At 43.6% G+C, this 72,089-nt stretch overlaps 4 protein-coding genes across 4 annotated transcripts in view; 3 read left to right on the forward strand and 1 right to left on the reverse strand.

Annotated features, from left to right (window-relative positions):
* Positions 1-27,616: 27,616 nt before the first annotated feature.
* On the forward strand, positions 27,617-29,014 carry LOC311134207 (G-protein coupled receptor 61-like; the record flags this gene model as incomplete). The annotated part of the gene is made up of 1 exon (XM_084167817.1): positions 27,617-29,014. The coding sequence occupies one exon, from the start codon at positions 27,617-27,619 to the stop codon at positions 29,012-29,014; it is 1,398 nt and encodes a 465-aa protein (XP_084023943.1).
* An 8,065-nt stretch (positions 29,015-37,079) lies between these two features.
* On the forward strand, positions 37,080-43,486 carry LOC311133842 (guanine nucleotide-binding protein G(i) subunit alpha-3-like). Its single transcript, XM_084167438.1, has 8 exons — positions 37,080-37,890; positions 38,313-38,355; positions 38,543-38,684; positions 39,042-39,199; positions 41,183-41,311; positions 41,546-41,675; positions 41,817-41,970; positions 42,332-43,486. Exons 1-8 carry the CDS (start codon positions 37,773-37,775, stop codon positions 42,520-42,522), a joined length of 1,065 nt encoding a protein of 354 aa, XP_084023564.1. The 5' UTR covers positions 37,080-37,772; the 3' UTR covers positions 42,523-43,486.
* Positions 43,487-45,459: 1,973 nt separating this feature from the next.
* On the reverse strand, positions 45,460-59,718 carry LOC311133997 (guanine nucleotide-binding protein G(t) subunit alpha-2-like; the record flags this gene model as incomplete). The annotated part of the gene is made up of 9 exons (XM_084167616.1): positions 45,460-46,319; positions 46,594-46,801; positions 47,009-47,162; positions 49,129-49,258; positions 49,431-49,559; positions 49,950-50,107; positions 50,305-50,446; positions 50,789-50,873; positions 59,601-59,718. 8 exons carry the CDS (start codon positions 59,716-59,718, stop codon positions 46,611-46,613), a joined length of 1,107 nt encoding a protein of 368 aa, XP_084023742.1. The 3' UTR covers positions 45,460-46,319; positions 46,594-46,610.
* Positions 59,719-70,893: 11,175 nt separating this feature from the next.
* Positions 70,894-72,089, forward strand: part of LOC311133192 (AMP deaminase 2-like) — a 58,612-nt gene continuing 57,416 nt past the window's right edge. Inside the window, exon 1 of the mRNA XM_084166647.1 lies at positions 70,894-71,395. Within this exon, the coding sequence (XP_084022773.1) occupies positions 71,386-71,395 (10 nt within the window). The 5' untranslated portion in view covers positions 70,894-71,385. The remainder of the gene's footprint in view (positions 71,396-72,089) is intronic.

The raw sequence follows: 72,089 nt of genomic DNA on the forward strand, positions 1-72,089 counted from the left end.
CCTAGTAAAAATTCCCTGTTTTAGGTCAGTTAGGATCACCACTTTATTTTAAGAATGTGAAATGTCAGGATAATAGTAGAGAGAATGATTTATTTCAGCTTTTATTTATTTCATCACATTCCCAGTGGGTCAGAAGTTTACATACACTCAATTAGTATTTGGTAGCATTGCCTTTAAATTGTTTAACTTGGGTCAAACGTTTCGGGTAGCCTTCCACAAGCTTCCCACAATAAGTTGGGGGAATTTTGGCCCATTCCTCCTGACAGAGCTGGTGTAACTGAGTCAGGTTTGTAGGCCTCCTTGCTCGCACACACTTTTTCAGTTCTGTCCATTTGGAAGAGCCAAGCGTTAACTTCCTGACTGATGTCTTGAGATGTTTCTTCAATATATCCACATAATTTTCCTTCCTCATGATGCCATCTATTTTGTTTAGTGCACCAGACCCTCCTGCAGCAAAGCACCCCCACAGCATGATGCTGCCACCCCCGCGCTTCACGGTTGGTATGGTGTTCTTCGGCTTGCAAGCCTTCCCATTTTTCCTCCAAACATAACGATGGTCATTATGGCCAAACAGTTCCATTTTTGTTTCATCAGACCAGAGGACATTTCTCCAAAAAGTACAATCTTTGTCCCGATGTGCAGTTGCAAACCGTAGTCTGGCTTTTATATGGCGGTATTGGAGCAGTGGCTTCTTCCTTGCTGAGCGGCCTTTCAGGTTACGTCGATATAGGACTCGTTTTACTGTGGATATAGATACTTTTGTACCTGTTTCCTTCAGCATCTTCACAAAGTCCTTTGCTGTTGTTCTGGGATTGATTTGCACTTTTCGCACCAAAGTACGTTCATCTCTAGGAGACAGAACGCGTCTCCTTCCTGAGCGGTATGACGGCTGCGTGGTCCCATGGTGTTTATACTTGCGTACTATTGATTGTACAGATGAACGTGATACCTTCAGGCGTTTGGAAATTGCTCCCAAGGATGAACCAGGCTTGTGGAGGTCTACAAATATTTTTCTGTGGTCTTGGCTGATTTCTTTTGATTTTCCCATGATGTCAAGCAAAGAGGCACTGAGTTTGAAGGCAGGCCTTGAAATACATCCACAGGTACACCTCCAATTGACTGAAATGATGTCAATTAGTCTATCAGAAGGTTCTAAAGCCATGACATCATTTTCTGGAATTTCCCAAGCTGTTTAAAGGCACAGTCAACTTAGTGTATGTAAACTTCTGACCCACTGGAATTGTGATACAGTGAATTATAAGTGAAATAATCTGTCTGTAAACAATTGTTGGAAAGATTACTTGTGTCATGCACAAAGTAGATGTCCTAACCAACTTGCCAAAACTATAGTTTGTTAACAAGGAATTTGTGGAGTGGTTGAAAAACGAGTTTTAATGACTCCAACCTAAGTGTATGTAAACTTCCGACTTCAACTGTATATATATATATATATATATATTACTTTAGTGTGTTATATAATTGTATTATATTATATGCAATTTGATCATATTTTTATATCCAGGTAACTACTGCATTGCGAGCTTGATTGAATTGAGCCCTAAGAGGCGTCATCAGTTTATTATCTAGTTTAGGGGTCCTCAAACTTTTTCGGGCCATGGACCCCTTTTGTGATAGCAAATTGATCAGGGACGCCCTCATAATCAGAACACAACTCGAGTGAGATAAAAAAATCTCTTGGCATCGGAGAGAACATTTTGCAGTTTCAAGCAAATTTCCTGCAATTCTACACATTTTGTCATGGGGCAGAGATATTTTTTGTTGTTGCAGCTTTAAAGCTAATATCCTGCAATTCTACACATTTTGCCATGAGGCAGAGAGAGAACTTTGTGGGGTGAATACAATAAGTATTGAGCTGAAAAATTTGTAACTGGTGGAGTACTGTGGATACCAATATCCCTGTGAGCCTCCCAGGCCCATTTTGCCCAGGGTTAAGAACATAAATTGTAGATTAATAATATTACATTGTATTGTATTACAGTGCCTTGCAAAAGTATTCATCCCCCTTGGCATTTTTTCCTATTTTGTTGCATTACAACCTGTAATTTAAATTGATTTTTATTTGGATTTCGTGTAATGGACATACATAAAATAGTCAAAATTGGTGATGAGAAATGAAAAAAATAACTTGTTTCAATAAAATAAATTATGGAAAATTGGTGCGTGCATATGTATTCATCCCCTTTGCTATGAAGCCCCTAAATAAGATCTGGTGCAACCAATTACCTTCAGAAGTCACATAATTAGTTAAATAAAGTCCACCTGTGTGTTCTGTTACCAGGGTAACTTTATGTTCCAAACCACAGCCTTGGTCACAGATTCCTTTAACTGGCCGACTGATGTTTAATCTGATGCCCAATCTCATTAATTCAACATACTGTAGCTTCACAGGCGCCTCACAGGTCCTCAACTGGCAGCTTCATTAAATAGTACCCGCAAAACTCCAGTCTCAACGTCAACAGTGAAGAGGCGGCTCCGGGATGCTGACCTTCTAGGCAGAGTTGCAAAGAAATATACATATCTCAGACTGCCCATCTTAATCTTTTCTTTTCATTGGCCAGTCTGAGATATGGCTTTTTCTTTGCAACTCTGCCTAGAAGGTCAGCATCCCGGAGTCGCCTCTTCACTGTTGACGTTGAGAAGGCCAGTTTTATTGCTTCTTTAATCAGCACAACAGTTTTCAGCTGTGCTAACATAATTGCAAAAGGGTTTTCTAATGATCAATTAGCCTTTTAAAATGATAAACTTGGATTAGCAAACAACGTGCTATTGGAACACAGGACTAATGTTTGCTGATAATGGCCTCTGTACGCCTATGTAGATATTCCATAAAAAATCAGCCGTTTCCATCTACAATAGCCATTTACAACATTAACATTGTCAACACTGTGTTTCTGATCAATTTGATGTTATTTTAAAGGACAAAAAAAATGCTTTTCTTTCAAAAACAAGGACATTTCTAAGTGACCCCAAACTTTTGAACGGTAGTGTATGGAAGAAGGTACTCTGGTCAGATGAGACTAAAATTGAGCTTTTTGGCCATCAAGGAAAACGCTATGTCTGGCACAAACCCAACACCTCTCATCACCCTGAGAACACCATCCCCACAGTGAAGCATGGTGGTGGCAGCATCATGCTGTGGGTATGTTTTTCATCGGCAGGGACTGGGAAACTGGTCAGAATTGAAGGAATGATAGATGGCGCTAAATAAAGGGACATTCTGGAGGGAAACCTGTTTCAGTCTTCCAGAGATTTGAGACTGGGACGGAGGTTCACCTTCCAGCAGGACAATGACCCTAAGCATACTGCTAAAGCAACACTCGAGTGGTTTAAGGGGAAACATTTAAATGTCTTGGAATGGCCTAGTCAAAGCCCAGACCTCAATCGAATTGAGAATCTGTGGTATGACTTAAAGATTGCTGTACACCAGCGGAACCCATCCAACTTGAAGGAGCTGGAGCAGTTTTGCCTTGAAGAATGGGCAAAAATCCCAGTGGCTAGATGTGCCAAGCTTATAGAGACATACCCCAAGAGACATGCAGCTGTAATTGCTGCAAAAAGGTGGCTCTACAAAGTATTGACTTTGGTTTTCTGTTTTTTTGTCTTATTTCTTGTTTGTTTCACAAGCAAAAATATTTTGCATCTTCAAAGTGGTAGGCATGTTGTGTAAATCAAATGATACAAACCCCCCAAAAATCAATTTAAATTCCAGGTTGTAAGGCAACAAAATAGGAAAAATGCCAAGGGGGGTGAATACTTTCGCAAGCTACTGTACACCCTCTAAACTTATTTCACAGATCACTTGGCCCAAATTTGTTTAATCTGTTGTTAACATTCATTACAAAATGCAATGTAAAAAATAAAGACATGAGATCTGGCCATGGAACGCCTGCAGTACCTTGCGGACCCCACTTTGAGAACCGCTGATCTAGTTTGTCTGCTGATGGAGACTGGAAACATTGGCATCATGGGTTGAAGGCACGCTCTAGATACTCCCAGGGTTCCACAGTGCTGCATAGTCAGATTACAGTCAGGTCACTGCCTGACTCAGTGGTTTACTAATGAGCCTCCCTTTACCCCTGCCATGCTTTCTTTCATATAGAATGGACCCATGCAAGTCAACATGGGAATTTCATTCCGTTTAGGGCAACCAGACACCCAAACTGCTAGACAGACATATAGAGTGGCCAAGCATGGGATGACTTAACTGGGATGCCCACTTAGTCCTCGCCAATGACTGCCTTTGATAGAGGTGAGATCAGGTAACATTGAAGGAATTAATCTACCACTGATTTGTTTACCCAGTAGAATACAAAGCAGAGCTTGCTGTTTGCAATTTTTTCTTATGACATAGTCAAACACTCTGTTGTACAGCAGCCTATTCCTTGGACAGAGCAGATGTATGAGAAGTGTACTAGAGGCCCTGGGCTTTGTCTGACCTCATCTGTGTTAAAATAAGAGACCTAATTATAAACACAGTGGGAAGAACAGCTCATAAAACATAGGTAGGTGTTGAACGGCAAGGGAACGGTTTGACTATACAGCCACACAATCTTCATGCTCTGACCTCACCCATTTGAATGCTGTTTTACATTTGTTCCTCCTCACTCTGTGGGCCAAGTGGTATCAGTATCATATTCTGTCATCAGACACTGTATGGAACCTTCTCTGAAAGTTGATATGTGAGACTGCATTATGAGCCAGACTCTGATTTCCTTCCTGCTTCTCCTCTTCCTCCTCCTCGAGAGAGGAGATCCATTCTAACTATATTAATTTGTCACTTGGAATAAATGTGACGCTTACAGTGCAAGTATTCAGACGCCTTCCCTTTTTCCACATTTTGTTACCTTACAGCCTTATTCTAAAATTGATTAAATTAATTGTTTTCCTCATCAATCTACACACAATACCCCATAATGACAAAGTGAAAACAGGTTTTTAGACATTTTAGCATATTTATATATAAGAAAAACTAACAGAAATACCTTATTTACATAAGTATTCAGATCCTTCGCTATGTCATACCCAAGAAGACTCGACGCTGTAATCGTTGCCAAAGGTGCTTCAACAAAGTACTGATTAAAGGGTCTGAATACTTATGTAAATGTGATATTTCCGGTTTGTATTTTGAAGAAATGTGCACCATTTCTAAAAGCATATTTTGCTTTGTCATTATGGGGTATTGTGTGTAGATGTATGAGTTTAAACAAAAAAAATCCATTTTAGAATAAGGCCTGAATACTGGGTCTGAATACTTTTTGAATGCACTGTATTTCCTTTAGCCTCTTGTTACAGTGCTCTTGAGTCTTGTGTCCAGAGATTCTTTATTGTCCTGTTTGGTCAGACTGAAGAAAGAGCATCTGTTATTTTCGATTTTAAGCTACTTACAAACTGATAAACCATACCATGAAGTAACTATAGATGTATCAACGTACATGGGAATACAAATTTTTTATAAGAAAAAGATCTGAGGAGAGCTCAAAGCAGCATCTTTCTCTCTCTCTCTCTTTCTCTCTCTGCACATTTATAAGTCACGCATCTCCCCTTGTTCTCTGAAGAAAGGTTCCCTGTCACTCTGGGGTGCTTATACTTTGCAGCCTTTCAGGGCTGGGCTGGCTGAGTGGTTTCCCTAAACCCATACAAATCAAATAATCAAATGTTATTTGTCACATGCGCAGAATACAACCGGTGTAGACCTTACCGTGAAATGCTTATTTACAAGCCCTTAACCAACAATGCAGTTTTAAGAAAAAATAGAGTTAAGAATTTTTTTTTTTACTAAATAAACTAAAGTAAAAGATAAAAGAGCAACAATAAAATAACAATAAGGAGGCTATGTACAGGGGGTACCGGTACCGAGTCAATGTGCGGGGGTACAGGTTAGTTGAGGTAATTGAGGTAATATGTACATGTAGATAGGGTTAAAGTGACTATGCATAGATAACAGATAATAAACAGCGAGTAGCACTAGTGTAAAAAAGGGGTTCAATGCAAATAGTCCGGGTAGCCATTTGATTAGCTGTTCAGCAGTCTTATGGTTTGGGGGTGGAAGCAGTTCAGAAGCCATTTTTGACCTAGACTTGGCGCTCCGGTACCGCTTGCCGTGCGGTAGCAGAGAGAACAGTCTATGACTAGGGTGGCTGGAGTCTTTGGCAATTTTTAGGGCCTTCCTCTGACACCGCCTGGTATAGAGGTCCTGGATGGCAGGAAGCTTGGCCCCAGTGATGTACTGGGCCGTATGCATTACCCTCTGTAGCGCCTTGCGGTCAGAAGCCGAGCAGTTGCCATACCAGGCGGTGATGCAACCAGTCAGGATGCTCTTGATGGCGCAGCTGTAGAACTTTGAGGATCTGAGGACCCATGCCAAATCTTTTCAGTCTCCTGAGGGGGAATAGGTGTTGTTGTGCCCTCTTCGCGACTGTCTTGGTGTGTTTGGACCATGATAGTTTGTTTGTGATATGGACACCAAGGAACTTGAAGCTCTCAACATGCTCCACTACAGCCCCTTCGATGAGAATGGGGGCGTGCTCAGTCCTCTTTTTCCTGTAGTCCACGATCATCTCCTTTGTCTTGATCACGTTGAGGGAGAGGTTGTTGTCCTGGCACCACACTTCCAGGGCTCTGATCTCCTCCCTATAGGCTGTTTCATCGTTGTCGGTGATCAGGCCTACCACCATTGTGTCGTCGGCAAACTTAATGATGGTGTTGGAGTCATGCTTGGCCACGCAGTCATGGGTGAACAGGGCGTACAGGAGGGGACTAAGCACGCACCCTGAGGGGCCCTCGTATTGAGGATCAGCGTGGCAGAGTGAATCACTGAGTTGGTGAGAGTGCTCTTCTACGCCAAGATGAATCGTCCCTCTTAAATGGCATCACAATATGCTAACAGAACAAGCCAAAAACAGAATGCACTGAAAATCTTTGTAATACGAAGGGAATACAACAACAAACAAACAAACAAATCACACTGCACCCTGTATCACAATTGTTGTCAATCAATCCACTTTTTTAATTGTTTAGTGGTTTGTTATCACTCATAAAACATATCTTACCAACACTCCAGGAAGCTGTCTTTAAAGTGTTAATGCATTCATTAATGCGGTCCACTGATGTCACTGGCCCCTCTGCGTATGTGTTGTTCACAGCATCCCTCTAATTTTATTGGAAAATACAAAATATATCATTTATGGCAGATGAGACAGAAATGAAATGACTCCTTGAGTGCTTTTTGATCATTTGTAAGGTTGTGTTCAGTGCAATGATTGGTCTTCCTGGCTGATAACATTACCAGCTATTTGCTATATGTGTGTGTGTGTGTTTGCATTCTTAGGTGAGTTTGTGTGTTGAGTATAAAATAAACTGCTGTATGGGTCATATGAGTGTCATACATGTGTAACTATCTGCAATATCTGGCCTTTGGATCTTCTATAAGACTGTAATAACATTCTCCTGTAGTAGCTGAACAGCTTCTGTAGAGTTATAAGACACTGCCACCACCTGGTCATTCACATAAAGACTTGAAGTGTACATTATACTCTACTTCTAGACTATTTTAATGAATAAGGATTCTATAAGTCAATTATTGTTGTGTTTTAGGGGGCTCTATTGAGATAAAAAAAATTATGGGCCTAATAATAAAGACTTAATTTAAACGGTAAAAAGGAATGACGCATTAATGTGGCATGAACACAACCAGTCATGATATTGTCATCTGATTGTCAAACAAATCACTTCAAAAAGTAGGTTACCTGTGCATGTTCGCCCACTCGTTACAGCCTTATTCTAAAATTGATTAAATTGTTTTTTTCCCCTCAACAATCTACACACAATACCCCACGATGATAGAGGAAAAACATGTTTTTAGACATTTTTGCAAATGTACAAAAAAAATTATACGGAAATATCACATTTACATAAGTATTCAGACCCTTTACTCAGTACTTTGTTGAAGCACCTTTGGCAGCGATTACAGCAGCGTCGAGTCTTCTTGGGTATGACGCTACAAGCTTGGCACACCTGTATTTGATCAATGGAAACAGGATGCACCTGAGCTCAATTTCGAGTCTCATGGCAAAGTGTCTGAATACTTATGTAAATAAGGTATTTCTGGTTTTTTTATTTTTAATACATTTGCAAAAATGTTTAAAAACCTGTTTTCACTTTGTCATTATGGGGTATTGTGTGTAGATTGATGAGGGGAAAATTTAATTTAATCCATTTCAGAATAAGGCTGTAAAGTAACAAAATGTGGAAAAAGTCAAGGGGTCTGAATACTTTCGATTGCACTATATGCTTGCGCCATTTGATTAATGGAAATGTTACAAAACACCAAATAGTGTGCCTAATGACATTCAGCGATTGCCATTGATTGGGCCTACAATTGATGCATCTTGCTGACAAATTTACCTTTTTTGTCGCCTGAAAAGTTGGGACACCTAAAATGGGGCTGAAACTGTCTCTGGAAAAACGGGATGGTCACCCTAACACACACGGTCAATTTACTAGACTAGGCTACAATGTGTATTACCATGAACTTCAAGTAGGCCTACCGGTAGCCAGTGATGTAGTGGTAAAAAAATAGGTGGGTAAACTCCAGTGGCGGTCAGTGCCGTTTATGATGAGGGAGGACGATTTTTCTTTTAATGAGCATGGCCTTCTTTCTATTACAGCTTGTTGGATGACTGTACCCATCATGAGGTTGCTACAACCTAGCCTATGAATGAAAGTTTACAACGTGGGTGAACACAGGTCGAGAGAAAAATGTGAGATGACTGACAGTGACACATGGACAGACAGTGGCACATTCAATACCGCCTTGCACACTCTTACCTGCATCTATCTTATCTAGGGTGTAATCATTAGTCCAACAGTTGCAAACGAGAGTTTCTATTGGACAAATTCAGGTATTTTTATCCCGTTTCGTTTGCTTCCGTTAAAGAAACGTTTTTCAACAGAATCGGCGGAATGAATACACCCCTGATCACGTATAAACACAGTTGACTTTCATATGTAGCAGCCACGTTGTATTCATTCTAGCCTCTATGCACTCTCCTCCTCTCACCTTTTCCCTTCGTTTGTGGACTTCAATGAACAACACACCAGCTGTATGTGACCAGGCGAAAAAACCTTTCCAAACCATGTCATAACCACTACACACAGCCTACATCGTTGTCCCCATATTAGCTAAAGTAACGTCCTAGTCAACATAGCTAATAGAACTAATGCGTTAGTAAACCCGCTTCAATCATGCAGTAACGTTACAGTGTATAGTCAGTAAGCAGTTAGACCGGCGGGCCCCTGTGGCAATAAATTAATGAAACCAAATGCTTACCTTGACTTGGAAGAGTTCCAGTTTTGTGTTGGATAGTCATAGCCAGCTAGCTAACATAGCATCCCTCTGTTTGAGCCGGATGTTTGAGTAACTAAACTAGCCAGCTGCATTTGCTAGATAAGTAAGTGAAATTGAAAGTGAAAAGAAAATGACGAAATCTCTGTCTTACTTCTCCTTCATTTTTGAAGAAATTAATTTGTTGAAAACTGTTCAACTGTTGTCTTTCTCTCTCTTTGAGTCAACTACTCACCATGTTTTATGCACTGCAGTGCTAGCTAGCTGTAGTTTATGCTTTCAGTACTAGATTAATTTTCTGATCTTTTGATTGGGTGGACAACATGTCAATTCATGCTGCAAGAGCTCTGATAGGTTGGAGGACGTCCTCCGGAAGTTGTCATAATTACTGTGTAAGTCTATGGAAGGGGGTGAGAACCAAGAGCCTCCTAGGTTTTGTATTGAAGTCAATGTACCAAGAGGAGGACGGAAGCTAGCTGTCCGGCTACCCTACAGAATGCTGTTGAGGCTACTGTAGACCTTCATTGCAAAACAGTGTGTTTTAATCAATTATTTGGTGACCTGTGAATATATTTAGCATAGTTTTAGCTAAAAAGGATAACTTTTTCAATGTTTTACTATTTTTCTTTTTATGAAATTCACTGAGGAGGATGGTCCTCCCCTTCCTCCTCTGAGGAGCCTCCACTGGTAAACTCTGATTTACCGTTTGCATTTTTCTTAAAAAGGTGGGTAAACGGCGTTTACCTTCCACTAGGCTTACACCACTGCCAGTATACCCTCTCAGTCGAGGCAATTTTACATACATGAACACACACAGAACAGGTAGCCTACATTCAATATAATAGACCTATGAGTTGAATCAAAACATGTTTTGCACCATAGTTCATAAGTTGTCCATAATTTATGCGTTAATGCTTGGATTCTTCACAGATCGTGCGACAAAACACTAGCTACCTTTCTTTCCATACATGAATGACTGCTATTTGTCATTATTAAGCATCTAATAATTGAATTAGAACATTTAATTTAAACCCTGTATAAATCATGGATCTTAGATCTCTGAAAATGCACTGTAAGTGTATCTATGCCTACATAACTGTGTAGGCATAGTACTGAGTATACGAAGAGGCAGGACGCAGACGCAGGAATTAACAAGGTCAAGGTTTACTTAAACAATGACAAAGAGAAATAACAAAGACAGAGTACACGACACGAAGCTAAACAATCACACATAACATATTACAGAACAGTCCAGGGCTAAATAGGGGTGGTGATGAGATGAGGTGCAGGTGCGCTGGAGGTGATTAGGGTGTGTTGGGTTTCCATTCCGGTGTTGCGCTCAGACCGGTGGCTCAGTAGACCGGCGAATCAGAGCACCGGAGGGCAGCAACGGGAGGAGACGTGACAGTACCCCCCCTGGACGCGCAACTCCAGCCGCTGGACGTCGGTAGCCAGGAGGACGACCCCGAGGACGAGGAGCGGGCCGGTCAGGGCGGCGATGGTGGAAGTCCCGAATTAGGTTGAGGTCCAGAACGTCCCCAGCCGGAACCCAGCTCCTCTCCTCAGGACCATACCCCTCCCAGTCCACCAGGTAATGGAGCCGTCCCTCACGGAACCTGGAGTCCAGCAGATCCCTCACCGCATACGCCGGACTCCCGTCAATGTCCAGGGGCGGAGGAGGCGTACCCCGGGGGACGGCATCCGCCAGAGGACCAGGAACCACCGGCCTGAGGAGAGACACATGAAAACTGGGTGAGACACAGTAGTGAGGGGGAAGGAGCAGCCGGTATGATACCTCATTTATCTGTCGGAGGACCTTAAACGGCCCCACAAACCGGGTGCTCAGTTTCTTGCAGGGCAGGTGGAGAGAGAGATTTTTTGTGGACAGCCAGACACAATCCCCATGCTGGAATACAGGGGCCTCACTGCGGTGGCGGTCGGCTTGGTCCTTCTGCCAATGAATGGCCCTCTGGAGATGGACATGGGCGGCGTCCCAAACCTGTCCGGCGCATCGGTCTGGCTGGGTGTCCAAGGGGCCAGGGCCGGCTGGTACCCCAGGACGCACTGGAAGGGAGTGAGCCCCGTGGAGGAGTGAACGAGGGAGTTCTGGGCATATTCTGCCCAGGGAAGAAACCTCGCCCACTCACCCAGCCGGTCCTGACAGTGGCAACGAAGAAACCTCCCCAGCTCCTGGTTCATGCGCTCCACCTGCCCATTCAACTGAGGCCTATACCCGGAAGTGAGGCTGGCCGTGGCCCCGATCTTCTCCAGGAAAGTCTTCCACACTCGGGAGGTGAATTGGGGGCCACGGTCCGAGACGATGTCCTCCGGAAGTCCATAATGCCGGAAGACCTGTTGGAACAGGACCTCATTGACCTGGAGAGCAGAAGGAAGACCAGTTAGTGGCAAGAAACGGCATGATTTGGAGAACCGATCTACGACCACCATGACTGTGGTGAAGCCGTCAGAACGTGGAAGGTCAGTGACAAAGTCTATGGACAGGTGTGACCAAGGTCGCTGAGGCACTGGGAGAGGAACTAGTTTGCCTGCCGGGGCGTTCCAAGGTGTCTTCGTTTGGGCACATACAGAACAGGAGTTGACATAGCGGGAGACATCAGAAGCCATGGTGGGCCACCAGTATTTCTGGGCTAGAGAATGCAGGGTGCGTGTAATACCAGAGTGCCCTGCCGTAAGGGTAGTGTGCGCCCAGATCAGCAGGTGGTCACGGACACTGGTGGGTACACGCGCCCCGGAGGGGCGTTGGCAAGCGCTGAGTCCTCCTGAGCCGCCAGGCGGATGTCTTTGTCCACATCCCAAATGACAGGTGCAACGATGAGAGACGAGGGCAGGATAGGATGCATCGTGGAGAGTGCGTCAGCCTTCACATTCTGGGATCCTGGTCGGTAGGACAGAATGAATTGGAAGCGAGTGAGAAATTGGGCCCACCTGGCTTGACGAGAGTTCATCCGTTTCGCTGCCCGTATGTGCTCCAAATTCCGGTGGTCAGTAAGAATCTGGAATGGATGGACTGCGCCCTCCAGCCAGTGTCTCCATTCCTCCAGAGCGAGGACCACCGCCAACAGCTCCCTGTCTCCAACTCCATAATTCCTCTCTGCGGGTGTAAGCTTTTTAGAGAAAAAGGCACAGGGATACATTTTCTCTGGCTTACCGTGCCGCTGGGAGAGGACCGCACCCATGCCCTCCTCCGATGCGTCCACCTCCAGGATGAAATGACGAGATGGATCTGGGTGTTTTAGAATGGGCGCTGTGGTGAACCTCTCCTGAAGGACCTAATGAAACGCCAGTAGAAATTAGCGAAGCCCAGGAAGCTCTGTAGGCCCTTGATGGTGGTGGGAACTGGCCATGACCTGACGGCGTCCGTCTTCACTCCTTCCATGAACACCCCCTGAGTACTGATCCAGTATGCCAGGAAGGAGATGGCCTGTTAGTGGAATTCGCATTTCTCCCCCTTCACCAACAGGCTGTGTTCCCGGAGGCGGAGTAGGACAGCTCGGACGTCCCTGACGTGCTCCTCGAACGTAGCTGAGTAGATCAGGATATCGTCGATGTACACCACCACCTGTCTACTCAGCATGTCCCGGAGCATGTCATTGATGAAGGACTGGAACACAGAAGGTGCGTTGGCGAGGCCGTAGGGCATGATGCAGTATTCATAGTGACCTGAGGTAGTGCTGAATGCCGTCTTCCACTCGTCTCCTTCCCGGATTCGGATCAGGTTGTAGGCACTCCTCAGGTCCAACTTGGTAAAGTACCGGGCCCCTCGTAGCTGCTCGATGGAACCAGAGGGAGGGGGTACCGGTACTTGGTGGTGACTGCGTTCAGCCCCCTGTAGTCAATGCATGGTCTCAGTCCTCCATCCTTTTTGGCCACGAAGAAGAAGCTGGCGGAGGCAGGAGAGGTAGTGCGTCTGATTAACCCCTGTTTCAGGGTCTCCGCCACATACTTCTCCATGGCCTCAGTCTCCGCCATGGAAAGGGGGTAAATGCGACTCTTCGGGTGGTGTTGTCCCTCCAGCAGGTCAATGGCGCAGTCCCAGGGCCTGTGAGGAGGGAGACACGTAGCCTTTACCGAAGAGAAGACATCGGCGAGATCTGCGTACTCACGTGGAATGTTGGGCTGGAGGGCGGACTCCGGACTCTCCACTGACGTGGAATACAAACCACCGGTAGACAGGTCTTCCGGCATGAGGTAGACCAGGCTGTGATCCTCTTGGTGCTCCAATTGATGGTGGGGTTGTGTAGTCTGAGCCAGGGCAATCCCAAGACGATCTGGTGAAGGGGTGACGTGACGATGTGGAATGACAGCTCCTCGTGGTGCTCCGGTAGTGTGGGAATGGTGATGGTGATGGGGAGAGTGACGTGCGTAATGGTGCCTGATCCAAGGAGTTTATTGTCCAGCGAGGTGACGTGTAGCGGAGATGGCAGTGGCACGGTGGGCAACCCCCATTCAGAGAGCAGCTCCCTATCTATAAGGTTCCCCGCTGATCTGGAATCTATCATAGCAGTAGAAATGGAAGAGAAGGAATAACCAGACACCGTTATGGGAACTAAAAACAATGGTTTTGTGATAGGAGCTGACGAAACACTCACGGAGCGGCGACGGGAGTCATACTGCCTAGATAGGGAGCTGCCAGGAGATCTGTGGTCCGTGGTGGTGTAGGGGGTGCTGCCCACCTCCATGGGTGAGGACTCGGAAGCAGGGCGGCTTCCATAGCTCAGATGGGGTGAGCGTCAAGGCTCCGGGAGGTGTTGGGAACGCCGTCTCTCTCTCAACATGCCGTCAAGACGGATGGACGTGGTGATGAGGGTATCAAGGTCCATCTCGTTGTCCCGACATGCGAGTTCCGTCTTGATGTCCTCCCGTAAGCCTCTCCTGAAGGCCGTGCGCAGAGCACGCTCATTCCAGCCGGAAGACGCCGCCACCGTGCGAAAGCTCAGAGCGTACTCGGACGCGGGCCCCTTTCTCTGTTGCAGATGGAGGAGACGCTCACCCCTGTCCTTTCCCGCCGTGGGATGATCAAACACCGCCCTGAACCGAGTGAGGAAGTTGGGGTAGTGCCACTGCCTCCTCTCCTTCCCAGACTGCCGTGGCCCAATCCAGCGCCTTTCCTTTAAGTAGACCTAATCACCAACGCTATCCTGGCTTGGTCAGATGGATATGCCCCAGGCTGACACACCAGATAAAGTGAAACCTGTAGCAGGAAGCCGCTACATTTAGTAGTTTTACCGTCATAGCGCTCCGGTAGGGCGAGGATTCCCGCAGAAGTGGGTGATAACCCAGGAACAGGTGGATTGGGGGCACTCACCGCTCCCTGAGGTGGAACCGGAGCGCTGGGAAGATTATGCAGAGTTTGGAGCACTTCCTGCATGGCGGCGTTCAAATGGGCAAGCTGCTGCTGGTCGAGGCACTGGGAAACTCCTGCTGCATCCATTTTCGTTTGGTGTGTGATTCTGTGACGAGTACTGAGTATACGAAGAGTCAGGATGCAGACGCAGGAATTAACAAGGTCAAGGTTTACTTAAACAATGACAAAGAGAAATAACAAAGATAGAGTACACGACACGAAGCTAAACAATCACACACAACATATTACAGAACAGTCCAGGGCTAAATAGGGGTGGTGATGAGATGATGAGTTGCAGGTGCGCTGGAGGTGATTAGGGTGCGTTGGGTTTCCATTCCGGTGTTGCCGAGGTGGTTCATATGTTACAAATCCAAAATAATGTAGACCTATGTCATTGCATAATCTAATTATTCTAACTGAACATTATATAAATCCTCTTCTACTACTGTCTTTAATGTATAGCCTACTTGTTGGATGGATTGGATGCACATTGGTGATGATATTATCGACCATCATCAGCTGATCCAGGAAAGAAAACAAATATTGATAGAAAATAATAAAGCTAAATAAATGGTCTACTTCTGGTCACGGATGGCTCAGAAAACACCAGTACCCCTGCATACCTGCAAAACAAAGCAATGAGCGCTCTAAACAGCTGACAATGATAAATCAATGGATAAAACTAATGCGTTGAATGAAGGCATAAGGACGCATGACAAACAAATGTTGAAAATGAGGAGGTAGCCTACAAAGGAAAATCTATGCAAATCTATGCTTAAAGGAGCTCAGCTGAACCCGAAATTCAACACTACTGAGTGGACAGCACGTTCCACATATAATAAATGGTTTAAACCATGACAGAGAGATGGGGGTGTTCGTTTCAAGCTTTTATTTTCATATTTACCATTGTAAATCATATTTACCACTACATTTTAAACAAATAGGAGAATGGTTAAATTAACATTATTTAGAGACCCCCCAAAGTTTGACTTTTGTTGCATTTAGGGGAGCTAACGTCTCATTCAGGGGAGCTGAGCCCCCCCTGGCTCCTCCGTAATTCGCATCTTGCACTTTATTGTGTACCGTGGCAATTCATAAATTAATTGTGTATCAACCCAAAGGTTACGGTAGCAGGTTAGCAGCATCTATGTAGGTAGCCAAATACCTTTTAAGATTGAACTCCTATAGCTTCTTCTAGTGGAAGTACTGAGTTCACACACAGCCGACTGATCCGCCTACCTTGATTTAGTCACATCTTTATTATTTGATATATTTGACAAAATAAAACTAAAATATCTAAAGATTAGATCGACAACGTCATTGTTTAAAGATTCAAGAAACTGTGTAGTTAAAGTTGATGCCTGTGAACAAACATCATAAACAGTTGAAGTCGGAAGTTTACATACACTTAGGTTGGAGTCATTAAAACTTGTTTTTCAACCACTCCACAAATGTCTTGTTAACAAACTATAGTTTTGGCAAGTCGGTTAGGACATCTACTTTGTGCATGACACAAGTAATTTTTCCAACAATTGTTTACAGACAGATTATTTCAATAATAATTCACTGTATCACAATTCCAGTGGGTCAGAAGTTGACATACACTAAGTTGACTGTGCCTTTCAACAACTTGGAAAATTCCAGAAAATGATGCCATGGGTTTAGAAGCTTCTGATAGGCTAATTGACATCATTTGAGTCAATTGGAGGTGTACCTGTGTATGTATTTCAAGGCCTACCTTCACACTCAGTGCCTCTTTGCTTGACAACATGGGAAAATCAAAAGAAATCAGCCAAGACCTCAGCAAAATAATTGTAGACCTCCACATGTCTGGTTCATCCTTGGGAGCAATTTCCAAATGCCTGAAGGTACCACGTTCATCTGTACAAACAATAGTACGCAAGTATAAACACCATGGGACCACGCAGCCGTCATACCGCTCAGGAAGGAGACGCGTTCTGTCTTCTAGAGATTAACGTACTTTGGTGCGAAAAGTGCAAATAAATCCCAGAACAACAGCAAAGGACCTTGTGAAGATGCTGGAGGAAACGGGAACCAAAGTATCTATATCCACAGTAAAACAAGTCCTATATTGACATAACCTGAAAGGCCGCTCAGCAAGGAAGAAGCCACTGCTCCAAAACCGCCATAAAAAAAGCCAGATTACGGTTTGCAACTGCACATGGGGACAAAGATCGTACTTTTTGGAAAAATGTCCTCTGGTCTGATGAAACAAAAATATAACTGTTTGGCCATAATGACCATCGTTATGTTTGGAGGAAAAAGGGGAATGCTTGCAAGCCGAAGAACACCATCCCAACCGTGAAGCACGGGGGTGGCAGCATCATGCTGTGGGGGTGCTTTGCTGCAGGAGGGACTGGTGCACTTCACAAAATAGATGGCATCATGATGAAGGAAAATTATGTGGATATATTGAAGCAACATCTCAAGGCATCAGTCAGGAAGTTAAAGCTTGGTCGCAAATGGGTCTTCCAAATGGACAATGATCCCAAGCATACTTCCAAAGTTGTGGCAAAATGGCTTAAGGACAATAAAGTCAAGGTATTGGAATGGCCATCACAAAGCCCTGACCTCAATCCTATAGAACATTTGTGGGCAGAACTGAAAAAGCGAGTGAGGCCTACAAACCTGACTCAGTTACACCAGCTCTGTCAGGAGGAATGGGCCAAAATTCACCCAACTTATTGTGGGAAGCTTGTGGAAGGCTACCCGGAACGTTTGACCCAAGTTAAACAATTTAAAGGCAATGCTACCAAATACTAATTGAGTGTATGTAGACTTCTGACCCACTGGGAATGTGATGAAAGAAATACAAGCTGAAATAAATAATTCTCTCTACTATTATTTTGACATTTCACATTCTTAAAATAAAGTGGTGATCCTAACTGTCCTAAGACAGGGACTTTTTACTAGGATTAAATGTCAGGAATTGTGAAAAACTGAGTTTAAATGTATTTGGCTAAGGTGTATGTAAACTTCCGACTTCAACTGTATAAACAGTAAAGGTTTAAGAGGAGACCTCTGAGCTTCAATTTGGTGACTTCAGCCATAATGGTAGTCCCAATCAAGGGGTTCAGATGCATAGTATCCACCCACGCTGAAATTCAGCTCTGCCTTTAACTCTTCCATCATTAGGTATTAGTGCTTGTTTCAGTTGGTTGATGGTTTGGAAATGGAGGGTTGTGTATGTGTGGTGACAGAGGCTTGGTCAACAGTCAGGTAAGACTCTCCTGGACTCCCTGGCAACCCACATCATTTACATTTACATCATTTAGCAGACGCTCTTATCCAGAGCGACTTACAAATTGGTGCATTCAACTTATGATAGCCAGTGGGACAACAACCTTTTTTAAATTTATTTTTTATGGTGGTGGGGGAAGAAGGATTACTTTATACTATTCCAGGTATTCCTTAAAGAGGTAGGGTTTCAAGTGACTCCGCTGTCCTGGCGTCGTGGGGGAGCTTGTTCCACCATTGGGGTGCCAGAGCAGCGAATAGCTTTGACTGGGCTGAGCGGGAACTGTGCTTCCGTAGAGGTAGGGGAGCTAGCAGGCCAGAGGTGGATGAACGTAGTGCCTTCGTTTGGGTATAGGGTCTGATCAGATGGGGGTGGTGGAACAGATCAAGTGATGTGTGTACATGTTGGTGTGCATGGGTGTGCAGGAAAGACTATCTGTGCATGTGTCTCTATGAGAATGGTGTTTCTGTATGTCTCACCTGTACATGTTCATGTATATAATAATAGTATGTTTTTATTGTCACATACACTGGATATATATTTGCTTGTGTGAAAAATAAGCTGTTTCACATTTATGCATGGATGAATAGCCCTGTGTGTCACCTGCATGCATGTCTGAATGTGTTTTTCTGTTTTGCAGGTAGGGGAGAGTGGAGTAAGTGGAGCCAAAGGGTTACATTATCACATTTCAGGAGAAGACCCAGATGCAGACAGTGTCGAAGTAACAAAAGTTTATTACAAAAATACGGGGCAGGCAAACGACAGGTCAAGGGCAGGCAGAGGTCAGTAATCCAGATCAGAGTCCAAAAGTACATAACGACAGGCAGTCTCAGGGTCAGGGCTTGCAGAGGTCAATAATCCAGGGGGCGCTACCTGGCGTCCTACCTGGGCGCATACCTTGTTGACCGGGGTGCCGGCGTTGAAACTCAGCAATGAGGCCTGGGTCCATAGCGGGGATGTCCCTAGTGGGGACCCAGCACCTCTCCTCCGGGCCATAACCCTCCCAGTCAACCAGGTACTGGAATCCCCTGCCTCGAGATCAAACCTTCAGGAGACAGCTCACCGTGTACGCCGGTTGGCCGTCAATGAGACGTGGGAGAGGGGTGGGCCTGGAAACTGGAGACAAAGGGCTGTGAGACATGGGTTTGATCCTAGACACATGAAAAGTGGGATGTATACGGAGGGTACGGGGCAACAGAAGACGAACAGCAGAGGTGCTGATGATCTTGGAGATGGGGAAAGGGCCGATAAACCGGGGGGAAAGTTTGCGGGATTCCACCCGGAGGGGCAGATCTCTGGTGGAGAGCCATACCTTCTGCCCGAGACGATACCGGGGAGCCGGGGTCCAGTGGCGGTCCACTTGTCGTCGATACCTTGAGGTGGTCTTGAGAAGAGCCGACCGGGCTCTCCTCCAGGTACGACGACAGCGGCGGACAAACATCTGGGCCGAGGGTATGCCGACCTCTTCCTCTTGCTCCGGGAAGAGTGGGGGCTGATAACCCAGGGAACACTCAAAGGGCGAAAGACCCATGGCAGAGCAGGGAAGGGTGTTGTGCGCGTATTCAAACCACACTAGTTGCTGGCTCCAGGTGGTGGGGTTGGTGGAGACCAGGCAGCGCAGAATTGTCTCCAGGTCTTCATTAGCTCGCTCCGACTGGCCGTTGGACTGACGGTGGAAACCGGAGGACAGGCTGGCCGACGACCCAATGAGTGTGCAGAACGCCTTCCAGAACCGGGACGAGAACTGAGGACCCTGGTCGGAGACCATGTCCACTGGGAGTCCATGGATCCGGAAGACGTGCTGCACCATGAGCTGTGCCGTCTCCTTGGCGGAGGGTAGCTTGGGGAGAGGAATGAAGTGGGCGGCTTTGGAAAACCAGTCCACAATGGTCAGGATGGCGGTGTTGCCATCAGACGGGGGAAGACCCGTGACAAAGTCCAGGGATATGTGAGACCAGGTACGGTGAGGAAGAGGCAGAGGTTGGAGGAGACCAGCCAGACCTTGCAGAGGAGTCTTGTTCTGCGCACAGACCGTGCAGGCGGCGACAAACACGGAGACATCAGGAACCATGGTAGGCCACAAAAAGTGTTGTCGTACAAAGGCCAGGGTCCGACGGGAGCCTGGGTGGCAGGCAAGCCTGGAGGAGTGGGCCCACTCCAGGACCGAGGAGTGGACAGCGTTAGGAACAAACATCCGTAATTCCTCTCCATGGTGTTGAGGCGATGGGAGAAGAAGGCGCAGGGATTTAACTTGAGGTCCAGGGCCAAACACTGGGACAGGACCGCCCTCACTCCGACATCCGAAGCGTCGGCCTCCACCATGAACTGGCGGGACGGGTCAGAATGAACCAAGATGGGAGCAGTGGTGAAACGGTGTTTGAGGTCCCGGAACGCCCGGTCAGCAGTTGGGGACCATGTGAACGGAACCTTGGGAGAGGTGAGTGCAGACAGGGGGTAAGCCAGGGTGCTATAACCCCGGATAAATCGTGATAAAAGTTGGAGAATCCCAGGAAACGTTGCAGCTGCACTCTGGACGTAGGCTGGGGCCAATCCACCACCGCTCTCACCTTCCCGGGATCCATCTGTACACTCCCTGCAGTGATGATGTAGCCCAGGAAGGGGATGGTGGAGCGATGGAATTCGTATTTCTCCGCTTTCACAAAAGCTGGTTCTCCAGGAGGCGTTGGAGGACCTGTCAGACATGGAGCACGTGTTCTTGGGTGGAGCGGGAGAAGACGAGGATGTCGTCGAGGTAGACGAAGACGAACCGGTTCAACATGTCACAGAGAATATCATTAACCAGGGCCTGGAACACAGCTGGAGCATTGGTAAGGCCAAATGGCATGACCAGATACTCGTAGTGACCGCTGGCCGTGTTGAAGGCTGTCTTTCACTTGTCCCCCTCCCATATCCGCCCCAGGTGGTAGGTGTTCCGTAGGTCCAGCTTGGAGAACACGTTGGCCCCCTGGAGCAGCTCGAAGGCTGAGGAGATGAGTGGTAGCAGGTAGCGGTTCTTCACCGGGATGTCGTTGAGGCCCGGTAGTCGATGCACGGGCGCAGGGTTTTGTCCTTCTTCTCAACAAAGAAGAACTCTGCAAGAAGGTTGATTCCGCAGTCGTAGGGTCGGTGCGGCGGAAGCGAAGTGGACCGGGCCTTACTGAACACCTCCCAGAGGTTCTGGTACTCCGTGGAAATGGCAGAGAGGTCCGAGGCAACTTCCGAGCCCCCAGGAAATGTCCCGGGGCAAGCTGCGCTGACTTCAGGCAATGAGCGTGGCAGAATGGGCTCCAGCCCATGATGGCACCAGTAGACCAGTCAATAAAGGGGTTGTGTCGCTGGAGCCAAGAGAAACCCAATACCACAGGAACCCGAGGAGACTTAATTAGCAGGAATTGGATCGTCTCGCTGTGGTTCCCTGATACTCGTAGGTTGATGGGGGTGGTATTGTGGGTGACCCGGCCTATAGAGCGCCCGTCCAGCGCTCTAACATCAATGGGAATGGAGAGGGGCTGAGTGGGGATGCCCAGCTCAGACGCCAGGGTAGCATCCATAAAGCTCTCATCGGCCCCAGAGTCGATGAGTACACGGAGAGATTTCGACTGGTTCCCCCACAGCAAGATAGCATGAAGGGGGGTGCGAGTAAGGGGAGAGGAAAAGTTATCCGTATGGCCCACCAGAGTACTCGCTCCTACCGGTGAGCCTGGTCCTTTAGTGGACAGGTGGACACAAAATGACCAGTAGTCCCACAATACAGACAACTCTTCGTGTGAAGCCTGTATTGCCGTTCGGCTAGAAACAGCCTAGCTCTGCCTAGTTGCATCGGCTTGGGAAGAGGTGAATCGGCAGACCGTGGAGACTCTCGGGTGAACTCGGGTAGCCTCGGGTTCTCTCGGCAACGGAGCCGTCGGGGACTTCCGGGATGCCTCGGAGGCGAGGTGGAATCCTTCCTCTCCTTCCTTCGTTCCCGTAGTCGCCCATCGATCCGAATGGTCAAGGCGATGAACGAGTTGAGATCCGTTGGCAGTTCCCGGGCTGCAAGCTCGTCCTTTACTTCCTCTGATACTCCGTGCAGGAACGTGTAGAACAGCGCTTCCGAGTTCCAGCCACACTCAGCTGCCAACGTGCGGAAATCCACTGCATAGTCTGCCACACTACGGGATTCTTGCTGGAGTAACTTCCGGGCAGCCTCACTCCCGGACAATGGAGTATCGAAAACCTTCTTTACCTCCTGCATGAACTCCTCCAGACTGAAGCATACGGCTGACTGTTGTTTCGACACTGCCGTACCCCAGGCGAGAGCCCTCCCGGATGTCAGCGTGATGAGGTACGCTTTCTTAGAACGGTCCGAGGGGAAGGAGGAGGGCTGCAGCTCGATGATGAGCGAACACTGAGCGAGAAATGCCCGACAGGTTCCCGACTCTCCAGCGAAGCGTTCCAGGCGAGGTAAGCGGGGTTCTCTTACCCCACTTACCCCACTTACCCCACTCTACCCTAATTGTGTTTTGGTATAAGTAATTGCAAGATTGTATTTATGAGTGCAGTTGATATTTGTATGTGCATATTTATGGCTGGTTATTATTGTCTGTGGGGGCTGTGGGGTTAACGCGCTGCCCATTGCTATTTCTGAGTGGGAATTTGGAGCCTATTTTCAAGGTTGCTGTGGAAACCATTGTATTTGCAGTGGCAGTGATTGGTGCTCCCAGGCTAGCAATAATCAGCTATTTCTGTCATGAGTCAACACCTGACACACGCACAAACAAACACACACACACGAATGCACAAAGGTACACACATGCATGTAAACGTGCACACACATGCACAAAGGCACACTCATGTGCATGTACACACCGCACACACGCATGCACTCAAGCAGGCACGCACGCACGCACACACACACACACACACACACACACACACACACACACACACACACACACACACACACACACACACACACACATATGCACACGTTCTCTTCCTCACACACCTTTCTAGCACAGCCTTATTTGGAAAATCTCTCCATCTTCTCCTCAAACAATATTAGAAATGGCACAGCATATGGGTCTTTTCAAGTAGGCCCATACATAATCTTTACACAAGCATAACCATAAGTAATATCAATGTATTTAATTATGATCTGACCTCAGCTACCAATGGACTGGCCATGATTGTAGCAGCCAAATTCAATTAGCAAATTCAAATTAAGGGGAGTTGAAAACTGAAGGTGCAACTTCCATACATTGCAAATGCGTGTGAATGATCATCTGCATCCGTTTAAACACAAATAAAAAGCACTTAGAACCCAGCAGCAGCAGCAGCAGCTGTAGACTCACAGCATTGAGAAGCATTGCCTTTCATGGTTTCCATTTCATTGTCTCCCATAGACACTGGAGTGGAGATGATCTGGTAGTGCAATGAGAAGGAGTGTATATGAAAACGCCCATCAGCCACTCTTTTCCTCATTTCAGTGAAGATCAATGCTGCTGTATTATACCAGTATGATGGTCTGGATGGAATGGCTGCGGACCTAAGCCTGAGGACCTAAGCTAATCAATGTCTCTTTGTCTCAGTTGAAACCACCATGTGAGAGGGCACAGCAACCTTCACACAGATTCCTTTTCCCTTTGTAAATATTGAACAATGACTTCACAAGACAGGTTGATTAAATGTCTAGGGTGCGTGTGGGTTTGTGCCATAATGATGTGTTTGAATGGAATCAATAAACCAAGAGAGAGGTAACACAACAAAAGGTCACCTGGAGGTCAAGAGGTCAAAGACTCTGGGACAGGCTCTTTGTATAATGGAGTGTTTATGAAAAAAATATATTTTTATTTTGTCCCTAGAACTAAACAAAACCCCTAAACTTAAATCAGCCATGCTGTTTCTCTCTGTTTAGCTCCATTAATAGGCCTGCTTAACCGATAAACCTAGACAAAATAATAATAAAGACAACAGCCAAGACATCAGTGGCACTAAGACCCAGCAGAGAGAGTGGCTTTGGTCCTATGCCTCTGCCTCACTCTCCATCTCTGCAGTCACTGTGTGTGAGTGTGCAAGACAGAGAGTGAGCTCATGTGTGTATGTGTGTATGTGTGCATGCGCGGTTTACATCAGCAAGAGGAGGGAGACACCATTTACTCCTTCTCTTTTTTTATCTTTAATCTCCCTAAATCTATCACTCTGAAAACAGCTATCCAGAAAATAACAGAAGGAAGAGGCAAAGGCAGAGGAGGGGAAGTGGAGCAGGCTGATAAAGAAGGGGAGTGCCTCAGCAGCAGTCAGCAGCATACACAACGCATGCTGCTGACTGATGTCTACCATGCAACCCAGCACTGGGAACTAACCAACCAGCTTTATATCCTTAAAGAGCAGGGCAGACAGCAGGCTACAGAATCACAAAACCTGCCCTAAACCAGGTACATTGTGCGTCTCTCTCTGACTCTCTGTCTCTCTCCATGTCTCCCTCTCTATCTCTCTCCGTCTCTGTCTGTCTCCCTGTCTGTCTCTCTCTATGTCTTTGTCTCTCTCCCTATAAATATATATCTCTATGTCTCTCTCTCCGTCTCTGTCTGTCTCTCTCTCCGTCTCTCTCGCCATCTCTGTCTGTCTCTATGTCTCTCTCTCCATCTCTTTCTGTCTCCCTCTCTGTCTCTCTCTATGTCTCTTCCTGTCTTTTTATTTGTAGTTCTCTCTAATCCTCCTTGCATGTAGAATACATGATGTGATCAAGTCTTGTAACATGGTGTTGTTAACATGGGGTTGTTATGTGATGTTGGGCATGGGGTTGGTCCCTGTAGGCTGTGAATGTAATAGATTTGTTCTGATTGATGGGTGAACGACTGGGTGCTGAGACGGGAGATAGGGACAGTCACATGGACCTGTGGATAGCTTTCGGTATGGATAAAAAAGCAGGAGTGGCAGCGTGGACTGGAAGTATTTGTTGTGTGTGTTAAGGGGCTGCATGGGGGCATAAGTGCAGTCAGTGAAGAGTTGGTGTGGGAGACTAATGAGGCTAGAATTGGTGTCTAATAGGTTAGCATAGTGGCTAACCCGGTACAGGCAGAGGCATGACTAGGCCATGTAGATCTAATGGTATTCTCTTACTCACCATTTATTTTCAAGGAGGTGTTGGCTTTTGCTGTGGCTCACGAGCAGACATACAGACTTATACTGGATGTGATATTGTTGACAAAAGAGAACCACAGAGTATGGAAGAAAAGCAATGCTAACATACTGTTAATTGTATTGGAGCGGGGGATGAGGAAGATGGGAAGGAAGAGGATAATAATAATAATAATATGCCATTTAGCAGACGCTTTTATCCAAAGCGACTTACAGTCATGCGTGCATACATTTTTACGTATGGGTGGTCCTGGGGATCGAACCCACTACCTTGGCGTTACAAGCACCGTGCTCTACCAGCTGAGCTACAGAGGATGAAGAGGAAGAAGGAAAAAGGGCAGGAATAAATAGGATAGTGTAATTCTAAAGACATGTATCCAGTGCTGTGTACTCTGAAAGTGCATACAGTGCATATTGGGACAGCTGAAAAACAGCATCACAAGTAGAGACACATGAGATACTGTGCCAGGTCATAAGACTGTGTGCTAAATGGATCCAATCACAATCATTATACTACACAACTCAACATAACCATAGACCTAGACGCCAACAAGAATAACAATAATTTCAAATTAATAACAAAGAATAGAGAGGTCAGGGGTGTATTCACTAGGAACCGAACAGAACCAAACAGAAACAAAAGGGCGAAACCAGGAGGGACCTACCTAAATTTGTCCAATATAAACTCTTGTTTTTGTTTAACATTTTGCAACTGTTTGGACTAATGATAACACCCCAGATTTTAGTAGCAGGTTTCACAGCTGAGGGTTGTAGGTGTGGCTAAGGATAACTGGGAGTGTGCTTGAGTTGAGTCTGAGAGGATTCATGTGTTTTCACATGCAAAAGTGATTGCTTTTGATAAAAACGCTTTACCTGCCTTCCAAATGAAAACTAGTTTGAAAATGTGAACATATATTTTATGGAAAAGAGATGTTGTATGTTTCTGAACGATGCATCCTGCTGCCTTTTTGACAACATGACCGAGCAGTGCGGATTACTGTTCAATTTGAGAATGGCGCTCTTTCGTCAGCGCTTTTGCCCATTCACGTCACGGGCCATAGCCTGGTGCACCGTGGTTCAGCTTAATCGAACTGCAGTAGCTAATGTCCTTCATCCTGCACTCTAAAAAGTAAAGGTTCCTGGAGGATCCTTTAGGGGTTCTTCAAATTGAAACTGTGGGGGAACCCCTATAAGTTATTCGAAGAACTCTTTAAAAGGGTTCTTCAAAGAACCCCTTTTAATGGATCCTTGAAGAACCTTTTGGGGTTAATTTTTTAACTACTCCCATCTCCCCTATTATTTTTAGTAATATGCTTAACAATAACAACAATAACACAATATTTTAGTTGTCAGTGTTTATTAGGATTTTAGTGGCAAAGCAGAATAAAAAAATCTAAATATAAGGTAAACTCCCAGCCCAAGTCCTCTGGCATGTTGATGTTAATGTGTTGATGTTCTCCGTATTCATAGCCAGAATGATTTTGCAGTGCATGGTGATAGAACAGGTTTCCTGTTATATTCATCCGAGGTGTAGGGAGGGTGAAGTCTGGGAATCCAAAAAATAGTAATTATACAGATGATTAACAAAACAAGCACACGACAGTATTCATACCTTAGTTTTTGTGGTAAATATGAATGAAAAAAACTATTTTGATAATGGTTTTCATACACATACCTTGTCCATAATGTAGAAGCCTATGGGATTTTCATCGAAGAGGTAAGGGAGGAGGATGGTACATGTGATCTGCATAACATACCAATACCAATTGACATACCTTTGTATGCCTCCTCATCTGTAAACCTACAGACACAGACACAAAAGTGAGCAGTTCAGTCATCTGCACTCAATACATCTAGCCTTCAACATATTCTTATAGCCTACATATTCTTACCTCTTTGTTGATTGATATCCATTGAATTGTATCCATTTTCTATTTTAGAAAGATTTGCACAAATATGAAAAGATAGATGGTATCATCATAAAACAATATCAATTTAGATCATACAAGGGACAAACCTTACCTTAAATTGAGATATTTACATTTTTCAGTTAAGTGCATGCACCTGCTGTCCTTTCAAATTCAAATCCAAATGTTTCAGTTGGGCAGTTAGGTTCCTGCAAGAACCCCCACCAACTAATGAGGTTCCTCGATGAACCCCGCCTCCTATGGGGTTCTTGGAAGAACCCTTTGGGGTCAATTTTCAGTGCCAAGAACCCTAAGGTTCTTCAAAGAACTTTGAGGATCTTAGAAGAACCCTTGTTGAACCCCTAATTTTTAGAATGTTTTTCTCTCTGTTCCTAGGAAAAGGCCTGCATTGCTGAGGAGGTTGAGGGAGGTTGAGTTTTCGCAGGGTGACCCAGGGTCTCACCCCCCCGTCTATAGAGATGCTGCTGTCTGACCTCCTCCCAGACTGGGCCTCTGGTTCCTGGCCCCGCCCTTTGGCTGTGAAGGATGGGTGATGGGCCTGTGATTGATACCCCCTGCCTGCCTTGTCCCGCCATTCGATGGAGCCATTGTGGAACTCCTCCCTCCCCTTCCCACAGCCCATGCCCAACACCTCGTCCTCTGAGTCACCCGAGGGCGGGGCTCTGTCCCAGTCAATAGCGCTACTCGCCATGCTGCTCATGGACCTGCTGGCCGTGGTGGGCAACGGGGCCATAATGGCTGTCATCGCCAAGGCCCCACAGCTACGTAAGTTTGCCTTTGTCTTCCATCTGTGCCTGGTGGACCTGCTGGCAGCCCTGGTGCTGATGCCCCTAGGCATGCTCTCAGGCCGGGCCTTCTTTGGCGAGGCCCTGTGTCGGAGCTACCTCTTCCTCAGCGTGTGCCTGGTCAGCGCTGCTATCCTCTCCATTTCGGCCATCAACGTGGAGCGCTACTACTACATCATCCACCCCATGCGCTATGAGGTGAAGATGACCCTGGGCCTGGTGGCCTCAGTGCTGGTGGGGATATGGGTCAAAGCTTTGTCCATGTCCGTCCTGCCGCTGCTGGCCTGGGCCTTACAGGGCGAAAGGACTCCTCTTCTGGAGGGTACTGGAGTTGGGGGAGGGGGTGGGAGTGTACCCTCACCCCCTGCTCAGGGTCACAGGCGCTGCTCCTTGCATTGGACGGGGGGCGGGTCGAACCGCGTTGCCTTCATGGTCCTGTTCACGCTGGTGTACTTCCTGTGCCCACTGCTGGTCATCTTGGTAGTGTACTGCAGCATGTTCAAGGTGGCGCGGGTGGCGGCCATGCACCACGGGCCCCTGCCAACCTGGATGGACACGCCCCGCCGCCGTCGCTCTGAGTCGCTCAGCAGCCGCTCCACCATGGTGACCAGCTCAGGGACAGGCACGGGGACAGGGGCGGGGCGCGACACTCCTCACCGCGCCTTCGGAGGGGGCAAGGCGGCAGCAGTGTTAGCAGCAGTGGGAGGACAGTTTCTGTGCTGCTGGCTGCCCTACTTCTCCTTTCACCTGTACTCAGCTCTGGCCTCTAGCCCTCCAGCCACGCTGGCCCCCCTGGAGGAGGTGGTCACCTGGATTGGCTATTTCTGCTTCACCTCCAACCCCTTCTTCTACGGCTGTCTGAACCGGCAGATCCGCGAGGAGCTGGGCAAGCATGTGCCTTGCCTGTTCCGCCGGGCAATGGGAGAGGAGGACCGACTGCCCAGCCGTGAGGGATCCATAGAGGAGAATTTCCTGCAGTTCCTCCAGGGCACTGGCAGCAACCGGGATCCCCAGGACTCCCACAGCACCTCCAGCCCCAAGGGAGAGGCCTGCCGGACCCTGGCCCAGCCGCCTCAGTCCCCACAGCCCATACCCATTGACTTCCGCATCCCAGGACAGATTGCAGAGGAGACCTCAGAGCTCCTTGAGCATCACCAGATTAAAAACAACCATATCATATCGGACAGTTAGGTTATGTATTTATTTTATGTAAAAACCAACACAAAAAGTAACCAGGATAAAAATTACCACAGTAACATAATCACACTCTGGTATATGTCACAGAGTATTAAGATACAATGTTTTGATCTGTTCTCTTTTAACATTTTATTCTTAACAATAAAAAGCTGTGCAATGGGAAATTTAGATTTTTTTCTAAAGTCCATATTGTCCTGAATCGCATTTTGCAGCTTCACTTTCTATTCTGTAAAGGCTGCAATGCTATGGAATTGATCTTCTTTGTGTAATGTTCCTATTGGAGTATACAACAACTAATTGATTGTGGGTCGTGGCATTTCTGGGGAGAAAGACAAATGGCACAACTGCAGCTGCAGAGAATCTGACAGGTTAATATTGCCAGTGATGCCGATATTGGTGTTGTTTGTTAGGGAATTCGTTTTAGAGATGTAATTCTTTACTTTTTTTACTTCACAATGCATTGATAGGGTCAGTATGTTATTAATACAGATGTATTATATCTTCTGAGATTTTCCTTTTGGATTTCAAACCAAACAAGCCCTTGAGCAAAGAGGCTGTTAGAGTCTGTCAGCTGTCTTTCCTTCGATAAGCCTACCTTAAACTATATCAGGTTTTATGACTTTCAGAAGACATCCACAAATAATATATCATTGAGCCAAACACATCTGATATTTGATACTGTTAGATCATTTACTTTTGAGGAATTGATGTATGACTGAGCTTATTTACGTAAGCTGCAGAATAAAGAAACCAATATTGGAGTGCAGGAAGTCATGCCTGAAAATATTTACATATTCCTGACCCCTTTACCTCTGTAAAATATCATTAAACGGATGTATAGTAGACAGTGAGTGAATGGTCACTATATCCCTACGATAAAGATACTGTAAGTTGTGACTTTTAGAGATGATGAAAGAGCTACAGTACTGTAATTGTGCCCTGGTTGTGAGGTTGAGGCACGTAGGCAGTAAGAAGTACCATGGGGCAGCCACCTGTTGTTGATGGGTAAACCTCTGGGCAGATACCCCCCTCTCTCTGGTGCTTTTCCTGAACACATCATCTGTGTTTTCCCATAAGCAGGCCAGGTTTATTGTGACCACAGTTAGGATGTAGGCAATCTTTTCCTTACTCATCCTGAACTACTTCTGGTCTGTTAGAAAAGTACATTTATTTATCATCTATCTACCGTTTAGATAGTAGTTGACATGGGCAGGTGTTCAATACGTTGGCAGATGTTCAGTTAAGGCAGGAGTATTTTTGTTAATTGATGCGCTACATTACATTTCTATACAATTAGATTTTTATAGTTGTTGTTTTACAAATGTAGCTGTATTTTATGTTTGATAAAACCTGATAGTGAGTTCAACTCTACAACTTTTAAACATTTTATTGTTGATTATTATTAGGTATTATTGATTACTGTATATTTTGTGATTAATTAACAAAATACAATGGTGTATTCAAATGGTATACAGTAACTGTCTTTTCAATGTGTGTTGATTAGCTGTGGCGCAACAGGTTGGAGAATATAATAAACCAATTATATTTTACAGTGCAGCTCCTCAGGGTTCTCTACCTCAGATACAATATTGACTTCATTTGCAGGTCAGCACACAATGTACACATAGAAAAGATATGGTGTAAGTCATGCCACATATTTTTAACTATATGCTCCCTGGGTTGCTTTCCTTCTTCAGCTGGACAAGGACAGACTGACAAAAGCTGTCCTCATGTGGCTTTGTCTGAGAGACTTGATACAACGCCTGCTTCACGTCTACTCTCTGTGGTGTCACATTGTGAGGGGATTTAGAATTGTTTGAGCTGTCCAGAACAGTACTGGCCAATTTGAGGTATCAGCCTTGTTAAAACAGATATGGATTGTGCAAGAGTACAAAAGTAAAGTTATTTATTTCCTTTCTGGCTTCTGACTTGTTTATTGATTGGTTTAACAAATAAATGTATGCCATCTTTATATTTTGTAAAACTGCTCTACTTTATGTTTGTTTGTGTGCAGGATTTGTTAACCTTGGTCTCTCCATTAAGAAAGTTATTTGGGATGGCTCATCTCTATTTCCATTAGCTGCTGGGTGGAACAGTACTATAGTTCACTGTATATGGTTGGTGCCCCTCACTGCTTTGATATACCATTGAAAGAGGGGGAAAGATGCAGTTCAAATACTCTAACCCCGGGGTGACATTTTAACTTCAAAGTTGGAGCCATTGATCTGACCTTCAGGTAAAAGAAAGGAGAAAAACAGTCACAACAAAGGGCACGATGGATACTTTCACATTTCACTCATTATATTATGAGAGTAGTGGATAGACAGAAAGAGAAGAGAATGTAGGTGTAGGACAGGGTTTACCAGCTTAGGACAAATAAATGCTGTTGAAATAATCAGCAGTGACACAATTTACAGTGTAGAACAATAATGTATTATTCTTCAGTTGAAATTCACTAGAGTAAATGCACAAGTAAACTCCTACCCCTAAATTCCAACAGATACATCTGACTATGTTCAAGAGGTGTAATACTATGCATGAAATGCCCTGTCGTTTTTTTACAACCATCTTGCTGCTTTTTGCACATAGTACATTTATGTTGAATCTCAACAGGCCTCCCTTCACACCTCCTCCTCAGCAAAGGCCCTCCGTAAAACCAGCCCCAGCTTCTCCAGGCTCTGCCATTCCCATGGCAACATATAACCACTGACATTTCGTATGATATGTTACGAATTCCAATTTGTTGTGGCTAACTTTAGCTAGATGGCTAGGTGGCTAACGCTAACGTTAGCTGGGTGGCTAACGTTAATGGTTAGGGGTTAAGGTTTGGATTAAGGTTAGGAGTTAGGTTAAAGGGTTAAGTTTAGGGGAAGGGCTAGCTAACATGCTAAGTAGTTGCAAAGTAGCTAAAAAGTAGTAAATAGTTGCAAAGTTGCTAAAATGCTAATGTTGTCCCAGTTCTTCCATGGCCTGCATACTCACCAGACATGTCACCCATTGAGCATGTTTGGGATGCTCTGGATCTGCGTGTACGACAGCGTGTTCCAGTTCCCGCCAATAACCAGCAACATCGCACAGCCATTGAAGAGGAGTGGGACAACATTCCACAGGCCACTATCAACAGCCTGATAAACTCTATGCAAAGGAGATGTGTCACGCTGCATGAGGCAAATGGTGATCAGACACTGACTGGTTTTTGGATCCACTCCTCTATCTTTTTCTTTTTTTTACCAACAGATGCATATCTACAGTATATTCCCAGTCATGTGAAATCCATAGATTAGGGCCTAATGAATTTATTTCAATTGACTGATTTACTTATATGAACTGTAACTCAGTAAAATCTTTGAAATTGTTGCATGTTGCGTTTATATTTTTGTTCAGTGTAGTAAACCTGTAGCTCAGTTGGTAGAGCATGGCGCTTGCAACGCCAGGGTTGTGGGTTTGATTCCCACGGGGGGCCAGTATGAAAAATGTATGCACTCACTAACTGTCAGAGGTGTAGTCCAGGGTATACGCTGGTATACGGCGTATACCTACTTATTTTTCAGTCAGCATTGCGTATACCCACTTCTAAATCCCCCCTGATGCGCATCATTCAGTAATATCTGTGAGTCAGATTGCCTATTTTCTTCCTCGGGGATAGTGAAGCCATGACCCACCCTCCTCTGCCTCTAATTGGCTGGTACTCGCTGCTTTCACTGATTAGATTGGTTAACTTTAGGCATGAGGACTGATGAGCCAATCAGAGGCAGAGTAGGGCGGGTCATGCCGAGGAAAATATCGCTAATACCTCAGGTGCCAGTGAAAAAAAAAAAAAAAAAAACTCAGGTGCCGGTGCCACTTGACTACGATAACGGCAGCAGACCAAACAACGGATGAAGAAAGGACACAAGCGGCGGTGTGCCACCCCAGTTGATGGAAGACATCATTCTGAGGTAAGTTTTAAGGTGGTTTCCAAATGAATGATTATTTTAAACTACTGGCAAATTGCCAGTGACTGCACATTTAGAGGAGAAGAGATGTTGCCGCCAATAGTTAGTGCGAGTCGGCTAACGTTATGAAGCTAGCTACGTAGATTGGGATAATGTGGGGAAACCGGGGCATTGTTGGTTTTCAGTAAGTGTTTAATCAACCCAGTTCATAAGAATTTCATACCAGACTGATGAAACTGATTATCTCAATGTTTATGAAGCTTGTTTATTATTGTAAAGGTCTAAATTATAACGTTAGCCAAGTTACTAAGCCCTAAATTATAACATTAGCCAAGTTACTTAGCCCTAACTAACCTATATGATCTAGTTTAATTGCATAGTAGCTAAGCTGGTAGTTGATTTTTAAGTAAGTTAAAACACAAGAATGGGGACAAATAGTTTAAGATTCAGCCTAAAACAATATTGAGGTCTAATCAGGCTGTCTTATTTTGTATAGGGACACTGACAGGTAACCATGAAAAGGAAGGGAGATATTGCAGACTTTTTTGTAAAGAGGCACAAATCAGGCCCAGATCAGGCCCAGGCAGACCCCACCCCTAAAACCAGCAGCCCTGGCAGCTCTCAACCGGGAGCTAGCCAGGCAAGTCAGTGTGAGCATAGAGAAGGATCCAGTCTACCACCACCAGGTCAGAACACACAGGCAGTAAATTGCATCTCCAGTTTATTGAAAAGTGAAGCCTCACACTGTAACAAAAGGTGATTTTGACAGATTAAGCCTCATTTTGAATTTCTGTGTGATGTTATTTATTTTATTGCCCTTCTATTTATTTTGTCTGTATCCATGTTTGTTTTTTACAATGCTACTGTTATATAACATTTTGTACATTTTGTGTTAAATTTGTTGTTTTTTTGTTAAATAAACTCTCCCAAGTATTTCACTCACTAATCTCCTGTATGCTTCAGCTTCACTTGCTGAAAATATTTCCACTTGGTTATGCAGATTGTTAATGTAAAGAGGGGGACCCATGTCTTGCTGATGACTATTGTGATCACAGTAGTGTGTGTGTGTGTGTGTGTGTGTGTGTGTGTAAGTGTGTGAGAGAGAGAGAGACAGGGAGATGCATAATTAGTTTTGTTGTTGTCTGTAGACATCAATAATGACTGGCCAGACCTGTGGAGTGCTAAACAAACAGAAGACTTCAAATCCAAGAACCCCTGGTTGGGATCCAAAAACAAAAAATTGGGTAAGTTTAGGTAGATTGCTAGTTTGGGTAACTTCTGAAACAGTGGGCACAGATAACTTTGTGTGTGTGTGTGTGTGTGTGTGTGTGTGTAAAGGACCATGCACACGTACAGCTGTGGATACAGGAGTAGTTACATTGTTTGTTTATGCTTCGCAGGATGTCTGGTCTGTAGCAGTGTGAACTCCATTGGGATCGACAAGGAGCAAGGTGTATCGCTCTCAAGAGAATGGATGAACTTTGAAATTCAAGTGTCTGGCCAGGGAAGTAGAACAACAAGTTTGTCAATCTTGAGAAATAAGGTGAGGAAACATGCGTCGTCCAAGGCCCACACTCAGGCTGTGAAGGTGGCAGAGCAACAGAAAGAAGCTGCCATTGAGAATGCAGTGGAGACTATGACTGAGTCCTACATGAAGGAAACTGAAGCTGTGTTTCGAACAGCCTACCATCTGGCCAAAAAGAACCGACCCTTTTCTGACCATGAGAGCCTCATTGAGCTGCAGGAACTGAATGGTGTAAAAATGGGCTCAATACTTCATTCACGTTACAGTGCAACACAAATAATACAACATGTTGCTAGTGAGATGCAGAGCAAAATCATCAGTAGCATTATAGCATCATCCAGTAAGTTAGCTGTCCTAATTGACGAGGCATCTTCTTTAAGTCACAAAGCTGTCATGACAGTTTCTATTAAAGCATCAATTCAAGAAGAAAGCCCTGAGTTCATATTCCTGGAACTTGTTGAACTGGAAAATCAGAGAGCAGATGGCATATTACAGGCGTTACTCACCTGTTTAACTAATGCTGGCTTTACAGAAGAGTGGCTTCATGAAAACTGGGTAACATTTGTATCTGATGGAGCCAGTGTCATGCTAGGAAAGAAGTCAGGAGTAGCAACCAGACTGACTTTGAGATTCCCAAAGCTTTTTGTATGGCACTGCATGAACCATAGACTTGAACTTGCTGTGTCAGATGCAGTTGATGAGGTAAACTCTGTCAATCACTTTTAAACTTTTATCCAGAAGCTATACTCTCTGTATAGTGTGTCAAACAAAAATGAACGTGAACTTGTTAATGCAGCAGCTGAAGTAGGCTCACAACTTCTTCGCATTGGCAGAATCTTGGATGTACGCTGGGTGGCCAGTAGCTTTCGGACTGTTCGTGCTGTTTGGACATCCCTGGGAGCTCTTGTGCAGCACTTTAAAAATGCTTGCAGTGATGAGATGAGGTCCACCAAAGAGAGGCAGATGTACAGAGGTTTGTTAGACCGTGTTCAAAGTCCAGAATTCATTTGTGACCTTGGCCTCATGTACGACACTCTCCATGAACTAAGTCTCCTGTCACAGGAGCTTCAGTCTCGTTCTATAACGCTCCTCAGAGCAGAGCATCTGCTGAAACGCTCAATCAGAGTGATCCAGTCATTCAAAGAGAGTCCAGGTGAGAAATATAGTGAGGCTTTAGAAGCAAAACAGACTGGGGAGTATCGGTCTATAGCCCTGAAAACAAATGCAAAGCTGAAGTCTATCAATCCAGGCCAGTTCTTACAAAGCCTTGTGAACAATCTGGAGAAACGCTTGTCTTTTGAAGATGAGACCATCATGGACCTCAGCATCCTTGATCAGAGTAAGTGGCCATCAAAGCCCAGCATCCGCCATGGTGAAGAACAAGTTAAGCGACTGTGCAAGCGATTTAACTTGTGCACAGACCAAGCACTGAATGGGATGCGGGACCTACTGGAAGAGCCCAGTAGTGAGCCCAAGGACCTAAAACCACTTATGAACTGTATGAAAACATTCCCTGTCGGTACAGCAGAGTGTGAGAGGAATTTTAGCCTTATGAACAATATAAGCTCAGACAAGAGGGCTGTCCTTCTGATCTCAAACATATCAAACTTGATGATGATTAATATCAACGGCCCACCAACTTCCAAGTTTGATCCTAGAAAATATACAAGGACCTGGTTGAAGAGCCATCGTGCTGCCTCTTCGGTGCGTTCTAGACAGTGCAGTGTGAAAGCTCCTGCAGAAAGCAAATTTGTCTGGAATATACTGTAGTATGAGCAAAGGTCAGAAACCCAGTGCTGGGTTGAGAGAGTATATCACTGTTGATGTGTTGTTAATGCATATATTTTTGTTAATTGTTAACTAAATATTGTTGTAACATATTTTGTTGAATGATTTACCGGTAAATGAACATGTTCAAAACAAAGCATATAGCAATATGAACAAGGATGCATTGTCACCTTCAGATTTGAAGTATTTTATTTAAATAAATGTGCAAAAAATAATCGAAACACCATTTCCTGTTTGCCTCATGATAAATACATTTTACATTCATCCAGGCTGCTCTTGTGACCAGTAGTAACTACAAACTGCTCCTAATCAAGTCATGATCATTTTATAATAGTGTGCAAGTAGAAATTACATATTTTTGGGTAAACTAAATCATAGTCTTACATGTCACTGTTTCTAAAACAGGGCTTTTTTCTGGACTACTTTAAAAAAAAAAAGGTGAATACTGAGAGTATACCCACTTCTCCAGGGACCACTACACCACTGCTAACTGTAAGTCGCTCTGGATAAGAGCGTCTGCTAAATGACTAAAATGTAAATGTGAACCAGTTCTGCTAGATTCTAGTACATCATGGATCTAATCCAGGGTTTTATAACCTTTTTCGATCAAGGGCCCACTGAAACGCATTCAAACAATCTGGGGACCACCTTTTGGTCTAGCTGCTGTAATTTTCAATGTGTTCGTTTTATGCTTTTTCAGGGACCCCTGAAAGCTCTCAGTCCTCCTAAACCATGTGGTTGAGAATCACCGTAATCGATTACTGATAGATTTGGACTTCATTTCCCATCAGACCCAGCAATTATTTTCCTTGATTTCCGCGTCACATGACCCTGAGAGTCAAATGTTTTGCTCATCTCATCTGCAAGCTTGCATTTTCAATTGTTAACAAAATAATAGTTAACAGCCAGTAGTATTTAGAAGTGTGTGAGTATTTTTAGTCAGTTTAGGGTGTTGAGATTGTATTTATTTTTAGTGAAGTTTTAACTCACGATATCCAGCAAAAAAGTTTTACTTTTCAAGCCAACCTGACGCGGAAAGAACTTAAAGCTACAGTTAGCTAGTAACTTTAGCTACCAAAACGGACATTTTCTAGCTACCTAATTAAGTTAATTTGGTAACTAGTTACTTTCATCGTATGCATTTTGAACATTGTTGCTCTTCAATCAAAACGTTAAGTATTCGGCTTCCTAGCAAGCTACATGACATGTACATAGTAAAAGCTAACATTTGCTAGCTTGCTGGCCAACGCCTTTTTCCCCTTCCTTTTTTTCCTCATGCTCGTCGTCGCACACATGTAGTTTGAAAATGTGTCGTAGTTAACATGGACCAGAATTCTGCTGCAAGCGTTTGACAGACACAACAATACAATTTTGTAGCTAGAATTAGAATGTCATCCCTTCCTTTTTACTGAACGTTTTTTCCATTTGGATAACTTGTCAAAAGCCAGGTAGCTTTCTAGCTTTACATTATCATAGTAGTTAGGATTTACCTGCTGGGATCAAAATGGGTTGTACACTAAGTGCCGAAGATAAAGCTGCAATGGAGAGGAGTAAAATCATTGACCGGAATCTGAGAGAATCTGGCGAAAAGGCTTCAAGTGAAGTCAAACTGTTGCTTCTAGGTAAGTGTTCCTATGCTACTGACATTGGTAGTATCTAAATGATATGAGGTCTGAAGAGGGTGTCTGTCTAACTGATCGAATTACTTTTATGTAGGGCTCATGACTATCTGGCAATGGTGGAACCTACTTCTTTGCTCAAATGAAAGCTGTCATGATCATTCAGTCTTCCACAGACTGCGTGAAAATTCCTTCAGCTTTCATGCTCATGGTGTAGCCTAATGTTTTTATTTTACATTCTCAGACCAGGTGCAAAGGCCCCAAAACAGTAGGGGGGGTGTAGAACTTTCACAGATGGAATCAGCTGGTTCTGAGCACTGACTGCATGTTTGTTATATCTCTACACATTTAGTAGAGTTAAGAGTTTGAAACTTTCTTCCTGATTTTATGGCTCCTCTCTTTCCCACTAAACTTTACACTTCAAGGTGCTGGGGAGTCTGGGAAGAGCACAGTTGTAAAGCAGATGAAGTGAGTACATATTTCAACAGTTTTGTGCACACCCCCAAAACAGTTAAAAAACTAGCATGCTTTTTATTGATTAGGAACACTTATGAAGTGATGAATCAGTTAGGAGCCTTTGAGATGTTATCTAGATTAGATGTTGACCACAAGCACCAGTAAGATGGGCATGTTAACCTCCTCTTCCTACCCTCAGAATCATCCATGAGGACGGCTACACACAGGACGAGTGTAGCCAGTACAGGGTTGTGGTTTACAGCAACACCATCCAGTCCATCATCGCCATCATCAGAGCAATGGGCAGGCTCGGTATTGACTTTGGGGACCCAGCAAGATCAGTGAGTCAGCTTGAAGGTTTTCTTACATTTCAGTGGTCTTATAACAATGTATAGTTTACTACTGCTTTTTCCCCTTTGTAAAATGCCACAGCAAGTGTTGTTTCTCTTTATGTTATGACTACAAGGAATTACGAACTTTACAAGAACAGTGTACAGAATGATCCACTGGCTGCAGTGACATTCCATTCCAACATGGATGGTCAACATGTGAAGTAAATCACTTGAAAGCTGATTCTGCACCTAACATGTTGATTTGGGAGTGACATTTTTCTGTTGTCATGCTGTTCCCACGAGGATGAGAGCTGTCAGAATTGTTGTTTCCTTTTTGTAACTGTGTTTGCTTGGCTGTGTCTCCAGGATGATGCCCGCCAGCTCTTTACCTTGGCCAGCTCTGCAGAGGAAGGGGTCATGACCCCTGAACTGGCTGGGGTCATCAAGAGGTTATGGCAGGATGGAGGGGTCCAGATCTGCTTCGGCAGGTCCAGAGAGTACCAGCTCAACGACTCAGCCTCATAGTAAGAGCATTACAAATCTCTGCCCTAAAACTGCTTGAATCAAGTATTATAACGACCAGAGAACCATAGTGAATGATATTGTCTTGCACACTTGGCCATCCTCAAACAGGAGAAGCGAGGCACTTGCTTGTCTGTAATCCAGATTACTGTGAGAGCTCTTATGTGACATGTTCATCAGGAGGCTGCTGGCCTAATACACTGACAGGTTTTTCTGTTTTCCACTGTCTCTATTGGGATCTTGAAAGCATATACATTTACATTTTAGTCATTTAGCAGACGCTCTTATCCAGAGCGACTTACAGTTAGTGTGTGCATACATTATTTTTTTATTTTATTTTTCATACTGGCCCCCCGTGGGAATCGAACCCACAACCCTGGCGTTGCAAACGCCATGCTCTACCAACTGAGCTACATCCCTGCAGGCCATTCCCTCCCCTGTCCTGGACGACGCTGGGCCAATTGTGCGCCGCCCCATGGGTCTCCCGGTCGCGGCCGGCTACGACAGAGCCTGGATACGAACCAGGATCTCTAGTGGCACAGCTAGCACTGCGATGCAGTGCCTTAGACCACTGTGCCCCTCGCCACATATAGGCTTAATGCTTTTCAAAAAATGTACTATATTCTGAACAGGCTATAATAAGCATGCACAGTTAGTTAGGAGGATGCTGTGGAGCGTAGCCATCCACACCAAGCCAATGAGAGAGAATGAAGAAACTATTTTGCCCATCTAAATAGCCGTAGAGTGGTGAGATGAGGGCCCTTAATTAGCTCACTTCATTGTTCACCCAGATCCTTATTGGTGAGGAGTGTGCAATCAGGCTATTATAAGGTCTGAGTATCACGCTCCTGTTGATAGCATTTTAGTGAGTGTGTTAGTTCACGAAAGGCTTTTATTTTTTGCTGGGGGGGTACTCTTTGAAGAGGTAGAGTTTCAGATGTTTTTGGAAGCTTCAGGGGGAGCTTCAGGGGGAAGCTGGTGCCAGGACAGATAAGGACAGATAAGAGCTTGGACTAGACTGAGCGGGAGCTGACCCCCGTAGGGGTGGGAGGGCCAAGAGACCAGAGGTGGCAGAACGGAGTGCTCGGGTTGGGGTGTAGGGTTTGCGCATAGCCTGAAGGTAGGGAGGGGGAGTTACTGTCACAATGGGTCAGGCCATAGGCCAAGTGTAACAATAAAATATAGTTAAGGATTAATATTTTATGAAAAATGTTTTTAGACCAGGAAAAAGTCCCCTGTTGCTAGATAAGTTTGCTAGGTACGAATGATTTCCCAGAAACCGACTCCTAGTTTGAGACATGTCTGACTCCTCTGATACCAGTGCGGACATGAAAGGAGGAACCCTGTGATAGACTGCTGTTGTTGTGCAACACTGCTGAAGCAATAGAGACGGGGACAGGGGAAGTTCCAGGCCCTGAAGGCAGAAACAGGTTGCCATTAGGGCCAGGACAATACCAGTATCTGGGGGGAAAATGATATGGCAAAAATTAAAACACGAAGCAGACAACTCTTTGGTCCTTTAAAAACCTGCTGTATGCTAAATATTGTGTGCTATAGGTTGGAAAATAAATAAATGTGACTCTGGATGACAACATGTTTGTTTCCAACATAAATCCGCTTTGTGTTTTGTTTCCTTGCCGTGATACTAACGAGTACCACGATACTGGTATGGTCCCGGCCCTAGTTGCCGTCACTTTTATTTATTTAGGAAAAACTGGAGTTTTCGGGATTCGAGACAGACAATGTGATTACAAGCTCTCTTGAGTTGTTTTGGGAATCATTTCTTTGTTTACTTTATATTCCTCCATATTGGCTTTAGTTGTTCACGTGTATTGTTGTTCGCATCCATGGTTGATCCAATACCAGAACTTCCATTTACATGTCTTGGCTCACCAATTTGAAACCGCATTATCCAACAATTGGCAAGTAGTAGTGTTTTTAAATAACTTTTTACGTTAAGTCAGCCTCCTCCTCTTTCTCCTCAGTTACCTGAATGACTTGGACAGGATATCCCAGCAGAACTATGTGCCCACGCAGCAGGATGTCCTGCGGACAAGAGTCAAGACCACCGGCATCGTGGAGACACACTTCACATTCAAGGACCTCTACTTCAAGTCCGTAACCTGTTAATACAGCACTCCGTGCACTGACACTAATAATCACTGAGTCACTTTGTCCCTACAGTTAATGATTCACTAATGTAAAAAAGCCCAAAGCTGCTCGTACATCACCCTAGTGACCACATCATACTGTAGGAGTGTTTCTGTCTTTCTCACTACCTCTCATACCCTTTTTTTTTATGTCCTGTCTTTTTCTCACTTCATGTCTCTGACTCTCCCTGGCTGCAGGATGTTTGATGTGGGGGGTCAGAGGTCAGAGAGGAAGAAGTGGATCCACTGCTTTGAGGGAGTCACAGCCATCATCTTCTGTGTGGCGCTCAGTGACTATGACCTGGTGCTGGCTGAGGATGAGGAGATGGTGAGTGGGAAAGGGCATCAACTCTAAATCTATAGTCCTGTGGTATTTACAAGGTTGTTGCAGTATATAAAGTCTTATCAAAAGGGATTGCATAACAGTTTCACCCACACACAGACCCTGACACTGCTCATCTCTCCATAGAACCGTATGCACGAGAGCATGAAGCTATTTGACTCCATCTGCAACAACAAGTGGTTCACGGGCACCTCCGTCATCCTCTTTCTCAACAAGAAGGATCTGTTTGAGGACAAGATCCAGAAGAGCCCACTCACTATCTGCTACCCAGAGTACTCAGGTATACATTCTTTGACATTTTAAAGATATACAGGTTATTTAGGAATCAGCCACTACAGAACAGCACACAACATAATTTCCTGTTGGATTATTAACCACAGTGGAGAGCATTTGCACATAATGGATTCTTGTTAATTGAGATGTCTGAGTAATACCGCTTGAAATATTAGCTTGTGCAATATGGGAGGAGCCTCAGGACACACTTTGGTAAAGCAGGAAATGAAAGTTTAGCAAGTGTTTAGTCCATAATAGGAAATTACTAGTTTGCTCAACGCAGTGTATTGAGTCATACCTATTTTGCATGTCCTTTGAGAATAAGTGCATAAATGAGATAGAAAACATATTCCTCTCCACTACTCTAGGTCCAAACGCATACAAAGAGGCGTCAACCTACATTCAGTGTCAGTTTGAAGACTTGAACAAGCGGAAGGATACAAAGGAGATCTACACCCATTTCACTTGTGCTACTGACACTAAGAACGTGCAGTTTGTCTTTGACGCTGTCACTGATGTCATCATCAAAGCCAGCCTGAAGGAGGTTGGCTTGTACTGAGACTCCTGCAACATCTGTCTGTCATCATAGGGGTGGGAGTGTGTTGGAATCCTCTCACGCATTTACAAGTGGGAATCGCTCATTGCCATTTTGACAGACCACAACTATGATTGGCTATTGGAAAGGTTGTGTTTGAACTGCAGAAGTAGGCTGCAGAGTACAGAGGATGGGTTGTTAGACCATATACTGTTGCCATAATGTATGATGAATCCTTGGATATTTCAAGACAAGATTACATAGGGCACTAATGTGCCTTTGCTTTTCTATACTTTTGCTGTTATGGATTTCATAGCTATGGACTCACTTTTAAAGTTGTGAGTGTTGGATTTTCCTCATGTTTTTGAATGTTATTGCCAAATTTCTATCAAATACCTTTCAAACATTCTGCACTTTTTAGGCTTTCAGCATTCACTTTAAAGGGTTAAAAGGTATTAGTTACATTGTAAATGTTGAATAAGGTATCACAATTTGTATTTTCTGAGAGTTTTGATAACTGTCTTTATAACTAAGTATTTTTTAAAAGTATAAATGGTCATTGTCGTGTCCACTAGTTTTTAAAAGTATTTTATTATCTCTTGGTAATGTTAATATGCTGAATTGTTATTGTTTTAATTCATCACTATTCAGATCGTTACATAACACTTAAGTAGTTTACTGGCTGTAAACCAACTGTAAGAGATTCATTTTCAAATCATGACATCACTTAATGTTTTTAAAACCTTTAAAGAATAAGCTTTTGTAATGGTTGCCTTGACTTGGATTATGTTGCCTATTTTCTTTTGATTATCTTTGTATATAACTATTTGTATAAAGATTATGGCCTTTCACTAAATGGCCTTATTAGAAACTAAAAGTATTTGCCATTGAAATTCCCCTCTTGAAAACGTGCTCCTTTTTATGTTAATCACATTGCCATTTGGACATTTAACATGAATGTTCCTTTGATTAAAATTGAATGTGGGCCAAACTTGTCTATAATTATTCAATAGTAATTATCATAAGATTGTGAAAGAGTTATTGTACCAGTGATTCTCATGCAGTGCATTCGGAAAGTATTCAGACCCCTTGACTTTTTCCACATTTTGTTACGTTACAGTCTTATTCTTAAATAGATTAAATTGTTTTTTTCCCTCATCAATCTACACACAATACCCAATAACAACAAAGCAAAAACAGGTTCTTAGATCCCCCCCCCCCCCCCGAAATATCACATTTACAGAAGTAGTAATAATAATAATAATAAGCCATTTAGCAGACGCTTTTATCCAAAGCGACTTAATGTGTGCATACATTTTTACATATGGGTGGTCCCGGGGATCGAACCCACTACCCTGGCGTTACAAGCGCCATGCTCTACCAATTGAGCTACAGAGGACCACAGAAGTATTCAGACCCTTTACTCACTACTTTGTTGAAGCACCTTTGGCAGCGATTACAGCTCAAGTCTTCTTGGGTATGACTCTACAAGCTTGGCACATCTGTATTTGGGGAGTTTCTCCCATACTTCTCTGCAGATCCTCTAAAGCTCTGTCAGGTTGGCTGGGGAGTGTCGCTGCACAGCTATTTTCAGGTCTCTCCAGAGATGTTCAATCGGGTTCAAGTCCAGGCTCTTGCTGGGCCACTCAGAGACGTGTCCCGAAGCCACTCCTGCTTTGTCTTGGCTGTGTGCTTCGGGTCGTTGTTTTGTTGGAAGGTGAACCTTCACCCCAGTCTGAGGTCCTGAGTACTCTGGATCAGGTTTTCATCAAGGATCTCTATGTACTTTGCTGAGTTCATCTTTCCCTCAATCCTGACTAGTCTCCCAGTCCCTGCCGCTGAAAAACATTCCCACAGCATGATGCTGCCACCACCATGCTTCACCATAGGGATGGTGCCAGGTTTCCTCGAGACGTGACGCTTGGCATTCAGGACAAAGAGGTCAATCTTGGTTTCATCAGACCAGAGAATCTTGTTTGTCATGGTCTGAGAGTCCTTTAGGTGCCTTTTGGCAAACTCCATGCGGGCTGTCATGTGCCTTTTACTGAGGAGTGGCTTCCGTCTGGCCACTCTACCATAAAGGCCTGATTGGTGGAGTGCTGCAGAGATGGTTGTCCTTCTGGAAGGTTCTCCCATATCCACAGAGAACCTCTGGAGCTCTGTAAGAGTGACCATCGGGTTCTTGGTCACCTCCCTGACCAAGGCCCTTCTCCCCGATTGCTTAGTTTGGCCGGGCGGCCAGCTCTAGGAAGATTCTTGGTGGTTCCAAACTTCTTCCATTGAAGAATGATGGAGGCCACTGTGTTCTTGTGGACCTTCAATGCTGCAGAAATGTTTTTGTACCCTTCCCCAGATCTGTGCCTCGACACAATCCTGTCTCGATGCTCTACGGACAATTCCTTCGACCTCATTGCTTGGTTTTTGCTCTGACATGCACGGTCAACTGTGGGACCTTATACACACAGGTGTGTACCTTTTCAAATCATGTCCAATCAATTGAATTTACCACAGGTGGACTCCAATCAAGTTGTAGAAACATCTCAAGGATGATCAATGGAAACAGGATGCACCTGAGCTCAATTTCGAGTTTCATAGCAAAGGGTCTGAATACTTATGTAAATAAGGTATTTCTTCGCAAAAATTCCTAAAAATCTGTTTTCGCTTTGTCATTATGGGGCATTGTGTGTAGATTGATCAGTGAAAAAATATTTAATCCATTTTAGAATAAGGCTGTAACGTAACAATGTGGAAAAAGTCAAGTGGTCTGAATACTTTCCGAATGCACTGTATAGTGTCATATAAATGTGTTTGTTTGCATTGTGTATCTCTGAGTCAGTGGTTGACAGCACAACACCATTCCACCTACAATGGGGGTTATTTCATACAATACATTAATTAAAGGCTAAAAGTCACATCACACATCTTGATAAAAAATACAAAGATTGATGACATGCAGAAATTGAAGTTTCTATGTCGATTTTTATTTTGAATGTCTATCTTTCGCAAGACCGGTCAGAGTTACATGTTCAATTGTAAATAGTCAAAATGAAATATACATATACATCACTAAACATGTCACTGATGTTGAACATTTTGATACGTATTTGAATATTAATATATATAAGGTCTACTATTGTATTTACAAAATACGTTGCTAACTTGTTTTGAGGGTACTTTTTCTTAAATTCCAGTTTAGACCTGGCTATTTGAACTCACTGATTGGAATTAGCTAAATATTTTTTTTTTTACTGTGTTACATCTGGTGCAAAACAGTAGGCATATCCAAACAGAGTTCTAATTTGAGATACTTAGAACTAGATAAAAACATAAATCATGGGGCAAGAGCAATATTACTGGAAAGGACTTCACTCTGACCATGTTGAGTAAAATGGATCACCTCAAAACATATCCTTTCATAAGTTTATCAATTGGAGTCCATGAGCAGCTTTGGACACTTTCCTCAACACAAACCCATCATACAGAGCCAGAAATCATTCAGAATAACAAAGTACCTATATTAAACATATGTTAATTCTGCTGTTCTTCTGACTTCTTATCCTAATTTCCATCTAAAGGACATCATCATCCACATTGTCTCCGGGAGGGACATGTTGCCATCTTTGGAGTAAATTGGTTGCTGTTTCCTAGTATTTGCATTCATTAGTCATCATTTAGGGTGTTAGGAAGGAAGGGAAGGAATAGTCTAGAATTGAAGGGTCTGAAGAGTCTTATGCCATTACAAAGCCTTCTGTTGTGCATTCTGTTCCTACTGCTCAACTTCAACATGAATCCAAGTGAAGGGATGAGGGGGAAAATAACATCTGCGAGGAAGAAAAAAAACATTTAGGCGAAACAATAACCACATATAATCATAAAAGAACAATAAGATGCTGAATTCCAAATCGAAACACCTACCCTTGAGCCACTTTAAATCTGAAAGAATTGGATGGGTGTATCCAACATGGCAAAAATGTCACCTTGTCTGTCTGAGGCAAGTCTATTATCTGAGCCTTCCAAATATACTAGAAGTGTCAATGTGTACAGGCTAGGTGTCAATGTGGGTTACAAGAACAGACAAATAGATAACTACTGCACCTTTTTTGTGTATCTGCTTAGAACAGACCACAAGATTTTAGGTTCTCTTTGATAATGATGTCTGTCACGGCTCCGAACACAATCTCAACGTTCTTTGTGTCCGTGGCGCAGGTCAAGTGAGAGTAGATTTCTTTGACACCCTTCTTCATGTTCAGCTCCTCAAACTGCTTCTTGATGTAGTCGCTGGCATCATCATACGTGTTGGGGCCTAGTGGCAGAGTAAGCAGGCAGCTCATGAAGCGGTTCTCATTTGTTTTCAATTGTAGGTGATGAAATTGACAGTATATATTCTGTCGTCTAGTATCTTGCCACTGCATCATATTGCAGTAGAAGACACAAAACATTTCCATAATTCCTGTCCTTGGGAAATCGTGCACTGTTTTACTATGCTGTTTTTAATTGTGGTTACTCTTACCATCATAGTCTGGGAAGCAGATGCTGAGGTGGACCTTCTTGATCTTCTCCTCGAAGAGATCCTTCTTGTTAAGGAAGAGCACGATAGAGGTGGTGGCGAAGAACCTGTGGTTGCAGATACTGTTGAACAAGTGGAGAGACTCATGCATACGGTTCTGTGGAGAAGAGGAGAAGGAGTGTTAGGTTAAGTGCCACCAATCTCACAGTTTCTTTCATCAATCCTCAGGCTAGATTAGTATACTAACTGAACAAAAATATAAACACAACATGCAACAATTTCAACGATTTTACTGAGTTGCAGTTCATAAGGAAATCAGTCAATTGAAATAAATTCATTAGGCTCTAATCTATGGATTTCACGACTGGGAATATAGATATGCATCTGTTGGTCACAGATACCTTTAAAAAAAAAGGTACAAGCATGGATCAGAAAACCAGTCAGTATCTGGTGTGACCACCATTTGCCTCATGCAGCACGACACATCTCCTTCGCATAAAGTTGATCAAGCTGTTGATTGTGGCCTGTGGAATGTTGTCCCACTCCTCTTCAATGGCTGTGCAAAGTTGCTGGATATTGGCGGGAACTGGAACACGCTGTCATACACGTCGATCAAGAAAAAAAAAAAAGTAATAATAATAATAGTTTCAAAAACAAAAAAAATTAAAGAATCAATGGGTGACATGTCTGGTGAGTATGCAGGCCATGGAAGAACTGGGACATTTTCAGCTTCCAGGAATTGTGTACAGATCCTTGCGACATGGGGCCGTGCATTATCATGCTGAAACATGATGTGATGGCGGTGGATGAATGGCATGACAATGGGCCTCAGGATCTTGCCACGATATCTCTGCATTTAAATTGCCATCGATAAAATGCAATGGTGTCTGTTGTCCGTAGCTTATGCCTGCCCATACCATAACCCCACTGCCACCATGGGGCACTCTGTTCACAACCTTGACATCAGCAAACCACTCGCCCACACGACGCAATACACGTGGTCTGCGGTTGTGAGGCCGGTTGGACGTACTGCCAAATTATCTAAAACGACGTTGGAGGCGGCTTATGGTAGAAAAATGAACATTCAATTTTTTGGCAACAGCTCTGGTGGACGTTCCTGCAGTCAGCATGCCAATTGCATGCTCCCTCAAAGCTTGAGACATATGTGGCATTGTGTTGTGTGACAAAACTGCACATTTTAGAGTGGCCTTTTATTGTCCCCAGCACAAGGTGCACCTGTGTAATGATCATGCTGTTTAATCAGCTTCTTGATATGCCACACCTGTCAGGTGGATGGATTATCTTGGCAAAGGAGAAATGATAACTAACAGGGATGTAAACAAATTTGTGCAAAAAAATTTGAAGAAAAAAGCTTTTTGTCCGTATGAAACATTTCTGGGATCTTTCATTTCAGTTCATGAAACATGGGACCAACACATTACATGTTACGTTGATATTTCTGTTCAGTATATACTCCAAACCAAGTGCCAAATTAATTCCTCGGAGGGCCGAGTGTCTGCGGGTTTTCGCACCACCCTTGTACTTGATTGATTAATTAAGGTGACTAATTAGTAAGGAACTCCCCTCACCTGGTTGTCTAGATCTTAATTGAAAGGAAAAACCAAAAACCCGCAGACACTTGGTCCTCCTCCGTGGAATGAGTTTGACACCTCTGCTCTAAACCAAAGAGATTATCTAATTTCCTATCTTGGGCCTTTGGCAAGCACACAAACACAACTCTACATGTCTTCTGTGCTTGAACTGGGGGTGGTGGTATCAGGCACAGGACTGTGAGGTGATTGAGCAATCATATTGTGCAGACATCTGAGCTATGTCCTTGGGGAGTTTAACGTGATGGGCTAGTAGGGTTCTGTAACCTTGTCCGTTGTTTACTTTGAAGTCAGACTGGAGAAAATACCCTTCAGTTAGAATGAGAACTTCTGATACTCTTACAATCTTACCAAATGGATCACAGCATAAAAAAGAGAAATCCAAGTAAACTGTACAAAAGTACAACATTTGGACAAGAAGGGCCACATAGAGGCGTTCTGTCTCGATATAGAAAATCACAACTGTGACAAACTAGTGGAACTATCAGAGGTCAACTGTAGAACCAAACCCACCACTTCATCGTCCTCTACGAGCACCATGTCATAAGCACTGAGGGCTCCGCAGAAGATGATGCAGGTCACACCCTCAAAACAATGGATCCACTTCTTTCTCTCCGACCGCTGGCCGCCCACATCGAACATTCTGTCAAATGAGATGGGTTAAAGAAGTGAGATGTTAGATATGACTGTACAGAGATAATCGACGATTGTGCAAAATCACAACCCAGAGGAAAGGGAATGAACATGCAAGGATGTATGGGAGACCACTCAGTTGGCCCCTTGTGGTCTCCCATGTTTGGCTAATGTTCCCTCACCTGAAGTGCAGCTCTTTGCAGGAGAACTGCTCCTCGATAATACCGGTGGTCTTGACTCGAGAACGCAGCACATCCTGCTCGTTGGGCAGGTAATCAGACTTTGTGATTCTGTCCAATTCTGCAAGGTAGCTGTTGAGTGAGATTTCAGTTTAGCATTTCAATCAATCAAATGTATTTATAAATCCCTTTTTACATCAGCAGATGTCACAAAGTGCTATACAGAAACCCAGCCTAAAACCCCAAACAGCAAGCAATGCAGATGTAGAAGCACAGTGGCTAGGAAAAACTCCCTAGAAAGGTAGGAACCTAGGAAGAAACCTAGAGAGGAACCAGGCTCTGAGGGGTGGCCAGTCCTCTTCTGGCTGTGCAGGGTGGAGATTATAAGAGTACATGGCCATACATTCACACCCCCATATATAACATAATCACACTCACATGTACCAACAAAGATATGACCTGAACTGTCTTAAGAATGATATGACTGTCATAACAGACTATAACAGTTGCTGTGACACTCACTAGCCAGCTGAGTCGTTGAGCTGGTACTCAGCTGCTCTCTCGAAGGAGGCCTGGACACCACTGTCACTCCACAGCCTCTTGATGACGTCAGCCAGCTCAGGGGGCATGGAGCCCTCTTCAATGGAGTCTGACAGGTTGGACAGCTTCTGCCCGTCTTCCTGCATCATGAAGTCAACTGGTGAGTTTTACTGCTACTAAAATTAATTAGCTAAGCTAACAATGTAGTGTTGTTATTTCTATTTGAATAACGTGCAATTACTAAAACTTTTGCTGGTGTCTCAATGTCTATCAGTGTGTGTCATTGAGTGCCTGTTTGGTGGACCAGAAGGGGTTAGAGACGCAGGGTGGGACTTACAGATCCTTTTGGTGATCCAAAGTCAATGGACAGCATCTCCATGCCTCTGATAATGGCCAGAGCAGACTGCAGGATGTTACCATAGATGATCGCCCTGAACTCCAATTGTTCTTCTTTGGTATAACCACCTTGATGGAGAATTCTACCCAACACAAGAGGAAGAAAACAGTTAGAATTGTAATTGCAGTTTAAAATACAACTGACATTATACAATGCTACCAACAACCATTATTGGCCAGAAGAACTAGTACTAGTGTTTTGTTCAGTAGTCATGAAGGGTATATGTAAATTGTAGCTGCCACAATCTATTCTATCATGGTCCATTTTGATTATGAGCCATAAACTTAGTCCATCTTATTGAACACCCAGTTCACACCTTTTAGAGTGATGTTACAGTATTAGGACAAGGTTTGCTTGCATGTGCATGAGGAGGGAGGAGGAATGAGAGATGCAATGTCAATGGTGTTTGTTTTGTTATACTCACTTCATCTGCTTGACAATTGTGCTCTTCCCAGACTCACCAGCACCTGGTAAAACAAAATAAGAAGTAGATAAGTTGCATTTGCTTTCTCATGTACGAACACATCATCATCATTCACCCTGTAGTTGGTTAAAGGGAACCCGAGGGCCAAAACATGACCTAAGCAAAGAGATTTATAATGACAGCACATAGTGAAAGAGGAACCTTGGCAGTTGCCTATCCCCTCCACTGGCACAGATCCAGTCCTCTAGACACACGACATGACAAGCATTCAGTGGTGTTGCAAAAGTTACAGTTGTAGTTCTTTCACAGCTGTTCAATCATGACCTTCTGTTTTGTGTTTAGCTTTGTTTCTGCATGTTGTTGTTGCATTTGTACCATGAGTTTGGCCATAGGCACATCTTATGGGATACTTCCCATTACACACCACATCCACAGCTTGGCCTACCTCTCTGTATGAACTGTAACAACATACTTAGCGGGGGGGGGGGGATCTGATAAGAGTAAACAAGTACTGGGCCATAGGGCAGACTGGGGTGAGCAGTGAAGTTGTATGTCATAATACCAGTAAGCTAATTTCCCTCTGGGTTTATTTCAAACAAGATTGTCGCCACCAGCGGATTTGTTATTCCACACGCCACCTCAAGGGGGCCATCTAAGATTCATGACTATTTTGAATTGGGCATATAAAAGGGTTTATGGCTAATGTGATTGACATCTGTCCCAATGGTTTAGCAGAAGCCAGTGTCCTTATTAGCTCAGGGCTAAATGGAGGGATTTGAGAAGCCTTGGGTAAGGAGGCCTGGGGTCGAAAGGTCTCTCAGAGGATCGGACGATAAGTAAAGACGTCACTAGGAAGACGTGAGTTTGTGTCGCTCTAACAAGCTCCTGGGATAGTGTGTCCTTCTCTCCCTTGGTTCTTATCCATCAAGGTAGGCCAAAGGGCCTACCTAGACAGGCTGGGGTGGCTGGGCTGTCTCCATAATAGCCCTATTTCGCCATCTCAATATCTCCATGCATAGGTTTATTTTCCCGAAGACAGGCCTGATATTCCTGCAAGTAGGTTGTTCTCCCTAAAGCTAAGTGTGCACAAGCCCATTTCTCCATGCTTCTGACTTATTTTCCCATGTGCAGGCCTATTTCTCCATGCATGGGCCAATTTCTGCCTGAGTTGCCCATTTTCTCCATCCATAGGTGTCAGTGGTTGCACGAGTGTCATCTGGCAATGTCATCCATTGTCTCATTCCCCTGTCTTCTTCAATGTCAGTTATCACAACTTTTAAATTTCCGTAGGATGATTGATTTACAGTGGGGGAAAAAAGTATTTAGTCAGCCACCAATTGTGCAAGTTCTCCCACTTAAAAAGATGAGAGAGGCCTGTAATTTTCATCATAGGTACACGTCAACTATGACAGACAAAATGAGAAAATAATTCCAGAAAATCACATTGTAGGATTTTTAATGAATTTATTTGCAAATTATGGTGGAAAATAAGTATTTGGTCAATAACAAAAGTTTCTCAATACTTTGTTATATACCCTTTGTTGGCAATGAAACAGGTCAAACGTTTTCTGTAAGTCTTCACAAGGTTTTCACACACTGTTGCTGGTATTTTGGCCCATTCCTCCATGCAGATCTCCTCTAGAGCAGTGATGTTTTGGGGCTGTCGCTGGGCAACACGGACTTTCAACTCCCTCCAAAGATTTTCTATGGGGTTGAGATCTGGAGACTGGCTAGGCCACTCCAGGACCTTGAAATGCTTCTTATGAAGCCACTCCTTCGTTTGGAATCATTGTCATGCTGAAAGACCCAGCCACGTTTCATCTTCAATGCCCTTGCTGATGGAAGGAGGTTTTCACTCAAAATCTCACGATACATGGCCCCATTCATTCTTTCCTTTACACGGATCAGTCGTCCTGGTCCCTTTGCAGAAAAACAGCCCCAAAGCATGATATTTCCACCCCCATGCTTCACAGTAGGTATGGTGTTCTTTGGATGCAACTCAGCATTCTTTGTCCTCCAAACACAACGAGTTGAGTTTTTACCAAAAAGTTATATTTTGGTTTCATCTGACCATATGACATTCTCCCAATCCTCTTCTGGATCATCCAAATGCACTCTAGCAAACTTCAGACGGGCCTGGACATGTACTGGCTTAAGCAGGGGGACACGTCTGGCACTGCAGGATTTGAGTCCCTGGCGGCGTAGTGTGTTACTGATGGTAGGCTTTGTTACTTTGGTCCCAGCTCTCTGCAGGTCATTCACTAGGTCCCCCCGTGTGGTTCTGGGATTTTTGCTCACCGTTCTTGTGATCATTTTGACCCCACGGGGTGAGATCTTGCGTGGAGCCCCAGATCGAGGGAGATTATCAGTGGTCTTGTATGTCTTCCATTTCCTAATAATTGCTCCCACAGTTGATTTCTTCAAACCAAGCTGCTTACCTATTGCAGATTCAGTCTTCCCAGCCTGGTGCAGGTCTACAATTTTGTTTCTGGGGTCCTTTGACAGCTCTTTGGTCTTGGCCATAGTGGAGTTTGGAGTGTGACTGTTTGAGGTTGTGGACAGGTGTCTTTTATACTGATAACAAGTTCAAACAGGTGCCATTAATAAAGGTAATGAGTGGAGGACAGAGGAGCCTCTTAAAGAAGAAGTTACAGGTATGTGAGAGACAGAAATCTTGCTTGTTTGTAGGTGACCAAATACTTATTTTCCACCATAATTCATTAAAAATCCTACAATGTGATTTTCTGGATTTTTTTCTCTCAATTTGTCCGTCATAGTTGATGTGTACCTATGATGAAAATTACAGGCCTCTCTCATCTTTTTAAGTGGGAGAACTTGCACAATTGGTGGCTGACTAAATACTTTTTTCCCCCACTGTACCTCTACCCTCTGTTGCTGCTGCTTCTCTTACTCATGTGAAGGTAAAGCTTTAAGGTATTGACCAGAAGCCTGTCTCTGCAACAAGTGTCTCCATTAATCCATGCTCTATTTGTGCCAAATGGCTGTGAACAATTGCCTCTCTAACTTCCACGTTCGTTTCCCACGGGGGGGCAGTATGAAAATGTATGCACTCACTAACTGTAAGTCGCTCTGGATAAGAGCATCTGCTAAATGACTAAAATGTAATGTAAATGTAAAGAACTTCCCTACCAATCTCTTGTTTTAAAGCTACTTTAGACAAAAACAGAGACCTAGTTTAAACTCAAATCCAACTATTGAACCCCTACCTCCTGGTGAAGAGAAGACTATAATGGGCTAACACAGAAGGAAACTGTTGGCCTAATAACACTGTAAATACTGACATGTCATTGATACCTGATGCATCTCTCAACTTCAGCTTAGAACCAGAAGACGGCATTGTGTATGGAGCATTGCCAAGTTCAATTGCTTATTTATTTTTAAAGCAAGAGGTGAGTAGTTACTGTTCTTGCACCCCAGATACAGTGCCTTCAGAAAGTATTCATATCCCTTGACTTATTCCACATTTTGTTGTGTTACAGCCTGAATTCAAAATGGATGAAATGAAATTGATTACATTTATGTTTTTTTCTCACCCATCTACACACAATACCCCATAATGACAACGTGAAAATATGTTTTTAGACATGTTGGCTAATTTATTGAAAATGAAATACAGAAATACACTTCATTGCCAAAAGTATATGGACACCTGCTCGTCGACAATCGAATTCCAAAATCATTGGCATTAATATGGAGTTGGTCCCCCCTTTGCTGCTATAACAACCTCCACTCTTCTGGGAAGGCTTTCTCCTAGATGTTGGAACATTGCTGCGGGGATTTGCTTCCATTCAGCAACGAGAGCATTAGTGAGGTCGGGCACTGATGTTGGGCGATTAGGCCTGGCTCGCAGTCGGCATTCCAATTCATCCCAAAGGTGTCCGATAGGGTTGAGGTCAGGGCTCTGTGCAAGCCAGTCAAGTTCTTCCACAAGAATCTCGACAAACCATTTATGTATGGACCTCGCTTTGCACAGGGGCATTGTAATGCTGAAACAGGAAAAGGCCTTCCCCAAACTGTTGCCACAAAGTTGGAAGCACAGAATCGTCTAGAATTTCATTGTATGCTGTAGCGTTAAGATTTCCCTTCATTGGAACAAAGGAGCCTGAACCATGAAAAACAGCCCCAGACCATTATTCCTTCTTTACAGTTGGCACTATGCATTCGGGCAGGTAGCGTTCTTCTGGCATCCGCCAAACCCAGATTTGTCCATCAGACTGCCAGATGGTGAACCGTGATTCATCATTCCAGAGAACGCGTTTCCACTGCTCCAGAGTCCAATGGCGGCAAGCTTTACATCACTCCAGCCGACGCTTGGCATTGCACATGGTGATCTTAGGCTTGTGTGCGGCTGCTCGGCCATGGAAACCCATTTCATGAAGCTCCTGACGAACAGTTCTTGTGCTGACGTTGCTTGCAGTTTGGAACTCGGTAGTCAGTGTTGCAACCGAGGACAGACGATTTTTACGTGTTACGCACTTCAGCAGTTGGTGGTCCTGTTCTGTGAGCTTGTGTGGCCTACCACTTTGCGGCTGAGCCGTTGTTGCTCCTAGACGTTTCCACTTCACAATAACAGCACTTACAGTTGACCGGGGCAGCTCTAGCAGGGCAGAAATGTGATGAACTGACTTGTTGGAAAGGTGGCATCCTATGACGGTACCACGTTGAAAGTCACTGATCTCTTCAGTAAGGGCCATTCTACAGCCAATGTTTGTCTATGGAGATTGCATGGTTGTGTGCTCGATTTAATACACCTGTCATTAACGGGTGTGGCTGAAATAGCCGAATCCACTAATTTGAAGGGGTGTCCACATACTTTTGGCCATGTAGTGTATCTCATTTACATACGTATTCTATTCACACCCCTGAGTCAATACATGTTATAATCACCTTTGGCAGCCATTACAGCTGTGAGTCTTTCTGGGTAAGTCTCTAAAAGGTTTGGACACCTGGATTGTACAATATTTGCACATTATTCTTTTTTTAATTCTTCAAGCTCGGTCATGTAGGTTGTTGATTATTGCTAGACAGCCATTTTTAAGTCTTGCTATAGATTTTCAAGCCGATTTATTTGAAAACTGTAACTATTCCACTCAGCAACTTTCAATGTGGTCTTGGTAAGCAACTCCAGTGTATATTTGGCCTTGTGTTTTAGGTTATTGTTCTGCTGAAAGGGGAATTTGTCTCCCAGTGTCTGTTGGAAAGCAGACAGAACGTTTCTTTAAATCCTAAATAACTCCCCAGTCCTTGCCGATGACGAGCATACCCATAACATGATACAGCCACCACCATGCTTGAAAATATGAAGAGTGGTACTCAGTGATATGTTGTGTTGGATTTGCCCCAAACATTAAGCTTTATATTCAGGACAAAAAGTTCATATATTTGCCAATTTCCTTTGCAGTATTACTTCAGTGCCTTATTGCAAACAGGATGCATGTTTTGGAGTATTTTTATTCTGTACAGGCTTCTTTCTTTTGACTGTCATTTAGGTTAGTATTGTGGAGTAAATACAATGTTGTTGATCCATCCTCAGTTTTCTCCTATCACAGTCATTAAACTCTGTAACTGTTTTAAAGTCACCATTGGCCTCATGGTGAAATCCCTGAGCGGTTTCCTTCCTCTCTGGCAACTGAGTTAGGAAGGATGGCTGTTTTTTTTGTAGTGACTGAGTGTATTGATACATCATCCAAAGTATAATTAATAACTTCACCATGCTTAAAGGGATATTCAATATCTGCTTTTTCTTTTTTAAATCTACCAATAGGTGCCCTTCTTTGTCTCCCTGGTCTTTGTGGTTGAATCTGTGTTTGAATTTCACTGCTCGACTGAGGGATCTTACAGATAATTGTATGTGTGGGGTACTGAGATGAGGTAGTCATTAAAAAATAATGTTAAACAATATTATTGCACACAGAATGAGTCCATGCAACTTATTATGTGACTTGTTAAGCTCATTTTTACTTATTTAGGCTTGCCATAATGAAGGTGTTGAATACTTATTGACTCAAGATATTTCATCTTTTCATTTTTAATACATTTGTAAAACTTTCTAAAAACATAATTCCACTTTGACATTATGGGGTATTGTGTGTAGGCCAGTGACACAAAATCTCTATTTAATCCATTTTAAATTCAGGCTGTAACACAACAAAATGTAAAAAGTCAAGGGTTGTAAATCATTTCTGAAGGTACTGTAAATATCATACACTAAGCTCTGACAGCTAATTTAGTTGACTATGACAAAACTAATAGGGATGATTCACCTACATTTAATTCAGAATACAGAACAACTTTGTCTTTAGTAGCCTAATTGTTACTCTGCCAGAGAGTTGGCTTTGCTGCATCTGTGTTGTGTTCTGCAGGAGCAGCAGGAGACACAAGGATTAATGGCTGTTAATTGCTGCTTTTCATCAACAAAGCCTCAACTCACTCTTTGGCTGCAGTCCTACCAACTGGATTGTGGATCAGCCATTTCACATGTCTTCAGTTTTGCAATGTGTCAATATTTGACCAATTCCTTCAGCGGTCACTGCATCTCATTGGTTTAGTTAAAAATATGGACAATAACTACTACAATATGTTTATCATTAACCACCAAAACCTCATACCAACAGGGGAAAGTATGCCATTTTTGATGCCTTAAACATGACCATTTCTATCCCCACATTTACTATTAGTGAGGGGTGTAGACAGGTGAGACAGGGGTTATGGTTTACAAGATGTTACATCTGCACATTAGATTTTTTGTAAACTAAGGTAGATGTCCTGTCTCCATTATTGTAAATGAATGTTGTTAATATGACCAGATAGTAATTGGTTCCTGTAATTGATCCTAATAAGCTTTTGTTGCTGCTGGCCCTGATTACTCTGATGTTTGACCTTTTGAGTTTCTCTGGTAGTCTTCTAATGTTGACCCTATTGTCTGCAAACTTTTAGTGGATTGGTACCTGTTGTATTTGGTTTTTCATAATTGTTGTATTGATCAGCATCTCTATTTGTCCCTTGTTATTGTCCCTGTCAATTAACTTGTGTCATTGGCCCTTGCTTTTTGCCCTGTGAGATGACTACTTAGCATTTGATGACGCATGTTGCAGGCCATGATGTAACCCGGTGCTAGGGAAATGATTACAGGGAGTCTAAGTAGCAGGAAAGGAAGCATAATTGGGTTACCATGATCCTATGGGAAAAGCTGACAAAATCCTGCCCCTGAACCCTCACATAGCTATTTATACCTAGGGCTCATGACACATCTACTGCTCATTGTTGTACATACTGTATTGAGATAAATGCTGCTGATATGTCAACATTCATAACTGTTGCCACTTCTACAGACAGTCATATAACCCTGGTTTCATAACCTATGAAGACAATATAGGGCTCTACTAATCCTCTCAGAGCCAAACATTAACACTAATCTGATTCCCTGCTAAGTAGTGTTCCAGGTTTTCCACTTTACAGACTTTTCTCAGAGTCAAAATGTCTATTGAAGTCGGTAATATAGACTCACAACTTCCCTTCTAGTAGTTATGAATTAACACGTTCCATTTCAGTGGAACTTAAAAAACTATGCTCAGCTATCAACCTTCTGGTTGCTGAGAAACATTGAATGACCCCATACACCCCATACTATAGTATCGACTGTCATGTTTCAATCAAGGGAAATGCTATTGCCTTTTATTATGGTGTTTATTTTTAACACCTCTGACCCCACAAGCCCTACGATTACTTCTCTCAGTCTTGAGGTAACAGCAGCAGTCACTCTTGGACTTAACTGATTTAATGTAAGCTACTTTCAGTGTGACATGCTTATCTGTTTACATCCAGGCTGTGTTACAGTGACATGCCAATTCACATTTATGTTGAATGTACAGTAAATGTGCAAAGGCAGAACACCAATGCAATATATAACAGATTACTGTTAAGCTCGTCATATATAACTGAGACTTAGGCTAGATATCAGAATCAATGCTAGAGTCCTGATTGAGTAGGCCTAATAGGTTTAGCCTGTTTTTGAATGCACCATTTCAGCATTGGCAAGTTTCCACAAATATGGAAGTGTTACACAATGGGAAAAGCCCATTACATTGATCAAAATTCTGATCATTTCAGACATTTTGACAGGTTTAGCCTGTTTTTGAATGCACCATTTCAGCATTGGCAAGTTTCCACAAATCTGGAAGGGTTAAACAATGGGAAAAGCCCATTTCATTGATCAAAATTATCTCTTTAGCTATATCACAATGTTCCAGAATGACCTTGAGCAACGAGCTCCATCGATCAAGTTACCATATCAAAGTGATGAAGAATTCACAACAACTAAGCTAACTTCGCCAGCGAATATTCAGTCTCAAATAATTCCAACTGTTGTCATCAGTGTAACCTACTAATGTCCATCTTATCTAATACTTAAGCTCATACAGAGGTTGGTATGGCTGATGCTTAAGCTCATACAGGTTGGTATGGCTGCTTATTGCAAAACCTCAAAAAAAATTACATGATGTAAACTTCAACTATTTATAGCTTTCATTGCTGTGCAATTTCCAATACAATGCCCCCTAACTTTGACAAGAACAAAAACTGTTTGACTCTATCTCTCCAAGAACAGGGCACATAGTTGCATACTATCCAACCAATATCTTTCTTTCAGTTCTTTAAGAAGATGATGCTTATCCTGATTGCTTGCAGCAGACACTGCTATGGTCTATGCCTAACAGACCATAAGCCAGTTAAGGGTCCCATTCTACTTATCTGAACTTTCAGAAGAGGCCCCACAAGCACAACAGCTCCTTACCAAGCAGCAGAAGCTTGACTGTCTTGGATTCTTTGTCTGCATCCTCCGCCAGCTGCTTTTCAAGCTCCTTGGACTTTGCGGCTAATGCCTTGTCTTCGACACTTCCTCCAGCTCCCATTTTGAACTTTGGGTCTTTCTCACTCCTTCAAGTCAAGATCCTGTGTGGTATGGAAATGCGGCCGTCCGCTCCCGCCGTCTGAGGGGTGCACTGGGAGACAGGCACAGAGGGAGGCAGAGGTGGGGGCTGGGAACAAGGGGTCCTGGCCTCAGTCAGGGGTTGGTGGATGGAGGAAGAGGACTCTGGAGATGTATACTGGCACACAGTCGGACAATCACTGCTTGGGGACTAAGGGAAGCTGTCTTCTCTCTGGTGTTAGCCCTCCCCTATTCCCCTACGTTAAACCTGACATCTTGAAATCAGGTTGGGATTGGGCAGGGCTTTTTCTGGCGTTCCCATGGGAACCATTAAATCCAATTAGGATGAAGCAGAGGGCAAAAGGGAAGGGTAAAAAAAGCAAACGCCATAGTGTTTAGAAAGAGATGGGTGGATTAGAAATAGAGAAGGTCTGTTTTTTTATAGATCAATGGTCTGGATGTTCAAAGTTTACTTTCTTTTCCTCTTGCAGTTTACCTCTCCAGGTTCTGTCAAGTATGGCTCAAAAAGAGATGGTGTCAGGTGTGATAATGTTCTTGTTCTTCTTGTTCTCATTTAGAATAAACTTATAGCCACAGAAAAAAAATGATATGATGTGCTCTGTCCTGTTTATGCGGTAGGGATTTGTAAATAATTTTGAGATTTTACCTGACTTTAAGTGACAATTGGCCAACAAATCTGAGCCATGGAAATACACTATTTGTCACTAAGACATTTCTACAGCGTAAGACCTTGGCTTTGTGTCTTTACTGGTGAAGGATGGAGCGCTTAACAGGCATCAGGTCTCGTTTTCTGGCACGGGCTGAGGCATCGGTTGAGGATAGAAGCCTCGTGAGTTCTGCCACTTACAATAAATCATATGTTAGTGGTTTACTCCACTGGCCTTTTACACTCAGATGAGGAGAGAGACAATGTGAACAGACAGAGATTGCACACATCTCAGACTACTGTGTCATGGGCCAGCACAAAGATTGACTGTACTCAGCAGTTTTCTAATAACAATCAACTTTTCCCAGATAAGAATGTTGACAGGGTGCCTTCTGTGCTTCCATGTGCCTAATTGAAAATATCTGCTATTTATAGATGTATTTTGCAGGAGTTTTCATCACCAAGGACTTTGCATGTAGTGAACTGCAAGGTGGACTACCTCTGCGTCAAAAACAATAGAGCCATGAACAGTTAGCTACACTTAAAAAGATGAGAGAGGCCTGTAATTTTCATCATAGGTACACGTCAACTATGACAGACAAAATGAGGAAAAAAAACCCAGAAAATCACATTGTAGGATTTTTAATGAATTTATTTGCAAATTATGGTGGAAAATAAGTATTTGGTCATTAACAAAAGTTTCCGTGTTGCCCAGCGACAGCCCCAAAACATCACTGCTCTAGAGGAGATCTGCATGGAGGAATGGGCCAAAATACCAGCAACAGTGTGTGAAAACCTTGTGAAGACTTACAGAAAACGTTTGACCTGTTTCATTGCCAACAATGGGTATATAACAAAGTATTGAGAAACTTTTGTTAATGACCAAATACTTATTTTCCACCATAATTTGCAAATAAATTCATTAAAAATCCTACAATGTGATTTTCTGGTTTTTCTTTCCTCATTTTGTCTGTCATAGTTAACGTGTACCTATGATGAAAATTACAGGCCTCTCTCATCTTTTTAAGTGGGAGGACTTGCACAATTGGTGGCTGACTAAATACTTTTTTTCCCCACTGTAAATGTTTGACCAGGCTTGGTTGTAACAAAGTAACAAAGGTAATTCTAATGTAAAAATGTTTCATGCACCTGATCTAGCTTTGAATGATATATGTGAACCAAGGTTATTATGGTTTTGTGTTTTTATATTAGTTTGTATTTATTTTATTTATTTCTCGTGTTGTATTAAGACAGTACGCATATTTTCCCTGTTTTTTTTGTCCGGCCTCCCATTAAATCAAGTTGAGGAGGAAACCAACACCTTTGAAGCCTGAATGGAGGATATTTTATCTACGAACAGGTCGCCGGGGGACACAACAGTATCACCCGCCGGGGGACACCATAGACATGAAAACCAGTAGATAGTGATAGCGCTGTCATCATCCACATACACTACCAGTCAAAAGTTTGGACGCACCTACTCATTCAAGGGTTTTTCTTTATTTTTACTATTTTCTACATTGTAGAATTATAGTGAAGACATCAAAACTATGAAATAACACAAAAAAATGTTAAACAAACGAAAATATATTTTATATTTGAGATTATTCAAATAGCTACCCTTTGCCTTGATGACAGCTTTGTACACTCTTGGCATTCTCTCAACCAGCTTCACCTGGAATGATTTTCCAACAGTCTTGAAGGAGTTCCCACATATGCTGACCACTTGTAGGCTGCTTTTCCTTCACTCTGCAGTCCGACTCATCCCAAACCATCTCAAGTGGGTTGAGGTCAGGGGATTGTGGAGGCCAGGTCATCTGATGCAGCACTCCATCACTCTCCTTCTTGGTAAAATAGCCCTTACACAGCCTGGAGGTGTGTTGGGTCATTGTCCTGTTGAAAAACAAATGAGAGTCCCACTAAGCCCAAGCCAGATGGGATGGCGTATCGCTGTAGAATGCTGTGGTAGCCATGCTGTTAAGTGTGCCTTGAATTCTAAATAAATCACAGACAGTGTCACCAGCAAAGCACCCCCACACCATAACACCTCCTCCTCCATGCTTTAAGGTGGGAAATACACATGTGGAGATCATCCGTTCACCCACACCACGTCTCACAAAGACACGGCGGTGGAACCAAAATCTCCTATTTGTACTCCAGACCAAAGGACATATTTCCACCTGTCTAATGTCCATTGCTCGTGTTTCTTGGCCCAAGCAGGTCTTTTCTTCTTATTGGTGTCCTTTAGTAGTGGTTTCTTTGCAGCAATTCGACCATGAAGGCCTGATTCACACAGTCCCCTCTGAACAGTTGATATTGAGATGTGTCTGTTACTTGAACTCTGTGAAGCATTTATTTAGGCTGCAATTTCTGAGGCTGGTAACTCTAATGAATTTATCCTCTGCAGCAGAGGTAACTCTGGGTCTTCCATTCCTGTGGTGGTCCTCATGAGTGCCAGTTTCATCATAGCGCTTGATGGTTTTTGCAACTGCACTTGAAGAAACTTTCAAAGTTCTTGAAATGTTCCGTATAGACTGACCTTCATGTCTTAAAGTAATGATGGACTGTCGTTTCTCTTTGCTTATTTGAGTTGTTCTTGCCATAATATGGACTTGGTCTTTTACCAAATAGGGCTATCTTCTGTATACCACCCCTTCCTTGTCACAACACAACTGATTGGCTCAAACGCATTAAGAAGGAAATAAATTCCACAAATTAACTTTTAAGAAGGCAAACCTGTTTAATTGAAATGCATTCCAGGAGACTACCTCATGAAGCTGGTTGAGAGAATGCCAAGAGTGTGCAAAGCTGTCATCAAGGCAAAGGGTGGCTACTTTGAAGAATCTCAAATATAAAATATATTTTGATTTGTTTAACACTTTTTTGGTTACTACGTGATTCCATATGTGTTATTTCATAGTTTTGATGTCTTCACTATTATTCTACAATGTAGAAAATAGTAAAAATAAAGAAAAAGCCTGGAATCCAAACTTTTGACTGGTACTGTATTCCTATTGAAAACTCCCGATGGAGCATGAAGCCGGAAGTATTTGAATTTGAAGCGTGCCGTATTGCTGAATGGAGCTGAATGGCAACAACAAATCATTAAGGATCATTGTGAAAGTGGCCGTAACTAGCAAAGAATCATGGTCGATGTAGTCATTTTCATCCTGCCTGAGAAAGTTTAATGGAGCAACCTCATGATTGGTTTGTGTCAGCATGTGGTCCTGTGTGACGACAAACGTAGTATTCAGAATGGATCACTATTTAATTAAATATCTTGATTTGTAGCGAACTTTAAAATAATTCACCATGGGGATTGAACTTGATCATAATAAACTAATTTTAGAGCCAAAACAGCCATCGAGAATAAATGTGTTTGGCTGTTCTGGTGATCGTAATTTACATAGGCTTTCTAGGGTAGACAAGGGCTTTTGGCACCGCTAGGTTGCGACGCAGTAGCCGACCAGCAGAGCTTGTGACTTCACGCTCCAGAGAGACACTGGGGGTCGACACATAGAGGTAATACGCGCAGAAAGAACTAAGCCCTCTAGTGGTCTTGGTGCTAATCGGGACATTTCCGGGGACAGGCCACCAAAATCAGGGACTGTCCCCGGGAAATCGGGGAAGTCTGGTTACCTTAATCTCATTGTGACTTGCATCTAAAATAAATAGCTCCGAGACTGGAGCAAAACTATATACACTACTCAAAAAAATAAAGGGAACACTTAAACAACACAATGTAACTCCAAGTCAATCACACTTCTATGAAATCAAACTGTCCACTTAGGAAGCAACACTGATTGACAATAAATTTCACATGCTGTTGTGCAAATGGAATAGACAACAGGTGGAAATTATAGGCAATTAGCAAGACACCCCCAATAAAGGACTGGTTTTGCAGGTGGTGACCACAGACCACTTCTCAGTTTCTATGCTTCCTGGCTGATGTTTTGGTCACTTTTGAATGATGGCGGTGCTTTCACTCTAGTGGTAGCATGAGATGGAGTCTACAACCCACACAAGTGGCTCAGGTAGTGCAGCTCATCCAGGATGGCACATCAATGCGAGCTGTGGCAAGAAGGTTTGCTGTGTCTGTCAGCGTAGTGTCCAGAGCATGGAGGCGCTACCAGGAGACAGGCCAGTACATCAGGAGACGTGGAGGAGGCCGTAGGAGGGCAACAACCCAGCAGCAGGACTGCTACCTCCGCCTTTGTGCAAGGAGGAGCAGGAGGAGCACTGCCAGAGCCCTGCAAAATGACCTCCAGCAGGCCACAAATGTGCATGTGTCTGCTCAAACGGTCAGAAACAGACTCCATGAGGGTGGTATGAGGGCCCGACGTCCACAGGTGGGGGTTGTGCTTACAGCCCAACACCGTGCAGGACGTTTGGCATTTGTCAGAGAACACCAAGATTGGCAAATCCGCCACTGGCGCCCTGTGCTCTTCACAGATGAAAGCAGGTTCACACTGAGCACATGTGACAGACGTGACAGAGTCTGGAGACACCGTGGAGAACGTTCTGCTGCCTGCAACATCCTCCAGCATGGAGGATTTGCGGTGGGTCAGTCATGGTGTGGGGTGGCATTTCTTTGGGGGGCCGCACAGCCCTCCATGTGCTCGCCAGAGGTAGCCTGACTGCCATTAGGTACCAAGATGAGATCCTCAGACCCCTTGTGAGACCATATGCTGGTGCGGTTGGCCCTGGGTTCCTCCTAATGCAAGACAATGCTAGACCTCATGTGGCTGGAGTGTGTCAGCAGTTCCTGCAAGAGGAAGGCATTGATGCTATGGACAGGCCCGCCCGTTCCCCAGACCTGAATCCAATTGAGCACATCTGGGACATCATGTCTCGCTCCATCCACCAACACCACGTTGCACCACAGACTGTCCAGCAGTTGGCGGATGCTTTAGTCCAGGTCTGGGAGGAGATCCCTCAGGAGACCATCCGCCACCTCATCAGGAGCATGCCCAGGCGTTGTAGGGAGGTCATACAGGCACATGGAGGCCACACACACTACTGAGCCTCATTTTGACTTGTTTTAAGGACATTACATCAAATTTGGATCAGCCTGTAGTGTGGTTTTCCACTTTAATTTTGAGGGTGACTCCAAATCCAGACCTCCATGGGTTGATAAATTTGATTTCCATTGATAATTTGTGTGATTTTGTTGTCAGCACATTCAACTATGTAAAGAAAAAAGTATTTAATAAGATTATTTCATTCATTCAGATCTAGGATGTGTTATTTTAGTGTTCCCTTAATTTTTTTGAGCAGTGTATTTTAAAGGAATAGCGCCAAGACTAGTACATGTAAGAAGAATCAAGTTAGCTACTTAGCCAATTCTTCCCCCAGGGAGCATGTGATAGCCAGTGATAGTGATGTACAAGCTAGGCCTATTTGAAACATCGCCATCTCCTGGCAGCATTTACCCGATAGATTTAGTAGCTTGAAATCCCGCAAAAAGCTTGAAAACCCCATTGAAAACCCCATTTGATTTTATGCCCAAAGTTTATTTTTTTAAGTAAATAAATAAATAAATGAACATACTTCATGGCGGTTTTTCTTTTAGTTCGTTTTGGAATTAAAGATAATAGTTTCAGTATAGTTTTTCAAACGGGTTTGTTAATTATTTTATTTCAGTTTACTAAGTTGTTTTAGTTTAACTTTTAGTTTACTATAATAACCGTTATGTTGACAAACTCAAATGGTGTGGCACTAGTTGTGGTTAGCCAGGTAGTGGGCTCTAACTGTGCTGCATGATATTGCAAGATATTGGCCCTTCCACCTGCAGATACTATGAGAATGCCCAACCTGCAAAGAGAGAAAAAGAGAGAAAGTAAGAGAGATCTTATCTGACATCACATGGTCTCATGACTAGAAGTGGGTTGCAGGGAAATTAAGCCCCCCCCCCCAAACGCTTCAGAGTAAAAAAGGAGGCTAATTAGGGCATACTCCAATTCCATAGTCCCTTTCTAATTCTGACCCTTCAAGCTTTGACTCTGTCCTTCCTGCTGCATCCTGGGATTGGCCTGGTGCAGCTGATCTGTTGATAAGATTATCAGAGGCCCCTGTTAAATCTTGGGCCACAGTTTAGGCCAGCAGATGGCCACTAACTGTGAGAGGGGCGCTGGTTGAGATGTGGTATGAAGGGCAGTGCAGTGTTGGTGGTACAGTAGCAGGGAACAAGGGTAATGATACTACCTCTCTTTCAGAATAGCTCCGCCCTCTCTGCGCACCTGAGTGACTAGTCAGCCGGTCAGACCTTTCAGTAAGAAGTAAGAGGGTGATTGGATAAATGCACATCCAACTGTCCCTAGGACACTGTTCATTATTAACTACTAGAGTTAATCTGAGGGTGACTGAGGTGGACGCTCTGGTCATCCAACTCCCTTTCACCAAAAAACTACAAAAGTTTGTGAATATGTGCAGGCTACAACATACAGTATACAGACTATAAATATACATAATTCTGATTCTCCGCACCTTAGCACACATGCACTCACACACTAACACACACACACCCCACAACTGCTGCTACCAGATGCTTATTATGATTGCTAAATAATACACAATTTAAACACTTCCCTCCCCCTTTTCCAAAACACCTGCAAATATTGGACTATAAATTGTGCCTTCCTGTATTATGTACTGAACAAAAATATCAACCCAACATGCAACAATTTCAAAGATTTTACTGAGTTACAGTTCAAATATGAAATCAGTCAATTGAAATAAATAAATTAGGCCCTAATCTATGGATTTCACATGAGGGGTGCAGCCATGGGTGGCCCTGGGCTTTATTACAGACAGAAATACTCCTCAGTTTCATCAGCTGTCCAGGTGGCTGGTCTCAGATGATCCCGCAGGTGAAGAAGCCGGATGTGGAGGTCCTGAGCTGGCGTGGTTACACGTGGTCTGCGGTTGTGAGGCCGGTTGGACGTACTGCCAAATTCTCTAAAACAACGTTGGGGGCGGCTTATGGTAGAGAAATTAACATTACATTCTCTGGCAACAGCTTTTGTGGACATTCCTGCAGTCAGCATGCCAATTGCATGCTCCCTCAAAACTTGAGACATCTATGGCATTGTGTTGTGTGACAAAAACTGCACATTTTAGAGTGGCCTTTTATTGTCCCCAGCACAAGGTGCACCTGTGTAATGATCATGCTGTTTAATCAGCTTCTTGATATGCCACACCTGTCAGGTGGATGGATTGTCTTGGCAAAGGAGAAAGGCTCACTAATAGGGATGTAAACAAATCCAGACTACAAATAGGATATACAGAATATTTTGTGTCTGAGTGAGTTTGAATATGGGTCTCAAGTTGAAGTGTGTGCAATGGTAGCGTTTGAAGGCCTACTCTAGGTGTCTGTCTCTGTGCCCTACTTGTCTGAATGGGAAGAATGCCAGGGAAAGTCTTAGAGCCTCTGAGAATCTGTAATATCACACTAGAATACAAGTTATTTGGTAGTGGTGTAATTGTTTATACATCCCCTAATATTGCTGTTTAAAAATTGTCAATTGGTGATATTAGCTATAATGCCAAAAACGATGTGTACTCACACTATGTACAGTCGTGGTCAAAAGTTTTGAGAATGACACAAATACTAATTTTCACAAAGTCTGCTGCCTCAGTTTTGATGATGGCAATTTGCATGTACTCCATAATGTAGAAGAGTGTGTAGATCCAGAAGAGTGATCAGATGAATTGCAATTAATTGCAAAGTCCCTCTTTGCCATGAAAATGAACTTAATCCCCAAAAAACTTTTCCACTGCATTTCAGCCCTGCCACAAAAGGACCAGCTGCCATCATGTCAGTGATTCTCTCGTTAACACAGGTGAGAGTGTTGACGAGGACAAGGCTGGAGATCACGCTGTCATGCTGATTGAGTTAGAATAACAGACTGGAAGCTTTAAAAGGTGGGTGGTGCTTGAAATCATTGTTCTTCCTATGCACTCACTAACTGTAAGTCGCTCTGGATAAGAGCGTCTGCTAAATGACTAAAATTTAAAATGTAATGTTAACCATGGTTACCTGCAAGGAAACACGTGCCGTCATCATTGCTTTGCACAAAAAGGGCTTCACAGGCAAGGATATTGCTGCTAGTAAGATTGCACCTAAATCAACAATTTATCGGATCATCAAGAACGTCAAGGAGAGAGGTTCAATTGTTGTGAAGGCGTCAGGGCACCCAAGAAAGTCCAGCAAGCGCCAGGACCGTCTCCTAAAGTTGATTCAGCTGCGGGATAGGGGTACCACCAGTGCAGAGCTTGCTCAGGAATGGCAGCAGGCAGATGTGAGTGCATCTGCACGCACAGTGAGGCGAATACTTTTGGAGGATGACCTGGTGTCAAGAAGGGCAGCAAAGAAGCAACTTCTCTCCAGGAAAAACATCAGGGACAGACTGATTTTCTGCAAAAGGTACAGGGATTGGACTGCTGAGGACTGGGGTAAAGTCATTTTCTCTTATGAATCCCCTTTCCGATTGTTTGGGGCATCCAGAAAACACCTTGTCCGGAGAAGACAAGGTGAGCGCTATCATCAGTCCTGTGTCATGCCAACAGTAAAGCATCCTGAGACCATTCATGTGTGGGGTTGCTTCTCAGCCAAGGGAGTGGGCTCACTCACAATTTTGCCTAAGAACACAGCCATGAATAAAGAATGGTACCAACACATCCTCAGAGAGCAACTTCTCCCAACCATCCAAGAACAGTTTGGTGACGACCAATGCCTTTTCCAGCATGATGGAGCACCTTGCCATAAGGCAAAAGTGATAACTAAGTGGCTCGGGGAACAAAACATCGACATTTTGGATCCATGGCCAGGAAACTCCCCAAACCTTAATCCCATTGAGAACGTGTGGTCAATCCTCAAGAGGCGGGTGGACAAACAAAAACCCACAAATTCTGACAAACTCCAAGCATTGATTATGCAAGAAGGGGCTGCCATCAGTCAGGATGTGGCCCAGAAGTTAATTGACAGCATGCCAGGGCAGATTGCAGAGGTCTTGAAAAAGAAGGGTCAACACTGCAAATATTGACTCTTTGCATAAACTTAATGTAATTGTCAATAAAAGCCTTTGACACTTATGGAATGTTTGTAATTATATTTCAGTATACCATAGTAACATCTGACAAAAGTATCTCATAACACTGAAGCAGCGAAATTGTGAAGACCAATACTTGTCATTCTCAAAACTTTTGACCACAACTGTATTATGAGGACCTTATTACTGATGAATGTGTTTTTCTTTCTACTTGCATTTAGTATTTATATTGATGTGTAAATGTTCTGTAATTTATGTAATTCAGGGCTCATCTGTAAAAGAGACCTTGGTCTCAGTATGACTCCCTGATAAAATAAAGGTTAAATAAACTAAAAAAGAAATGTATATTACCTAGAACGGCTATTTTTTGACCCTACAAATAATTTTTTAAAAATAGTTTACAGTGGTTTTCACTTTCAATGACAGACGATAGAAAATATGGTTATTTTATGGGCCAATCTATTATGCATGCAACTCCATTCATAACACCAGCATATTCTGAACCTCTATAACTAGCATACTATAATACTGTCTGGGGATCATGCACTCTCTTGCCCACCGCCCACAGCAGAAACACTCATATTTTTCACAGAAGGTTGGTGGCACTTTTATTGGGGAGGAGGGGCTTGTGGTAATGGCTGGAGCGGTATAAGTGGAATGCTATCAAATACACGAAACACATGGTTTCCATGTGTTTGATGCCATTCCATTCGCTCCATTCCAGCCATTATTATGAGCTGTCCTCCCCTAAGCAGCCTCCATTGCAGTAGCCCTATGTCACTTCTGACCTGTGCACAGCTAATTAACAGGGCCCCTTTCAAACGTTCTCCAGTTTTTCTTTAGTGAAAAAAAAGAGAGAAAAACTAACACAGAAGCACTGATTATCCATTATATTGACAAGATACTCTAGTGGCCGCTCTTCAATGAAAATAAATGTCTTCAAAAATGGAAGGCAATCCGGAGAAGGCTAGATCAGGTGGGACCATTCTAGCCAATGCAAGGTCAGATACGCGTTTGAACAACAGGCACAACCGTTTCCAATAGTTACCACAGCCACAAAGTCAAACTTGGCTATATCGTAAGAATTCGTGAAAACAAAATGCTAATCCATCAATGGTGTTAATGTAACGTTAAGGTTAGGGTTAGGCCTAAGGTTAGCAGTGTTGTCAAGGTTAGTTTTAAAACCACATTTTGAGAAAATAAATTGTAGAAATAGGCGGGGTGTGTGACTTTGTGGCTGTGGTAACTAGTGACGACCAGGCACAACTCCGATAGTTTGCCGGGATGTCACGTGTCCTACTTACATCAGTACATTCATAACAACCTAATCATTGCGAAACTTATTTCGATCAAATAAGCCAAACGTATAAAAAAAGCCATCACATTTATTGTTAACCAAATTCGACACTCTCGCATTGACCTCCTTCACAAAAACTCCTCGCTATGATGAGCAAAAAAAACCCGAAAAGCGCCACCTGTTGGAGAAGACTTATCCCTCTCGCTTTGCCTCTTCCTCTCGGTCTGAAGTCCAGTAAAGTTTGTAATGTCAATGAGTCACACACGAAACGAAGACGACAATTTAGAAATGATCGAATTGTTTAGCTAACTTAGCTGATGAGATAGATATACATTCGGTTTGGAAAATATATTTACTCAAGCAAATAGCAATATAGCTACCTAGTTAGACAAATTCACATTTCTCGAATATTTCCAAAGATCTTTGTTTTGACTGGTCAGTTGGAGCTAACAAAAACGATTAGCTTGCTAGAGAAGTTGCCAGTGAAAACAAGTTGTTATAAGGCTGTATTCGGGACGTCTGAGAGAAACATAAACTATCAGCTACAGCAAGGTTACCAGTTGTTTCCTAGGCGAGGGCAAGGCAAGCTACTGCAACTGTCTGTATCATCTGTTCGCGCTGAGACAGGCCTCAACCATGGCAGGCGGTAAGTACACAGACTGAGCAGCTAAACCAGTTTTATGCTGCATTCTTAACAAAGTGGGAAGGTGGTAATTACCAGTTGTGACGTCGTAAATTCAAATTGGATGCATACTCTGAACTCATTGAAAAACGCCGATTGGCTAATGGCCAAGCTGCTTCATCCATAAACTAAAAGTACAGCTATCATGCCTGTAAACAAATTAGTGTTCAAAAACCACATGAATAGATTGCTTTTTGTAAATAAGGTTTTGTTAAATGTAACTGCTGAAAATGCTGTTGAGGTCATTTCCTTAGTAGGTGACGTCAGGGGTCAGCATGTGGGAGAAGTCGGAGCGCAGGGATGATAGAAGAGTTTCCCACTAGTAATATGCCACGTTCAAAACAACTGGAAAATATGAGACGTTAGTGATCTTCACGTCGGAAAGTCAGAGCTCTAGAAAGAGGCCCGAGTTCCCGAGTTGGATGACCGTTGAAATATATTTTTCCCAGTTGGAGCTCATTTTTTCCCGAGTTCCCAGTTACTGAAGCACATTTAATTCCGTAGGCCAATCACTCTACTGGCAAAAAGTATACTACTCAACGGGAGCCTCTTAGGATCCCTCACCCATGACCCATCTACTCTACTTTCTTCACTGGCATAGCATATGTTAGAAATTGCGTAATTCAAATCTGGTATTGGAATAAGAGAAAACATAATC

The sequence above is a fragment of the Coregonus lavaretus genome (assembly GCF_964263955.1).
Source record: "Coregonus lavaretus genome assembly, chromosome: 8".
NCBI lineage: Eukaryota > Metazoa > Chordata > Actinopteri > Salmoniformes > Salmonidae > Coregonus > Coregonus lavaretus.

Coding starts and splice junctions, on each gene's coding strand:
- LOC311133842 (XM_084167438.1), top strand. CDS start 37,773: ATGGGTTGTACACTAAGTGCCGAAGATAAAGCTGCAATGGAGAGGAGT. Junction 41,312..41,545: donor TTCAAGGACCTCTACTTCAA/GTCCGTAACCTG, acceptor CCCTGGCTGCAG/GATGTTTGATGTGGGGGGTC. Junction 41,971..42,331: donor CTGCTACCCAGAGTACTCAG/GTATACATTCTT, acceptor CCACTACTCTAG/GTCCAAACGCATACAAAGAG.